Source organism: Phalangium opilio, unplaced genomic scaffold, assembly GCF_054372755.1.
Source record: "Phalangium opilio isolate 3A_F unplaced genomic scaffold, DU_Popi_V2 ptg000054l_1, whole genome shotgun sequence".
Taxonomy (NCBI): domain Eukaryota; kingdom Metazoa; phylum Arthropoda; class Arachnida; order Opiliones; family Phalangiidae; genus Phalangium; species Phalangium opilio.
The window spans coordinates 539,521-611,609 of NW_028324173.1; the positions used below are offsets into that span (position 1 = coordinate 539,521).

Here is a 72,089-nt window from a genome sequence, read left to right on the forward strand (position 1 = left end):
CATCTAGTAACGTTTGTTTAATCGAAACCACACCATTTATTTGCTTTAAAATTCTATAACATTTGATTGAGTTATGAAGATTGAAGAAATTGATTAACGCGAGTTGATAAAGAAATTGTTTCATTTATTAATATTTGCTTACAGCAATTAATGATACATTCATATTGGTATAAATTGTTTATTTCTGTTAATAGGAGTTAAAGGGATAAGAAAATGTTTTTATGAAATATATTTGTAGCTTCAAACGGGTCAACCATTTTTTAGATAACTGGAAAACTAAATGGTTTTGAATCAAAAAGAATGGAATAAGGAAGGAAAGTTAGTTTATTTTTTCAAAAGATAAAAAAATGGTTGGGAAATCATTTCCTATGTTCAAGGGGTAATGAAATGACTGGTAAACCTTTTCTTCAGTTAAAGGGATAATATTTATTAAAATAGATTAATTAGAACGAACATTAATTTATTATAATGGATCAAAAAGAATGGAATAATGATTGGAAAGTTAATTGAATTTTTTAAAAAATAACAACATGGCTGGGAAAATGAGTCTTCAATTCAAGGGATAAAGAAATAACTGGGAAACGTTTTCTTAAGTTCAAGGGATAAAGAAATCACTGGGAAACATTTTCTTAAGTTCAAGCATGGATTAACTAACGCTAGGGATTGTTCACTAACCGAGTTTCGCATGTAATGCCATCGCCAACTACATGTTCCGAATTATTCCTTGATTTCCCTCTTCACTCCCCCAATTTATTGGACCAAAACGGATGTACATATGGCGCCATCTCTAGGCAAAATAAACAGTTTTTCCGAATTTTAAAGATGGCGGCGCCCAATTTAGGCGGGATTTTAATTTTGACGTCATAGGACACGTGATATTTGGTCCAATTTTCTTATAACTTCCTGTTAGGGATTGAAGCTGCTGCTAGGGGGCGTTTGGAACATGTATACTTTATATTTTAGGGGGAATGAACAATCCCTAGCGTTAGTTAATCCATGGTTCAAGGGATAAAATTTATTAAAATGGATTAATTAGAACGGTCCTTTAATTTATTAAATAGATGAATATTGATGAAAAAAATTATTTGGTTCAAGAGATAACCATTTTTAAGTCAAGGAATAACGTAATTGCGGGTCAGAAGTGTCTTAAGTTTAAGGTATTACAAAATGGCTGGGAAACCATTTCTCCCGTTCAAAGCATAAACAAATGATTGGGGTAACCATTTATTATTTTAAAGGAAATAAAACTTTTCTAAAATGGATTAATAAGAATGGAATATTAGTCCATTAAAATGAATTAAAAAGAATGCAATAATTTTGGATGAAATTAATTTATTTGGTTAAATGCTTTTTGACAAAAAAATTGAATGAAAATTAATATGGTGATGATGCTACAAAAAATATAAGAAAAAATATATTAATTATCTTCAATGAAAATTTTTAATTGAAACTCAAGAAAAGAATTGAGAATGCAAAAATATTTAAAACTTAGGCTTTCAAGATATTAATGAAATAAAAAAAACCCCAATAGTAACTTCTTTTCCTGTGCCCCAATATAATAAAAGTGTTAACTTTTTTAAATGTGGTTTAATACTTACAAAATATTTACAGTGATGTTTCTATATTGTTGGTTGGGATGGTGGTGTTTGGGGTGGTGGTGGTTGTGGTGGTGGTTGGGGTGGTGGTGGTTGTGGTGGTGGTTGGGGTGGTGGTGGTTGTGGTGGTGGTTGGGGTGGTGGTGTTTGTGGTGGTGGTTGGGGTGGTGGTGGTTGTGCTTGGGGTGGTGGTGGTGGTAGTGGTGGTTGTGGTTGTGGTTGTGGTGGTGGTGGTGGTATTGACCGGCAACGGTTCGTCTATCATGTAACCGTATATAAGACAACTATATATATATGCTTGAGCCTTTAACACCTTTGGCTGATTTGTGTGCGATATACTTTTTTATATATTTCATTTTGGTCTTACATGCAGAGATTCTCTGTCCTACAATTTCAGTCTAATATCCCCTTTTCTCTAGATACTTTTATACCATAGAATATCTTTCTACCCCATTGCCAATATTAGAACAAAATTACGCTATGAAAGCCATGGCAATAACAGGCTCTAACTAATTTTGCTTGCTAGGGCTACCTAGGGATAGCAGGGTACTTCACTGTCTTTTTTATTTTCAGTAGGGAGCTTTCAGATGGGATAGTAGTACGTCACACCCTCCCAATTCTTACCGCTGTTCTGGTAGCCATATTGGGTGGTCTCGGCTTCATTCCTGCTTTAAACCCTCCAATATGGCAGCGTAAATTATGTCACGAGACTCAGCTCCAACTGAAAGCTCTCTATAACATTTTATTAAATTTAAAACTAGTTTCCCTAAATGAGACCTTTAACGAAGTGCATAGAAGTTTTTAGGTAGCCCTGGGAAAAGCAATCGAAAATATTTAGTACCTCGGTTTTGCGGACACTCCCGCATTATGTGGCCGGCCCTCTCGCACTTGTAGCAAGTCCGGACCCATTGCCACCGTCCGCGACCGCCGCCTCGTCCTCCGCCCCGTCCTCCGCCCCGTCCGCGACCGCCGCCGTAAAAATAGGCGTTAACAACATTTATGTTTTTGCCTTCCATTACTAAACCCAAACCGACAAACAAGAAATTTCATTGAATAGTTTGCAATCAATTACTTTCTATCTAGTTTAATGTTTAACAATAAATTTAAACATTATAACTTCAAATTTTATGACTTAGCTTCAAAACCCGTTAATTAATAATTTTAACTATTAGAAATTGTGTTTAAAACATACTTACGAGGTTGATATACGCTAGCTTGCTTTAAATAAAGTAATAGCTTTGGCAGGGGCTTTGGTACTTTCCCGCCAAAAAAATTCCCTGGGCTAGGAGAAGCGGCATAGAGCAATAAAATGGGATTGGAGACTATGATTTTACAGCAACGCATCCAGTTATAATTGCTCCATGCTACTACTCCAGAGGGCACTAAATTCAAGTAGCTTATGCCTTATTCCCTCCCACTTGGCAGCCTTGGCTTCTATTTTGGCGGGAATTGTTACAATTTCCACCTCGTTCCGTTCTCTTACAATTCCGAAGACTTGTAAAAGAATATTAATTGCCACGAATCTTAATTTTTAAGGTTTTATATGATTTATAAACTTAAGTATTTTTGGGTTTTTTATGTTCCTATTGTACAATAACTTTTGTTCTCATTTCAGATTGTGAAATTGTCTTATTTACTCTTAGTCTTAATAGGTTTCACTTTCCCTTGTAATTATATTATCTTCATTAATTTATATTGTATTTTTTTTCTTTTTACAATTTGCAATTTTGTCAGAAGTTTTTTTTGACACTGGGTTCTTTCTGTGCGCCTAAAAGGTTCCCTGTGTACCTATTATTCGGCCAATTCTTTGTGTTTGGCAAGTGGGTTCTCTGTGCTCTCATTAATTGGGTTCTCTGTGCTCTCATTAATTGGGTTCTCTGTGCTCTTATTAATTGGGTTCTCTGTGCTCCCATTAATTGGGTTCTCTGTGCTCCCATTAATTGGATCTCTTTGTGTATCTAAATTGCAAGTTCCAGTGTGGGATTAAGGTTTCCTTGTGACCTATTGCAATCTGCGTCAAATACGGTACTGCTTGTACTGACTAGAACTCTGCAGAGGTTGAATAAGATTTGCTTTCTTGTGCGATTCGAAAATTTTCATACTGTTTTGTCGGGAGAAAATAAAGAGAAAAAATAAATGCTTAGCAATGCAAAAAGAAAGAGCCCAAAATAAATTGTAACTGTTAGTTAACAGTAAAGCTTTGCAAAAACAGCGAAGTAGACAACTTGAAAATAAGAAATACTATCTGAAAAACCAGGACAATATTCAGAGAAAAAAAGCAAATAACTATGTTCAGCATAAAGTTGCGCGTGGTACAGCAAAAGGTGGTAAAAGGGCTATGGCACCAGGTGGCACCACTAATGTTGGTTTCTGTTCAAAAAAATTCAAACCCAAACCTAAACCAACTAAAGTAGATAAATTTGGTTTTGCGAAAAAGCTCCTCAATTCGGGGATTTTCAAAACGAAAAACAAAAAAATTATAGCCGAAAGCTATAAAAGGTTTTTAGTCAAACGTCTCACTGAAAGATTGGCGGCGTCAGAGTCTTTTAACGGTGAGACTAAAAAACAACGCACGAAGTCTATCTCTCACAAGCTAAAATGCCAAGTGCTAGCTGGTAGAATATTTCATTTGAAAAGGCAATTATATTCGGCTTACCACGCCCAACTAACGAGCATTGTTAGTGAATTTAAGGATTTTGTTCAGAAAATCAAAGAAATTGGGTCCATTGACCCTGGCAATTTGGTGAAAGTTGTGGGTGGGAAAAGGCTTCACAGTAGCATGAAAGAGGCCTATTTTCATGAAACTACCTATTATGTGATTGGAAATAATGGTAAAATATTGAAAAATGGCGATGAGTCACATTACGGCAAAATTTTTCAATTGGATTCTGATGGTAGTATAAGAAAAGTTCTGAGAGACCGTGCTACCAGTTCGACTAAAGAATTGTTTGTTGACGAAATGGGAAATATCGTTGACATGAAAAACAATAACGCAACTAGTAATGTTGAACTAGTTTTACAAGTCAATGAGTCGGGTGTTGTTACGAATCTCTTCAACATTGTTGAAACTGAAGAGAAGAATCCAAAAGCAAATTTTGTGATCAATGAAGGTGGGTTTATTGAAACCTTAAACAAAACTGTATATTGGGAATGCAGTGATATTTGTAATGTTCGAACTCGAGCCATTGCAAAAGTACTAGCTTTCGTAAACACAGTTGCCAATGCGAATGAAAAATCTTTGACTAAAATCTTTGACTCTGATTTGGACCTTTGCGAATTAAGAAAACAATTTTGCAAAAAATCAAACGTGTCTATACCACCAGATGGGGACGAAATAGTGGTGAGAATAGTTCCGTTCCTAGGACACACTGCTTACTGCGCTGATAGCGAAGAGTGCCAAAGTCATTTGCGTGCTTTAGCTGAACTGGCTCCTCACTATTCGGGAATTAGAAATATTCTGAATAATATTTATCACGTCAAAGCGTTACTCAACGCGTTAACTAAAATCTCAACTGAAATTGAAAGTGGTGATTACGAGTCTGTGACGAATGTCATGGCGGAATTAAGGAAAACCCTTGCTACACGTGGGAAAAATTTAAATAAGGAACAAAACGATGCTCCCGAAGGAAGCGTTAACGCTCCTCAGCCGAGTCTCGATGAAAGTCAAATCTTGAGTCTTTACGAGAATCAATTCGCTCGGGCAATGCTAAACACCAACGAGTTTCACGATACGCCCTGCGACTGCTGTTTAAGATTACTGAAAAAATCTGATTTAAGAGCAGTAGAAAAACTGGTAAACAGAGCTGTTTTTGAGAACGAGGCCTATCTGATTTTAAGAGCTGGCTCGATAATGAATAATTCCGACACGAGAGAAGCAGACATGCTACTATGTCGTTACTGCGCTACGGATTTGGGAAAGGGTAAAGTTCCCATCAGATGTTTTCTGAACATCTTGGCGGTTGACAATCCTCCACCAGATGTCACCAGTTTAAACATGTTTGAGAAAGTTTTAATTCAGCTTGTGAAGGCCTTCCACACTGTGGTGCGGTTAGGCACCAAAACCAACTCCAACATGCAGTTTGGCACGTTTAAAGCATTGAAGGGAAGAGTAATTTATCTTCCAATACCCGTGGAGAAAAATTTGAAGATGATTCCCAAGACATTGCCCAAAAATCACGAACTGCATATCTTGGTCAATGGCGTTCCCACAGCGGACAAAAAAGTTTGGCAACAGGTTGTTTGCCTCGAAAAAGTGTTGAAAGCATTCAGTGTGCTGAAAAAGATAAACCCTTTTTACAAAGACATTGATATTTCGACAATGAATGAGGAATATATTTGTGGCACGCAAGAAACTGATGGAAATGAAAATTCATCGACTCCCGAAGAATTACTGAGCGTAACAGATCCACTTGCGTTAATTAATGATGGATCTGATGCGTTGACACGTGCTTCCGCTGCGCTTCCAACAGAAGGACCAGCGGATAGTAGTCACGACGTCCAAGGTGACCAAAACGCTTCGAACATGCATGAGCAGGATGAAAATCAGTCTAGCCTTGCACCAGGCGACGCCTACAAAATTCTAACACAGCCCGAGGCTTTGTTGCGAAAACTATCTGAGGGTGAAGCCAATGATCTGTACGATCATTACTCTATTCATCCAGTGAACGTTCAACCACCGAAAGATTTACTTGGCGCTTACCAAATGAAGCGCGTCGAAGCCGAGCCGGTTAGCACTTGGGACAAAAATCTTGAATACATGAGCTTCGTTCATTTGTTCCCTCGGGGTCGTTTTGGCAAGCACGATGATAGACCATTTGGGAAAATAACGGAAACCGAGTATCGTTTATCCCGTCTTTTGAACAAAAGTCAAATTTTTAGACGAGATTACGCCTATTTGTTCCATTCTTATCAAGAATGCGAAATGAAAGCGATTTCTAGCAGCTTGAACTACGTTCTTCGTGTTAAAAAACCCATGCCAATTGGGGTTGAAAATTTGCTCAATCGAGTTGAATCTGGCGATAAAGAACTTGAGAGTAATTTAGCTACTTTCTTGGGTCATATTCGAGGAACGAAGAACTACTGGTATAAAGTTCTTAGAAACGTTTTAGCGATGATTCGGGAATTTGGTCCTCCCACCTGCCTTCTAACTTTTAATCCAGCCGAGTACGATGATATGGAACTGCACGATCACTTGAGAAAAGTGAATTCAGACGTTCCAGGAGTAGAGTCGATGACGGTGGCTGAAGTGTTGAATTTCGACCCACTTAGCGTCAATTTGCACTTTCACAACAAAGTGCGGTCGCTGTTAAACAACTTTGTCTTGTGTAAGCAAAATCCAGTTCTTGGCATGATAGAACATCATTTTTGGAGGGTTGAATACCAATCTCGAGGTTTACCTCACTACCATATGCTTTTGTGGGCCAAGGACGCTCCAAAGATTGGAACTTCTTCGACCGAGACTATTTTGGATTACGTGCAAAAACACGTCACGTGTTCGATGCCAAGAGCATCGGTAAGTCCGGAACTGCACCGGCTGGTAAAAAAATTCCAAACTCACAAATGCACCTCCAGTTGTTATAAGAAGGTGAAAAATTCTAAAATAGGATTGAAAGTGTGTCGTTACGGTTTCCCTCGAAACGTAACAAACATTGCTACTATGAATTCTGTTAGATCAGTTACTCGTCACCGTAAAATGAAAAAGGTGCAGAAACGACTGTACGACTTGCCGAGAAAACAGCACGAAGTTTTAATCAATGATTAAAATCCCACGCCACTTTTGGCTTCCAAAGCCAACATGGATTTGCAATTTGTCGCTGACAAATCGGAAATAGTGGCAAACTATGTCACGGCTTACGTGACAAAGGGAGACCGAGCTGACATGGACCAAACTTTTGCCGATTTAGGCAACGAAAGTTTGCCCAAAAAATTATTTGCCTATAGATTGAAATCTTTGACGTGCAAGCAAATAGGAATTTATGAAGCTCTCGATATGATGCTGGGCCAAGACCTTTACAACAAGTCTGACAGCACTAAATTTACAAACACTAACTTGAAAGAAAACCGATCGAGAATTTTGAAAGGTTACAAGGAACTCGCTCGTTTGAGGGAAACTGACCCCGTAAGCAAGGACACTTGCCAAAAAGGGTTCGTCGACGACAAGTATCCGAATCGTCCCGACAGCTTGGAAAATATTAGTTTGCGGGAATTTGGTCAGTTTTACGATTACGCGAAGCACTCTGATGGTGTCGAGAAAAATGCGAATGTAATGATGAAAAACAATCTGGGTTTCATGAGAAAGAGAATTAAGCCCTACATAATAGAGCACTTTATTCACGACCCGATAGAGGAGAAAGAACAGTATTGTCACGCTCTACTGATCCTCTTCAAACCGTGGCGTGACGAAACTGAGCTATTGGGCGATTTTGAAACATACGCCGATGCTTTCGAAAACTCTCTTTCGGTGTTAAAAGACATGAGAGAATACCACGAGAAACTCTCGGTTTCCAAAGAAGTTGAAAAGAAACGGAAGGCTTCTAAAAAGGGAAAGAGCCAGAAACCATAGTCTCGGAGATTGAAAGTGACGACAATGAAAATGCGCTGCAAGGGAAGGAAACTGTTATCGAAACCGAACACGCGATGGCTGATGTGGAAGCTGCTATGGAAATGAATTTCGAGACTGATGTTGACAATGTGGCGTTGCTAAACTCGGATCAAAGGCGAATTTATGATAACATCATGGATCACTTCTCCCAAGAGGAAGAAAAATGTAGAAACAAGTGCCTTTTTGTGTCGGGACCTGGTGGCACTGGCAAATCGTTTCTTATCGACACTCTCGCCAACGCCGTAAGGCGACGCTTTCAAAATCCTGCTAGCGTGGCCATTGCCGCGCCAACGGGTTTGGCAGCGTTTAATGTTAATGGCGTAACATTACACAGATTACTAATGTTGCCAGTAGATCATGGGCGTATTGCCGAATACCATTCCCTAAGTTCTGACAATATGAGCATTATGAAAGAAACTTTGGGTAATTTAAAACTGTTTATTATTGATGAAATTTCTATGGTCTCATCGGTTTTACTGACACACGTTCACTTGAGGCTGAACGAATTTTGGGAAATGAACCAACCATTTGGTGGAGTTGTATTTATTCTTGTTTTGGGAGACTTTATCCAATTGCCACCGGTTCAAGGAAATCCCGCGTTTATCAAAATCACTTCCGAAGAAGCCAGACTTAGATTCAATTGCATCGGAGGAAGTGATCTTTGGATGTTTTTTAAATACGATGAACTAACGCAAAATGTTAGACAAGCCAACGACCAAAGTTACGGCGACATTCTAAGCAGAGTTAGAATTGGAAATATTTCCGAAGCTGATGTTGCACCCAATTTGTTTGATGCCTAAATTAGCCATGTGCGTAAAATTCAACTTTGATATGCTGCGAAAAAACGGCGAGAAAGTTGAAGTCATTCGTTGTCAGGATTGACTCGCTGACTATGGGAAAAAATGAATAAAAACATTCTCAGGAGACTGCAAGGGCTACAAAACGAACCGTCCAAAACAGGCGGTTTGAAGAGCGAGTTAGTTCTTTGCGTTGGCTGCCGAATAATGGTCAGAAGGAATATCAGTTTTAAAAAAGGCGTTGTAAATGGTACGATGGGTTTCGTAACTGGATTCAAGAAGGACGAACAAGGAAACGTTACTGGTATTTTTCTCAGAGTAGATCGCGAACCGAATAACGATGACGCTAACACTGACTTTTTAGTTGAGAAAATTTCCGTCAAATTTTTGCTCATGGCAAACATTTACGGTAAACGCTCCCAGTTTCCCGTCATCCTGGCGTACGCTATTACGATACACAAAAGCCAAGGCATGAGTTTAAAATGCGCCATTATGGATTTGGGTCCGAATTTATTCGGAACTGGCATGGCGTATGTGGCTTTATCGAGAGTGACGTCCTTAGCCGGACTCCATCTATTACAGTTCGATCCGACTAAAATTAAGGTGGATGGACGAGCCATTATGGAGTATAACAGGCTTCGCAAAAAATATAGGCCAGATCTGCCTCTTTTGGAAATAACGGAGTTGAAGGAAAGTCGAGGTAGGAAAGGAAGTGCGCCTACACTATCTAAAAGCCTTTTAGAAGGCGAGGAAGAGAGATGTGCAGAAACACCGAAGAAGAAAAGGAAAACCCAACAGAGTTTGGATAGTTTGCCCTTGAAGGGTTTAGCTAACGATGACCAAGTAACATGCTATTCTAATAGCGTTTTGCAACTACTCTTATTAGTGCCGGAATTAAGAGAATTGGTTAAATCTTACAATGGATCATTCGTTGAAAAACCAGTTTTACGTTGCCTCCATAACACGATAAACGACATCGAGAGTTCTCAAGGAAGCTTCAGTCGTAAAGGGTTGGAACTGAGAATGGCTGTCGGAAATCATTTTACGCTAAACGATCAACAAGACGCCAGTGAATTTTGGATGGTCCTTTTGACGACACTAAGTCAAGAAAAGGAAGCCGATTACTCTAAAGCTCTGAAAGATCTTTTTTGGTCAAAGTCGCGAAACGTTACCAAATGCCCCAATTGTCAAGTTGAACAAAATTCGGAGAATATTGTTGAAAGCAACATTTTCAATCTTCCACTAGAAAACCGAGAAAAAATTTATTGGAAATCTCTAGAAAAAAGGATGAGATTAACAGAGGTGCCATGCGTATTTTGTAACAACCCAAAAATACAAGAGCGTGATGTATTGATATCCAGCGGGAAGTACGTATTTTTGTGTCTTCTCCGTGGCGATTACAAAGATGGTCGACCAATTAAGATTTCGACCAAAATATCAAGTTTTAAAACTAAAGGGGTGATTATTCATAAAGGTGAATCGTTGGCCGAGGGACATTATGTGAACTTTGTGAGAAAAGACAACGGCTGGTACGAGGTCAGTGATACAATGATCAGAAAAAGGGAGAGATTCGTCAGTAACTTGACTGACGTCACTGTTCTGCTCTTGGAAAGAGTTCAGACGCATTAAAGAGAATCTAACGTGCTTGAAGAATCCATATCAAAATTACCCCGAGTAAAGTCCAAAATTTCAATATTCATACCAGAAAGGAGCATCATATCTGTCAAAGATATACTAATAGTTTCATATTCCCTTTAAAGTAATTTATGACTGGGTAAGATTGTTAATCCTAGAGCAAGTTTAAGGTTAACGATGGTTCTGGAGTAATTTTGATGTTGCCTACTATAATAACCGTGAAAGGGAGAGGAGGGAGGATTGTAGGGCCATGCTATTGTTACGAAAAAAAGGCGATGATTCTTGCATTAATTTTAGAATTTTCTAGTGAAGGGTTTTTAGTACTCTGTATTAGTCTTGCCCCAATTGTGTTTTATGTAAAAAACACGCTAAAAACGTAACCCCTGTTGGTAATGCTATGTGATTAAATATAATTCTTTAATAAGCTGGTGAAACTATTGAGACAAACTCATCCTATTAGTTAACATTGAACAGATTTTTGAACTGAGATTTAGACACTCGTATCCAAATTTTAAATAAATACTGATTAAATTTAATATATTCAAAGAGTTTTCTAAATATCAGTTTCGCATCTTCCATTTTTTTTTTCTCTTTTAAGCGCGCTATTTTTTTTAATTAAGACGCCCATAACTTTTTTACATTAACAAAACCATTAAAAAACATTAAATTAAATTAATCTAATCTTATATTATCCTGTTAAAATATCAAAGATTAGCAAAGCTTTTATGTTTAAGTATTATCTATTAATATAACCTTTTCTTTCTATAACTTATCAATAATGTGTACCCGACCCAATCCAATACCACTTACAAAAATTGATTTTTAAACTATTTAATGGTTAGGCTTAAAAAAAGCCATATGAACTTATTAATTTGTCCTATAACTAATATCTTACTATTGTTGTATAATTTGTTTTTATAAAGTGTGAAAATTATTTCCCAAATTGTGGTTACCAATATTTATAGACATTACCCTTGTAATTAAAACAACTAAACTATTTTTCCAATTAATATTCCAGGAAGTTTTGCATAATATCTTTGTGTTTCTCACCAGCTGGGGTAGTCTGCGTGGCAGGTTGCATTGCGTAAATCCAACAGGGGTACAATTTACAAAGCCTTCTGGAATATTTTTTTTCCCAAAAACTAAAAAAAATTTCATTGTCCCTTTGGTAACCCACGCGCAAAACAATAATTGCCATGTTCTAGCAGCACCGTTTCCAAACTTAAAGTTAAGAGTTGCGTGACAAAATTTTAAAAATAGACCCTCAAAATCTTATATTTAAATGAACATATAATTGCCAGTTAATTGTAAAGTTTTCTTTCAACCCCCGCCCCTTTACATAACTAATATAACGAAGATTAAAATTATTGCGACATAAATACTACAAGCAGTGCATATTTTCAAGTTTGAAACATACAATTTAAAGACTAATTTCGTACAACTACATGCGTATCGTATCAACACGTGCCAACTGCTAAGCTTCAAGAGAAAGATAATTCATCATAGCTACTATTACCAGTATTATAAAAATAAAAGATTAAAACTACACATCACAAAAATATGATGATGGTCATCATCATTATAAAAAAAACCACAACAAGACTTCGATAGACAAATCAAAAAATATATTCAACTTCTCCAGCGAAATAACAGACACTTTAGACTGGCGTGTTCAAAGAGTAAGAGCGTCTTTGGATTGAGACCAGCAAAGATATTCAAAGAAATAACCTTTCTATTGGCTTGAGTCAGTGTCTAAAGAACATCAAGCCGTATCAAGGCCAAATAATACATGTCACCTCTTTGGTTTCCCTATATAATTACGTTACGGCTTGGCAAGCCTTGCCTTCAAGTTCATCAACACAATAGAAGTTCATAACAGCTATGGATTCGCAAAAAAAACTTTTTCGGGCAAAAGTTGCCTCAACGTTGTTAAAATTTAGAACAGCGATGGTTTGTTACTAAAATTATGTACTTGACTATGTTGGGAGTTGGGCGCACTCCTGTAAGCCAAGCTTCTGGGCGACAAAGTTTTGAGGGAATAAGGGACTTGTCAGCATGCCTACCCTACAGGAACTGACTACCCCGCGTCCGCGGGTGGTGAAATACCCCAAATCCCCCCTCCTTCACTACTCGATTAAACCTCAAGTACTTCACTCGTTACTCTAAAATACCAACTGATTAACCTTGGACTTCAATTTTCATCAAAACGCCTTAAAGGTAATATACCATGATGGTATATTACATTGTTTAACGGACGTTTGCCAAACAAAACAAGGTCGAGGGAACCAGTAAAAATGCTGCCAATTAATGACGTTAAGCAGTAATGCCATCTGAGTTCAATAGTAATAAATATAGAAAAAAAACTAAAATCAACTGGATTGGAGATGTCGCTACCAAACAGAAGGCACCTCATTGACTCTCTGAACTGAACTGCAGATTCTACATCAACAAAACAAAATAGCGCGATGGAACCAGTAAAAAAACTACAATTAATGACATTAACTACCAACGCCATCTGAGTTCAATAGTAATAAATATAGAAAAAACCTAAAATCAACTGGATTGGAGATGTCACTAACGAAATACAAGGCACCTCATTAACTCTCTGAACTAAACTGCAGATTCTACACCAACAAATCACTACCAATTTTAAAAAGCATCTTTAAGTATATTAGGAGTAATTTAACAAACTCCCCTTCCCTTTTCTTATACCTTAAAAAAATAATATTGAAACACATGCTTACTATTTTTCTGGCAATTATATAGTCTCAATTTGACAGTCCTAGGATTAAATATGTGTAAATATTTTTTCATCATTGAATTGTTCACTTGAGAGATTAACAAAATTATTATTGGTGCTCTAACGTTATTAATGTTGAACTTTTCACACTTTTTAAATCCAACCTTCACGTATGACTGTCTTTGAACATTTTTTAATCCCTCTCATGTATTCATAGTGAAACTTACATTTTAGATTCATTTAAAATTAATTATAGTTACTCTTAGCTTTTCCCTGTTAAGGTCTATTTTTTGGTAGCAGGAACCAATCGCTAATTATCCTCAAAAGCTTTTCTGGTGTCAAAAAACAATTTTCTTTGGAAAAACCCTTAAAAATATGCAAATTTTACCTTTAAACGTAAAAAACAAATATTTATTGACTGGAATAAATTTATAAAGAATACCATAATTATATAACAACTACGGAAATGAAGCCCAAATTACATGCTGTAAATAAACGTGGCAAGTATCAATCCAAATGTTTATTTAAATAAATCTTTTGCGCCTTCCAATATCATAATCATGCGTGTTTAAAAACTTGAAAATAGTCAAACAAAAACATTTTTAATGCAATTTTGTATTTAATGATTTGAAAGTAATTATTAAACAGCCATTACATTCCTATTTGTATTTTAACTATTATATGAAATAATATTATTAACCCTAAACTTTGTCATCAATAAATTACCGTAACTGTCATTTGACTTTATTTATCAAAGGTAAAATAGTGACCATTAGTTTCATAAATACTAGTAAATAATTTGTTGATCCTGGTATTTCCTATATTCAATGATAAATCTAAGCACAGTTCCATTGTCAGACTCCCGTAGTACGCTGGCTAATCATTTATCATCTATCCCATGGCTAAATCCAATTAAGATTGTACTTAAGGACAGAGCTAAAAATAAAATATGCCAAACTACAACACTATACGGAAGAGAAAATCTTTTTAAGACACGTTATATTTATATTATATTATAATTATTATGATATTGCCAGCTTTTCCAAAATACTACAAAATTGTGTTTCTTTTCCCCCAAAATATTGCCAAATTATTGCTAGTTGTCTTATTTAATGTCATTTTTTAACAAAAAAATTACTATTTTAGTTTCTTAAATTAGGTTAAAGTTAGAGCACCACAAAAGATGGTAATCTATATGTTGAATCTCGTGTGAAGGTCAAGAGAAATATCCGTTCTGAATAAGATCTTGTTGACACAATGACATTGGAAATGGGGTTCAAAATTAGCCTGAAAGCAACTGGTATATTCTGGTCTGGGTTCATTAGAAATAGTCAAACTAAAATCTTTGTCATGACATCACACCCTCGTATATCTTACTTCATCAGCTCAAATTAAGATTAAAAATATTGATGTGACGTCCCCTTAGCTACTAGCTCTCAGTCTATTGAATGACAAACTATTTCCTTTCCTGCAGCATGCGGGAATGAGCACTGAAATAAATTTACCACCACATGTACGCAAAATTAATAAAAATTAAGACCGAAGTAACAGATATTAATCAAAACGCGTCTTGGATTTAACCAAGACCTAAAAAGTATCGATAAGAACAAGGTTAATCACTTGACTGAATGAGCAGATATTGAAACTTTTTTTAATTAAAACTTACATGCTTAAGAAAATATGTTCCATCACCCTATTCCATTGAATAAACTTATTTTACTGGTAGTAAATTTTTTCCCTCTCAATAATTTGAAAAATTTACTTATCTCGGGTTTTCGAGCACAATTCCATTCCCCGAAAACATTTTATAACTACATTTATTATCACTTTTAAGAGTTTTCGTGTGGAAAAATACCATATAACTACAACATAACAATGACAAAATGATTAAGAGTAGTCTGCTTTAGCCTCTGTTGCGCCCGATACGAATAAGGAGGATGTATAGTTGTATACCCCCCTTGATAGAAGTACGCCTTGTGCCATTCTCGTGCCTTGTCTTTCGCTGACCTTGTCACCAAGGCAATAGCCCACTCAATTACGCATTAAACTGCTCGAGAATTCTGTGTGAATTACTTTTTAAGGTATTCGTCAGCAAATAGTACTTGTTTTTGAGAGCATTCCTCGCCTTGAAATAGGACAACTACGAAATAATTTGGCCAAATTGAAGTTTAAATATTCGAACAAATCTTATTTTATAAATATCTTCTACCATTTCAATTTCTATAAAACTGTTCTACCAAATGCATACAGAGGGCTACCAGAAGTCTCTGGGGCTACTAGAAATACTACATTTACTATAGGAAGATTCGCAGCGACAAGTTTAAAAATCCCATTTTGCATTAAAAATCCTTAATACATTATCCTTATCCTGAAGATATATAGACTAAGTAGCAGAGTCGAGCCAAAGCGTCCTAGATCACGCGACTCGGTGAACGCAGGCTATTTTGCAAAATAACCAAGCCATAATTTTCAGGCTACGACCACGCTTAAGTTAACAATTACAACAAAGAACATCAAAAATTACGAATATCATGCACGCCCCTACTGCTTGCGAACCATAGAAACGCCATGGCAGAACCGTTTGACCATTGTCTGTCGTACCGCTGCTATAGACCCTTTCTACGTAAAAAAAGAGATGTCAATCCTCAGTATCGGGACATACGGGGGGTTGACCTCTCGCCGTCTCTTCTCTATTTATGAACTTTTCATCGACTCGAGCGAGATGGAAGGCAAAGTTTTACCCCCTTGTCTTTCCATGTCGAAGTGGTCTATTACATAATTCAGTTTAACCAAGAGTAAAAATCATAACGTCCCTATTGAATGTGCTGCCATTGTTGAAATTTGCACTAAAATTAACAAAATGTTTCACTATGGAGCGTTCAGGGCATGAACGGGGATATGCTAGCAACCTATTAACGACACAATGTCATACACGTACTCTCTTAAAAGTGATAATAAATGTAGTTATAAAATGTTTTCGGGGAATGGAATTGTGCTCGAAAACCCGAGAAAAGTAAATTTTTCAAATTATTGAGAGGGAAAATATTTACTACCAGTAAAATAAGTCTATTCAATGGAATAGGGTGATGGAACATACTTTTTTAAGCATGTAAGTTTTAATTAAAAAAAGTTTTAATATCTGCGCATTCAGTCAAGTGATTAACCTTGTTCTTATCGATACTTTTTAGGTCTTGGTTAAATCCAAGACGCGTTTTGATTAATGTATTAAGAGTTTCAATTCATCAAAAATATCCTGATAAACGCTATAGCAGTAGACTATTTTATCAGGTGGTTTTTCCCTGATAATGTCTTTTTATTTGAGTAAATTTATAACCCACGTTATTTTCCCTGAGCCGCTTGGGCCTACCAGTAAAATTGTCATTGGTATTTCTAAGCGAAGGCGATACCCGTTCTCCATTTTTAAAACGTTGTCTAATATGGTCTAGACTCTAGAAAACTCTAGACCGAATGTATAGGGAAATGTCCTTAAGCGGATACTAATAAATCGGTAGCTGTCAATGAACATCATCTTTAGATTATTCAAGAAGAGTGCCATGATTTTTGAACCGTTGAAGGTAGGCTCAGGAACTATATTCCTCCTAAGTATTTCTTTCAATATAAAGTAAAAATCGAACCCTGCACCGTTATGAGCGCAGCAGATTACATCGGAAAACAACATTGTGCAATCTTTACTTTCTTATTTCCCTTTTTAATAGTTCTTGTCTCACTTAGGAAAAGATAGTCTATAAAATCCTTTATACAATCAAAACCCCTAAAGACACGATAGGTAAATTCTTTTGAATCAACGGATTCTTGCGCAGCGGAAACCAAGAGTACTGGAGTGGGTTCATTATTTAAAGGGATAGTTTCACAATCGAAGTATAGAACATGAACAGGACGATAATCAATATCTATGGGCATCACCCAACAATCATTTTTTTCATTTGTAATTCTACAATTTTTGCAAGTTGGATCAGACTTTGGTTTTACTTCGCGAGTGCAATTTCCGCATTGTTTCATAGAACCGCATGTTTCGTTTCTCATATGCTTATTTAAACATTCGGTTTCCTTTAAATATCTATTACACCCCTCGCATCTGATGAGTTTATACTGGTCTTTTTCATCATAAGCCTCCGTTGTTTGACAGAGGTAACACTTGGCCGTTTCCGAACAAGAATGAGTAGATTTTTCATCCGGACCGTAAAATAGTGTGTAACAGTATTGACCTTAACAGCGAACATTGAGATATAAGACCGTACAACGTGCATATGGTTCCCAACTTTGAGGAGGGAAGTTTTTTTTTTCCTTGTGAGGACCTACAAATATTTTCTCAAACTTCTCTTCTGCGAAAAAATTACAATTTGGTAATCTGACAGGGCATTTTGAAACTTTTGAACACCCAATAAATCTACAGGACCCTCCGGGACTTCGGCTAATGCGTGTAACTCTAAAGCCACGGTTTATGAGAAGGATTGTCCACATTTCTTAATAATCGGAAGGTCCATTGATTAAACTCGTTTAGCTTTCCTATTGATATTAAATAAGTTCGATCAGCTAGGCTTTTACCCACGGATAAGGCTCTAGAAACACAGACTATCATTATTTCTAATAGGTATGTAAGCATAACCTTGGCCAATATATTTATCCAGTTCAGCTATATTTCTATTATGCATCGCTTTTCTACCTGTCATTGGAACATTACATTTTAAAAGAAAAACATCAATTTTAAGAGAACAACATTACGTTTGGACTGAACTAACTTTTCAATACTAAATAGTAATAGATCAGGAGTTTCTGGAGTTAACTAATTTATCGTAAGGAATATAAATTTACAAGGTTCTGTAGCGCGTCGGGGCTTATGGCGAATCTAATTGAATTATACTGTTAATTAATTAGCGTGGCTTGATTTATAAGAGAAGTCAAAATTTGGGAAAGTTGGTCGTGAATTTTTGCTAATTTTAGTTCTTCTAAGTTACGGAATTTAACACTATATTCTGTGGTAATACACTTATATTTCCTAGATTCACGGTTACATATTTTGTCTATCTAGAAATATAGTTCTGGCCGGAATTTTGTGGATAAATCGATGGGATAAAATTTCATCATCTGAGGATGACGAAGTGTCTGACATTTTTTCTTAACGGGAAAGTTCTTTAAATCTACTGATTGTTTTCTCGAAGGACACTATTATGTTAAGGAGATCGTCTGAATCTCTAATTACGAACTGCTTCTCATAGGGTTGTCCTTTGTATTTAATGATGGCCATTTTTCGGTCAGGTGTGGTGGCTATTTGAATGGGCTCCTCTGACATATATGCCGCAGTGGCATCGCTACAGGGGAGCAGAGCCCGCAACTGCGGGCAGGCCCATGGCTTTTGGGGGCCCTTTTGAAATTTTGCTTATAGACTGATTGTCCCGTATTTCATAAATTTTACTATAATTTCACAAATCGTCCTATGAAGTCCTATATTTTTGAGGTTTCTAAGTAATTATTTAAAATTCCAACTGTATGACGTTTTAAACGCTGAATTAGTTATATCTCATTTGGTCATATCAAAAATTCGCCGAGCTCGCTTCGCTCGCTCAGGATTTTTTTACCTTAACTTCTCACATAATTGATTTTATACGAATTTTGAAGGTCTATTATTTGAAATGATAACAATTACTTTGCATTCAGAGCTGCACTCCAAATGACACAAGTGAATTTTTCCTCAGACCTTTCATTTAAATATCTAAGCCCAAAGATTGAAATTAATTATAGCACAGACTTTTAAAATATTTTTAATTATAAAAAAGAGTTTTGAAAATATATCATCTCTGAAAACATTTCTTCCTACCTGACCCTTTTAAATAGCTTGATTTGGTAATTTTCACTCACTTAGGTCTCTTTTGGCTTACCGTTTCATTTAATTAATAGTCACTTTTTCAAGTAAATCTAAATGTACCTCTTTGTGAGCCTTTCAGCATTTGTTTAGTTCTAGGTGCGATATAACGCTCATTTAAAGAATCTTACGTTTTCAAAAAAGTAAAATTATCCACACTCTAAATCTAATCATTTATGAGTCCTGTATAATCCTGTAATTTGATTAATCTGGTCCTGTATAATGCTATAATTTGGCGAAGAGAATCCTACTTTTTTGTATTAAAAATTCTCCATAATAGTTGAGGCTTGGCATTACAGTTTAGGGGAGTGAGCCATGTATGTGCAAGAAATCTTAGTCAAAAGCGGCAACAAGACGCATTGCTATAAATTATGAAATTGAAAAGTAGTGGCGTTCGTGATGCTTTCATACTTTTTGAAAGCTCGACGCTCCAGAAGGGGCCCTAATTGTCGGGCTGCGGGCGGGCCCAACAAACGTCGTTACGCCACTGATATTCCGTAGCGCCCCAATCATCCTGAACGCTGTTCAGAATTGATTTCAGTTCAAACATGCTCTCGTATTTAATACATATACCGTCCTTAGTAGGGATGGGTAACAGTTTTCGAGGGTTCTTCGATTTTATATATCTTCAGATTTCAAGGTATAAGGTACTGTTGAACGACGATATTTTAACCGTTAATAATCTTTTCCAACCATATTCCATTACATGATTTTTCCGATCATCCTTTTTATATCCCGACAGAGATAACAAGGTCTCTCTTTCCTTGTCACAGGATTGTGTCTCGTCCTTTTATTCGGCCTATTGAAATACCTATTTCTAATAAACTAAACACTCTAATCTCATTGTTTGACTCTCGATAGGGGATATTCTATAAATAGGAAAATTTCCCCAATACAAAAATCTCTCTCAACCTGAACACAGAAAGTACATAATGTTAGGGTAGAGCCTAAAGAAAGCGTTACTTTCAACTCGACTTAGACAATAACTCATCTACCCCAGGCGCTCGTTATAACCTACCCGGTTTGACTCTCGAAAGGGGATATACGAGAGTGGGTCGTAGGAAGCAATTCATTGCAGGGTATTTAGCGATGCATATGTTCAGGCAAAAGGCCAAGAAAGGAAAAAAATTTATTCCTAGCATTTCTTGAAGCTATTGCTATAGTGTACAATCCAGAAAATCATGAAAAACCTTGGGGAAATATTGGAAGTTGAATAAAGTTCAACATTATTATAGTTCTTTTCTAGTTTTGTATTAAAATATTTCATTTTCTGTATGTTTCCAAGTTTTGGGACAAAAAAGTTTTTTTTTGGAGTAAAAGTAATAAAACTTGCAGTTTTCGAAATATACTCTATAACATACTTGGGGACTGAGCCTGGACTGAATACTCCAAAAAATGTTTAAACTTATGAGTGTTCTTTGACCAAAGAATAGCGCCCATTTTAGGCGCAGATTAACAGAGTCTAACATTGGAAAGTTCTAGTTTTGCGAGTGAGCTAGATTATTATTAACAATTATGGAAATCTCAGATTATTTTCACGGTTTAGAAAGTCACGTTAAAAATAGGTTCCGCACGAAAATAGCATATATAAACAATGTCGACCTGTGAGTTTTAAAAAACAAAGACTTCAATGTAATAAAAGCGGAATCCGTTCCAACCAGAGGCGTTCTTTGGGAGCGCATTCAACTTGCTGCGGCAATGTGGAAGCGTCTTTTAGATGCCGGCCGCCGGTTTCGAGGCTTACTATTCTCTAAGGCTTATTACTCGTAACCTACAGATTGGAATTGGATTTGGTGAAAATTGTTCAAATATGAATCGACCCCAAGGAATCCAACATTGTGAAAGTTGTTAATTTTGACACTTCTAGTTTCCTGTATAAGTTTGTGGTGGACTGTGAAATCGATAAAGTGTTAAAAAACTATAACACGTTTTCAGGGCATTGGCTTGCATAGTGTTCGAAATATTGTAAAATGTGTGCGAAAATTACAACGCGCAAAGACTTTTTTAACAGACTTCTTATTATTCTATGACATATTTTATTCTACAACCTGTCGAGGGCATGCCTTTACTTTCAATACTCTAGGAAGTCGGACCTGTTTGAAAATAAAATGGATACATAATCCTGTTATTTACGAAAAGGTTATGTTAAGAAAGGTATGTATGTATAAAAATAACCTGCTTACATATGAATGTACAGGATCAGGATAAGTTTTGCTTGGTTCGTTTCCAGCAACGAAATGTTCTGAACAAAGATATGTATTGTATTTTCGATGTTATTGGTTTGAGCTCGTGAATCCTCAGAATTCACAACTCATACTTATGAAGGACAGTCAGATGCTTCTGAAACCTCATCATGTACATTGGGGCACCGTCCGAAACTATAACGGACCCAGGGGCTATATACTTAGACATTTGCGTCCATAAAACGGCCCTGGACTTATTCTTGACCCTTAAGAGCCCATCTTTTGTATCTCTGCAGTAAATGACAAGATACAGATGGCCTCTCTGGCCATTTGAGCCCCACGATGGTATTTTCGATAGTGTAAACACGTTTCGTCCACCTCTACGAACAATCCTGGCCCTCCTATCTGAACCTTTTCGGCCCTGTTCGGGATTACAATCTCAGCTACCTCACGGCACATGGAAAAGTAGTCCACGACGATATGGGCGGAACATTCACTGTGGGTAATAGCGTCAGACACGCTCATGTTGCACACCCACAGGAATACAAAAAAGAGATTGTCAGTGACCGACAAGTGTTGATTGTAGAACCAGGTGTTTTTTGAGGGGACGAAAGCCTTTACACATTTGCTTACCAAGTACTGTGGTACTTTTCTTTTTTTCGCCTTTAAGGCTTTTCGCTTATTATCGCCAGATTTGGCGGCTGAACAGCGGATTAAATATCCAAATCACCTTTGACCATCCTGAATGCCCTCACGATACCCATTTATCTCCCCATCTTCAGACCTGCCTGTTACTGCATTCACAAACTATGTTTCGTTCATTGAACGAATCAAGTCGCGGGACAAGCTACTAAGAAAGTACCAGAGTAATGGCGTCCTTCTCTGACCTCGCCTAAAGTGCATCATCCATACACGGGAAAAGTCCTCCCCAATTCCTCAGTGCACCCTTTGGAAAAAATGCTCCCCATTCCCAAAATTAGGGTTTTCAAAAATATCTCTCTACAAATTAGCCTCGGCCATTGAAAAGTTTCTCCTTGACTCCCAAATATATCAAATATCACAGCAAAAATAAATGCCTTTAAAAAGCCTCCTGAAAAAAATACGTGTCTTATCGTGTTGGTTTTCAACGAGTCTCTGCTCCATGCAAAGGTCGTTGTCATAGCAACCAGCCTGGCGGGAAGAGCCTAAAGTCCGGGGGCGGAAATTTGGCGACAATTTTACGGGGGGGAACGTCAAAGTTCTTCCAACATCTATTTTCACAAAGTGTTTATTAGAAAGTATTCAGTGCTTTGGAATTATTTTAGTTACAAGAATTGTTGCAAGAATACGAGAAAGGTAAATTGAACAATTGTGTTGCGGCCATGAGACGCTTATTAAATGGAACGGATGTGACTAATTTTAGTAGCCTTCCGGACGGCATTTTTTGACGAATGCAGGTTGTAGCATTTTGCATAATGAATAGTATATCCGAGTATAATGCATGGCGATTAATATGCTAGAGAGAATGTTCTAGGGAAGACAAACGTAAGATAGCGGAGCTTTTCGTTTATATGAAAAAATCGGAAAATTGTGGGAGGTTTTATTCCTCCGAGATCCATTCTGGGCTTATAAAATATTTGGATGGTGCTACAAGGTATATTTGTTATCGAATTGACTAACCTTTTTTAAACTCTCTTCTTAATTTTTATCGAGACGATAAAAAATTTTAATATGAAGCATTCATTTAGGGCAGTGAATATGGGCAGTAGAATAAGTGGGCCTGCCATAAAAAACTCCCCTTGAGAAACGACGTGGGACCACCTCCAAGTGGTGTTTCTTGGGTATCGCTAAGAGCCAGACATTCATGCTTACCATTTTTAAATTTCAGTGCATTACTTTCAAATTGTATTGATCGAGTCCATCCCCAGTGAACCACTTTCCAAAATATCATTTATCAAATTCAGGAATAATTTGACACCTTTTCCAAAATATCGTGCTTCACATTTATCAAATTCCCGAATAATTTGACACCTTTTCCAAAATATCGTCCTTCACATTTATCAAATTCCCGAATAATTTGACACCATTTCCCAAATATCGTCCTTCAGATTTATCAAATTCCCGAATAATTTGACACCTTTTCCAAAATAACGTCCTTCACATTTATCAAATTCAAAAATGATTTGACGGAATTTACCAAAATTTGCCGTTATCAATTATCGCATTCCCTAAAAAATTCAACGACTTTCCCAAATCATGGCAGTTTTTCTCGCATTATATTTCCGTCCTTATATCAGAAATGAACAGTTTCCGTAAGCTTAAAAAATTCCATAGCTATAACTCCGTCGCGAGTACGTCAATTTTTCACAGTCCCCCCGGCTTATTTTGCAAGATTGAGTGCAGAATGCGTTGAGCGGATAGCGACTTCACTGGCGGTAAGTGCGTGGATTTTAAAATTTTCAAAATTTTTTTACCCAACTTGCGGCGGCCAAATAATTTTTTAACTATTTTTTTTCGGACTCCTCACGGTCTAATTAACTAGAAACCATTTTTAGTTGGGTGGGTCACGTAAAGTGCAATCCTACCTACTTGGCTATGGTTAAGAGACAATGCACGCGTACTAGCTTCCTAGTTCCATCTTAGCGTTGTTTCAAAGTGCTTTCTAAGGTGTAAATTGTGTTAGAAATAAACTCTCTAGTCACTCATTCTCAGACTATTATTTTAAATGATAGGTAGTCTGCCATTTTGTTACAATTGTCTTTAGTTTTGATGTTAAGTTTAAGTTAATCCTACTTTAAAGCATACGTGGTTTTTGAAAATACAGATTCATTTCTAATTTTTTTAACTTCTTTTATTTTAGCACTAACTTTTTTTGCTCCGTTTTGTATGACGAGCTAGGGCACTTTTACAAAGCCTTACAGCTCAAATTTTGGGGATAAACTAGACCTAAAAATTTTTGGTAGCCACTTTGAAGTGGGAATTCGAACGAATGGAAACGACTTCATCAGGAAGGGAGTTCCAAACGGGAATAGTTCTCCTGAAGAAAGAGTGTTTTAGTGGTTCTTCGCAGGATGGCGGGAGAAAGAGTTGGCGACCATGGCCGCAGGTATAGTGCGTGTGAGGGGGGAGACAAAGTAGGTCTGATCGGAGGAGTGAAGGACACGAAAGAGGCTGATTAGATCCATGTAGGTGTGCCGACTGGACAGGGGGGCCCAACCGAGGGAAGCAAGTCTGCTTTCGCGAGGTAAGTTCCGTAGAGACTTTCGGATTTTTGAAGCGCGACACTGCACGTCGTTAAGGAGTTTTATATCTCCACCAGAGGAGGGGTTCCAGAGTTGGCACCCAAATTCGAGGGTCGGACGAACATAGCAGTTGAAAAGACGCGTAAGAAATCGGTGGGAGAGATTTGGAAAATTGGCTTTGATGGTCACGAGTAGCCCATTGGCGCGACTACATGTCGTAGTAAAACGGGTGTGGAAATTAAGGTTTACATTCGTTTACCCGACGTATATTTTGACCAATAAGGTAGTATGGAAAGGGTAGGTCTTCATCATCTTTCGTACATTGAATGGTTAGCAATAAGGACATTTTGCTGTTAAAAGAGAGACCGTTACGCGAGGTCCATGCCTCAAGCCGATTAAGGTCGGACTGGAGGGTTTGTACATCGTCATAAGAGTGGAAAACACGAAAAAGTTTAAGGTCATCCGCGAAGAGGCACAACTTAGAGGAAAATTGAGAGGAGAGGTCATTTATGAAAATAAGGAACAGGAGAGGGCCAAGAATGCTACCTGGGACGCCACTAGTAACTGGCAGGAAAGTGCTAAGGGATTCGCCAACGCGGACTGACTGAGTGCCAGCAAGTAAGTAGGACTTAATCCACTGGTAGATATTGTTATTTACACTGAATACCCTAAGTTTGGCCAACAAACGTTGATGGGGAACCGAGTTAAAGGCCTTAGCTATGTCTAGGTAGATGACGTCAACCCTATGTCCCTCATCAAAAGCTGAAAGCCACGTAGAAAAAGCCGAAAGGATGTTTGACTCAATAGATCTGTTGATGAGAAAACCATGTTGGAACTTACTTAGATGGAGGTTATAAACTGTAAGAGGGGCGTACGGATGCACTTTTCAAAGACCTTGCAAACCGTCGACGTTAAGCTGATGGGTCTGTAATTGATGGCATCGCTTTTGCTACCTTTACCTTTGTATATGGGTGTGACGTGGGCAACACGCCAGTCCGAGGGGAGGATCCCTTCAGTTAATGTGAGAGTAAAAAGGATTAGAAGAGGTTTAGCAAGCGAGGAGGTTCAGGAGGAGGTTTGGAATCCCATCAGGACTTGAAGCACTTTTTGAGTCAAGGTTGCGGAGAATTTGCTTAAGATGTACTAAGTTTGGAAGAAATCAGTCATTTGAGCTATAAGATTTGGGGTAATACAGTTAGATCAGTGGGATTTGAATTAAAGTTTTGCGTTAGAGTGTCATTCAAAGTGTTCGCCATGGCTTCATACGAGTCGGTTTGCGCACTATTACTGAGCCGAATATTGAGACGAGTCGGGAGGGAACGGATTTCACGGTGTACGAAACTGTAGAATGCAAGTGAGTTTTTCTTGATTGTGGATAGTTTACGAGCATGGGACTGCAAAGTAGCTTTGCGTAACAGAGATTTGACTAGCCACACTTGAGACTTGTAGAGAGGTCGGAGACGGAGTTGTGCGTGACTGTTGTTAGTGGAAATGGCGTGGCTCCGTTTCTTCCATAGCCGTTCTTTTTTGCGTATGGCCGGGAAGGGCGCGACACTGAGTGATCGAAAAGCGGAATTGCCTGAGAGATACAGACAAAGAGTTTTTCCTTAAAAAACAACCAAGCCTCTTCAGTAGGGAGCTGAGAGAGTGGACCAGTCCAAAGCTGCCAACAGGGTGTTGAGTTTGATAAAGTCTCCCCGACTATAGTCGAACTCACAGTAAATTTGATAGGAGATAGTCGTGGGCTAGCCAATGGGTTTACTCCGCAGAGCGTTGCGTGATCACTACCACCAATTGGTGGTAGTGAAGATATATTCGGGGTGACGTTAGCATTGGTTAAGAAAGATTAAGTCCAGGGTGTTGTGAGAAAGAGAGTTGCTTTGGCTGAATCTGGTCGGGAAATTTACATATTGGTTCAGGGCCGAAGAGTGAAGGAGTGCGAGCAAGTCATTATGAATGGATGAGACACTGAGAGTTGGGGTGACGGTTGTCCAACAGATTGAAGGCAGGTTAAAGTCCCCGGTGATAATGATTTCGGAGCGTTGCGCGGAAATTAGTTTAAGATCCTGGAAGAGTTTGGAAGTTTCAGTCGGGGACGTGCTTCGGGGACGGTAGATGCAGCCGAGCGTTATCCAAGTCCGAGAAGATTTTGGTTTGAGGTCAATCCATAAGGATTCTGGGTAGGTTGTTTGAACGGGTAATAAGTGGTGAACAAGGGTTTGACGAATATAGATGTTAATACCGCCACCCGCGTGATTGCACGATCTTGACGTAAAAGTGTGTAACCGGGAAGATTAAAAATGGAGTCATTTTGTGAGGGAGAAGCCCAGGTCTAAGTAATGCAAATACAGTCAGCATTCCAGGTCGGGGAGAGGGAAATAAGTTCATCGCGTTTGCCAAAAAGATGCTGAGCAATAAAGAAAATGACGGTGAGACCCCGCGCTGAAGTTAGTTTTTTTGGGCGTAACAAGCATAAGGTTGTTGCACGTTGGTAGAGTAAACAAAATGTGAGACTGGGATGTTGTTGGGATTAGAGAGGACTTGAGGTCCACCCTGGACAGAATAGCTAGTGTTTCTCACATTGGAGTTGTGGGTAGAGGAGGCAGTTTGATAGCGAGGATGAGATGATAGAGTAATTTTACCCTGGCGGATTACAAGTCCAACCTCTCTGTTGGCTCGTCGTGTCCGAAGTTCCGCCACAAGGCGGTGATGGGTGTCACGTTGTTGAGGAGATTGGTCGGGCGATGCACAATAGTCAAACGTATTTTGTTGGCGCCAGTAATTTATACCTTGTTTGAAGTATTGGCGATGGCTCACTGATTCGAAGCGAAATCTTAAGGGGCGATTTTTCCCAGGACAGTATTCACCCAGACGCTTGATAGATATCAGGTGACATTGCGCTGGGGTAAATTCAAAATCGTGGAGGACGGAGTATGAGAACGTATGATCTTCTTCAGAGTCATCGGTATATGGGACATTAAACAAGATAGCATAGCGTTTGCGGCTGTAGAGATCTGAAGTCGATGGGTCTTGTTTGAAGATGGGAGAGTGGCTATAGTTGAAGGACCGAGATTGATTTTGAGTGTGGTGATGATTTGGAGAGGTGCGGTTGTGAGATTGAAAGTTAGTTCGAGTCGGGACAGGAATTTGCGGAGGGCATTGACTCGAGTTTGAATGTGTACTTTGGATATGACTAGCTTGTTGATCACAAGGGGGTGGTGGTGTTTGAGTGGAGATTGAGTGATGTCGCCAAATGGACGCGCAACCCAAGATTGGGTTGTTTTTGTGTCGTGTAGTTTAGCTGTCGTAGACGATGTAGTAAGGGCCGACATGAGGTCGCGAAGTTCATCGTTTTGGTCTTCTAGTTGTGACGCTATTATAGCGTGAAAAGCTTTATGGGCCTCAATTTCGTCAGAGAGAGGTGTGATATTTTCGGCGGCAGTCTGTAGGAAGTGTAAATTGCTACTGAAATTGGTAACAGATTTTTGAAGGGCAAGTAATTCCTTGGAAAAGGTTGATTGAAGATTTTTGAGATCAGTTTTAAGCGTCTCCATATCGGTGAGAGGAGGCATCCCAGCAGACAGGGATTCTAAGGTAGTAATTCTGGCTGAGAGGCTTTTGCAAGACATTTTGAGAGCGTTAAAGTCCGACCGGTTGGTCACAAAACTGCGTAAACGATGTAACTCATCAGAACGTGCATTGGTAATGGATGTGAGATGTTGTTTGGTAGCAAACAAGTCTTGTGAGAGAGTGGTAATTGTCTTCAGCATGGTGGGGCCGCATAGATAGCAGCTTGGGCAAAAAAATAACAAGTTGTCACTCGGGTTACTTTTATGAAAGTCATATTGAGCGGTTGAAATGTTCACACAACCAATGTGACTCCAGGCCAGACATATTTCACATTGGAAGGACGCATGAGACTCCTCCACTGATTGCGAGCATACGGGGAAGGCTGAATTGCTATTTTTTTGCTTGGCTGGGAGACTGTTATGGATTTGGAGGCTCGGTTGCGAGTAGAGATCTTGGACGCGGGTAAAATAGCTTTTGGACGTCCACGTTTTTTCTTTACGGGTGTAGTTGAGAGAGATTGTGTGCAATTTGGACCACATTGGTCACAGGAAGAGAGATCTTCACACGGTAGGGTGATAGATTGAGAGTTTGAGCTATCACAACCCTTAGGGCTATCACATGCAAGTTCAGTAGGAACGGGGTTTTTATCTCATGGTGGATTCTGCGTGAGATCACTGGAATTTGTAATCTTTAAAGAAATGCCAGTTTCGATAGGGGGCGTTGTTGAATGCAGGAGATATCCGGTAGCTTGATCACTGCTAGTAACGGTAGCAGGACAAGGCTTAGGAGATCACGTGTCCGGGGCAGAAACAGTACATAGTGAAGACGTAGTGAAGCAAGTATCGTCGATGAAGTTGGATTCTTGGGGAATTAATGATATATTTTCACCAATTAAAAGAGTTCCAGCGTGAATTGACGGTAAAGTGAGTGGCAGCGGCTAGAAATTATCTTGCGAAGGAATAACTGGTTGGCGCGAGGACGAAATTCCAAGCATCCTCGAGTTTTGAAAACAGAATCAAATCGTAGCTGTGCAACTGCTTTGGAGGTATTTTGTGAAATGTTTGGTTTTGAAGCCTGTTCTTTTGCCCATTTGTTTTGTTATAAAAGTTTTACCTTACTCTTCTTCTGGGTTGATGGTTTTATAGAGGATTCACAGACGCAAGGAAGCACTGATTGCAATGATATAATGATGTGTTTAAGCCCAAGCCCACGCTCAAGTTCAAGCTGTAGTACTAGTAGTTCTAGGGTTGATCGGCAATTAACTATAGCTGAAACTTTAACAGGGAATTCCAGTTTTGACAGTACGTTTGTGCTTGCATTGCATTTACAAACACGTTGTTAAAACACAGTATTAATTATGCTTTTAGGAGGTGGTTCACGGTTTAGCGCTATTACAAATGCACTAATTTAAGTGATTAGCAAGGACAATGTTTCCCATGCTATCGTAGAAAATGACGGATTCAAAGTTTTTATTAAGACAATGGTTTCGTTTTACACGCTACCATCCCGAAAGACGGTAAATTTATTTTATTTACATTTTACTTTCACTTCTATCAAAATTCAGTTTTACTAATAATAAAATTTTTGGTACAAATTCTAGGTGACTAGCATGGTGTCTGCATGGTACAGTACAGTTTCAACTGCATTGAAAAATGTGTTGTCAAAGGCAGAATATATATCACTATCAGCTGATAACTGCACAGTAACAAATACGAGCAGGGGTTTTTAGTAATGACCGCTCACTTTATTAGTAAGTTCACAGAAGAAGCTAAAATAACAATTGTAGTTAGAACAGAGGACTTACTGGTATTATGTATCTAGATGATGCGTGTGCCGAATCCGCTATTTTAGGAGCACGACAAATGACTCCTAATCACACTGCAGATAATATTGGGAAATGCAAGATATAACCGAAAAATTCCGTATTCCCAGGAAGCAAATAGTGTGCATTTGTACTGACGGAGCTGGAAACATCATGGCTGGTGTTCGAAAATTCTTGGGTGAAGGAAAAAACATTTATTGTTTTACACATTTATTAAATTTTGTAGCGAATGACGGATTACAAGACGAAGCTAACGCAACTTTAAAGGGACATATTACCAAAGTGAAAAACTTAGTTTCGTTTGCGCGTCATAGCGTAGTGTTTATGGATCTCTTAAGAGCTGAACAGCGCAAAGAAGGAATTCTTGAAGGGAAAGTTTTAGCATCTATCCAGTCTGTTGTAACAAGGTGGAACTCAACATATTACATGTTGGAAAGATTAATAGTACTTGCTCCTTACGTAGCTAGAATAATGGCTAGTCCATCTTTTAGGTCTTCGGCATTAACAATGCTCTCAGGTTTTGAAATCGAAATACTGGTAGAGTTTAAAAAGGTTTTAGCTCCCCGCATTTTTATTATTCTAGAACAAGCCACAAGAGAAATTTCAGGTAGTAACTATGTTACAGGAGGTTTATTTCTACCTATGGTGGTATGTTTGTTAAAAGTAATAGAAAAAATTTGTGGTCAAAGTGAACCAGCTCAACGTTTACAGGAAAGGTTGTTAGAATCTTTCAAACGAAGGTCTCAACAACTTGAAATAAATAAGTTGCTAAAAAGAGCGACTTTATTTGACCTTAGATTTAAGAAAATGTTCATTCCACCACTAATAGCAAGTCAAGCTGTGGCTGACTTTAGAAAAGAATTAAAAAAAATTGAAAGAAACTGTGTATGTATGCGAAAGAATTGATCCTGAAGAACCTAACCAACAATTAAACACAAAATCTCTATTATGGGAGAGTCACAAGGAAAAACTAAACGACTGTTGTTCTTCTCTAAGTAGCTTACCAAACGAGTTAAAGTTACATTTTCAACAACCAACTTTGCCTTGAACTAGCAAACCAGAAGAATTTTGGTTTAAATCGAAACTCTGCATTCCACTTCTATCAAATTTAGGACTAAAATATTGCACAGTATTAGGTAGCTCAGTTGTATCGGAAAGACTTGTTTCAATAGTTAATGAAGTTGTAAGTGATAATCGTTCTCGCCTCGCTAGTGACCACATTTCAGAGCGAGTGTTTCTGCATGGTATAAATCAAAAGTATTGGCAGGATTGAATAATTATACACTGTATAAATGTAAAAAACAATTATTTACATACTTTATATTGCAATAAAAACTTTTAAAAACGACTAGGTCTAGCACTTGCCGTTGATTGTACATTGGAGCAGAGCATTTTTAAAAATTTAATAAAACATATAATAACGGCCGGATAAAAACCGGTTTTATTGTCCAGTTTTTTTTGCATCGGTTAAACCGGCCATTTAAAATTATGGGTTAACCAAAAACCGTTTTTTTGGGGGGGAAGTTGACATCCCTAATTGAGGCAGGGAGGAGGGAACTTTGTTCGAGGCGGCTAGTCTCGCGTTTCCATGATAGCGCGCGTATACATGCCGAGAATTGAGAGGTAAATCTTTTTGCGGGAAATTCGGAAATGGTAGTGTAACCCTCAATAGACTTAAACTAAATTGGGAGATTCTCCCAAGGGCCATAAAAATGAAATTAGACAACTTACTTTAATTATCCAGAAATAGAAGGATTTATCTTCTAAACTTTTATTAATTCTTCCAATAAACAAAGGGATAAACCCGCACTAGTCAATACTTCGACTATTTAACTAAATAACGACTAGCTCTCTCTACAAGCTGAGTCTCGACTGACTAACTGAACGTAAATCACAGAGATTTTGGTAGGAGGAGGAGCATGTAACATGGAGGCATAACACCCTGCCAGATCCAAGGAGTAGAAACTTCAGGAATCTGGCAGCTATGTTACATCCCCCCTCCCTCTTTAGGAACTCTTTATATCATGAATAATAGTAACTATGTGAAAAAGAAGGTTACCCCGAGGAATCTTAAATGTTTTTAGCAGGGGTGAGGTAATTGTTTAATTATCACCAAAAAATTTTTTTTTCTATGTCGTGCCTTCTTCTTTCTTGTGTTTTTCTTCCAACCGGGCTAGCCTCCTAGCTTCCCTTCGTTGTGCCGCGGCTTTACTCCTTCGTCCGGGATAATCCGACACCACATGATCCCCCTGTTTATGGTATCTCCAACAGATAACTGTATTTCGGATTAACGGGTGCTTAGTATCAGGAACAGCAGATGGGATTAGCTGTTTAGGGAAGTTTCTTTTTGGTACCCAACCCATTGCTCCAAAACGTTCCCAATTGTCTTCATCTTCGCTAAGGGTTGGCGTTAAAGGTTGCCATTTTTGAGAAGAAGAAAGTGGGAGAGGATTTGGAGATTCGTTTATTCGGATTGGACCCGGGTTAGCGAGGGCAAACGCCCTATGTTTTTTGTAGACCGTTTCTGGTTCAGGAACTTTAGGTAGTAGAGTAGCCTGAGGTAGGTATGGTGTTAGTAAAAAGGTATCCACGGCTGTGCCTGTGTTAAGGATCACTGGTATAGGGTTAAACCCGGACGTTTCTTCTGGACAGGAAGAAGAAGCTACACTTAATGGGATAATCCCACTAGGCTCGAATAATTCTTGCATTTCGTCCAGGGGAACATCCACAACCAATGATTCTTCTTCATTAAAAGGACAATTGTCAGCCGAATGCCCTCGGGTGTAATACCTTGAGCACGAATCCTTGGAGTTTGTGAATCGATTGGGCATATAACAGTCGTTAGCTTTATGTCCGATGTCATTACAATTTCGACATTGTTCTAGCTGTTCTCTGTCCGTTGGACAGTACTTCTCTAATATAGCGAGCGACTTTCCCGTCAAGCTGGTCGGCTTTGATGCCGTACTCTCGTTCCTTTTAATTTCCTTAGGCAAGTCAAAATGCCACGGAGCGGCCCCATATTTCTTCGCCATCTATAAAGATATGTTATTAATAGCGTCTCTTAGAGGCTTGGGAGATAAACTCCCATGGGAAAAAAGAGATTGGCTCTCGGGAAAAACAAAAATGTTCCATTGTTAGGTTCGGGACGTTATTAGTCTGGAGGTAAACCTGGACCTCATACGGTGACCTTAATCGTTTATTGTCGGGAGGTCGGTAATAGATGTCAACTTCATTACCCCCTGGCTGAACCGTCGCCCTCTTACACACCTCTCGTCGCCATCCCAATCGAAAGGGTTCTAAATATATATCGGGTAAGGTAGCCCTGTTTAATCTAGGAATTCTCATAGACTCTGATAACGTGGTCGATGAACTATCAGACACACGCAGCGATTGGGATTGCGATTGAGGAATCTGTTCCGGAGGTACTATTTCTTCCGAAAAGCCAGAAGAAGCTGAATGGTGTCACGCCGGTTCCGATATTAATTGTTCGGAAGACGTTGATTTATGTTCCGGCGTTAGAAGTTGACTTGTGTAGCTCTGGTTCCGCGACTGATTTTTCATGACAGACGGGGAAGCCTCCCCTGCCGCAGAAGGCGCACTGTCGTTAGATGGATGATTGAGCTGGAACGCTCGCATATCGTGGTTAGTATGGAGTAGGAGAGGAGGGTCTTCAAAAAGGGCCATGCCCGGTTCACTATCAGAGTCTGTAGGTTGAAGTGAATCATCTCGAATTGCAGGATGGATCGGCTCATCCGCTGCTTGATCTTCTAGAGTACTTGATGTCGAGGTTTGAGGGATATCTGGGATAGCAGGAATGATCGGTTGATCGACTTCCTGACCGTCCTGAGGTGACGTAAAAGATGATGATTCTGATGAAGTAGTTGAGGAAGTCTCCTCAGGTTGGTGGTGCGCGCTACCACCATCCGTAGAGGGACTAGGTTCAATTTCATCTGCGACTTCGGATTGAGAAGCGGGGGCATTTCCGGCGTTATCGAAGACAGCTACGTTAGTCCAGTAGAGTTTAAGATGTTCTAGGTTAACTTTTCCTACATTTTGCCCTGAGTTAGCGTCTTCTAACTCGTAGACTACGGGAGAATGTTTAGATACTATTTTAAAGGGACCCCTGCCCAAATAGGACTAAGCTTCTTCATAAGCTGATCTGTCGTACTTGATAAAGGATGCGTTTCCATCTATACTAATTTTCCTACCTCAAACTCTCAAGGGTCAGGGCGGAGGTCATAGTATTTCTTTTGTTGAGCTTTTGCTTATTTAGATAATTCATTACTGAATTCTAATTGTTCCTTAAGAACTTTTGAAGCCTTAGTACGACCTGGGTCATCACGGTCTTGAATGGGTTAATCAATTTCTACATCCCAAGGGAGACGTGGCTCCCCCCCTAAATTCAAAAAGAAAGAGGATCTTCCCGTGGTTTCGTGGGGTACAGAATTAATAGCAAATTGAAGAAGGTTAAGGGATTCATCCCATCTATCATGGTGATTCCCTACATAGAATGATATAAGCTCGCCTATTTTTCTATTAACTCGTTCGGTGGGATTTCCCTTAGGTGTATGGGGGTGGTAAACTTTGGATTAATTCTAAAAGCTCTGCACGTTTGCAGCCAAAGTTTCGAGGTTAATTGTACCCCTCTATCACTAAGGATAGCTTTAGGGGCTCCCCACCCTGAAATAATAGATTTGAAAGCTTAGAAACAAGTCTTTGCTGTAATAGTTTTAAGTGGTATCATTTCCACGAATTTTGTCAAGTAGTCGACAAAGACTAGTAAATACTTATAGTGGTGTCTACTTTGGGGAAAAAGTCCCATAATATCGACACTAATTTCGTCCCAAGGACTTGTTATCTCAGAGGGTTGCATAAGCCCTGGCTTTTTTCTATTCCTAGCCTTAAATTGTTGGCATAAGGTACGTCCTCTAACATAGTCCTGGACATCACTAACTATGGTTTGTTCTGACCCGCGAGAGTCCGAGACCCCCGCTGCGTTTGCTAGAAGTAAAGACTTTCGTTTTGCTCACCCCCCGGGATTGTGACGTCAATAACGACGTTTTAAAAAAATATTTACAACGGTCCGCCGACTTCTTTAGAGACCCTTTAAGCGGGGTGGTAAATGAATTTTTTCAGGAAAGATTATTTTTTAGTTTGAATAATTTATGCCTAACTGGGTTAGGTCCTTGCAAGGAATTGATTATAGGGGAAGAAAAAAGGTCTTCCCTTTGTGATTTTCTTACATCTTCCAATGTAAATACAGAATATAAGGCTCTAGGACCTGGAGGACGTATCTGACCTTCAATAGAGTCACTAGAGGAAGTTGGTGAACTACTACCGGTAGAATTTGAACTTGTACTACTACTAGTTGGATCCTGGATACTAGTAGAACTTCAAGTAGATGTGATAAAGTATATGCTTAAGACGTTTATCGGAGCTCTCGATAAAGCGTCAGCTACTACATTCTCTACTCCTTTCTTTTCTTTAATTGTAAAATCAAAAGTTTGAAGGTACATTGACCATTTAAATAGTCGAGAATTTGGTTCCCTGATATTAAATAGCCATTGTAAAGCCTGATGGTCAGTAAGGACAGAGAATTTTCAACCTTCTAGAAAGGGCCTAATCTTCTTATTTGTCCAACAAATGGCTAAACATTCCTTCTCGCTAGTGGAGTACCTCGTTTCTGCGACTTTTAGTCCTGCACTAGCGTAAGCTATTGGAACTTCTGTATTATCTCGAATTTGGGAAAGAAGGGCACCTAACCCTGCATCACTAGCATCTGTAGTTAAAATGCACGGGGAATCCCTTCTAAAGGAAGCTAAAGGATGAGCCTTATAAATTTCTTCCTTAATCTTTTCGAACGCCTGTTGCTGTTCGATACCCCAAATGAATTTCTGATCTTTTCTTTTTAATTTGTTAATAGGGGCTACTATTTGGGAGTAATGATTAATAAATCTGTTTTGCCAACCTGGCATCCCTAAAAATCTATGTTGACTATGTGACCAAAAATAGTAGCTTCCTTTTGAGCAAAACGACACTTCTTCAACTGAAGGGTGAGACCCGCTTCCTTTAATCTATTTAGGACGTATTCTAAACACGTCAAGTGCTGATCCAAATCCTCACTAAGAGAGATTAAATCGTCTAAATAGTCAATTAATTGAAACTAATCGGCGTTTCTAAAAATCTCGTCGATTAAACGTTGGAAAGAGCAAGGGGCGTTACAAAGCCCAAATGGGAGGACGTTAAACTCGAATTTTCCCATATGAGTCACGAAAGCAGTTTTTTCTCTACTCTTAGGGTGCATTTCCACTTGCCAATACCCTGATTTAAGGTCAAGTGTTGTAATAAACTTGGGTCTTCCAACATGTCCTCTATATTAGGCAAGGGATAAGGGTCCTTAATGGTAACTTGATTTAGTTTTCTGTAATCAATACAAAACCTATAGGGTTTACCCCGTTTTGTTTGATCAACTAAAACTACGGGCGAAGCCCAAGGAGATACAGAGGGTCTAATTATCCCGTCATCTAGCATTTCCTTGACATGTTGCTCAATTATTTTCCTTTTCTGGTCATTAACACGATAAGGTTGAGATTTGATGGGCGGACTATTTCCCGTATGAATCTCATAGAAGACTAGTCCTGTTCTTCCTACTTTATCTGAAAACAACTCAGGAAATTTCAATAAAAGGGATTCTAATTGATGACGTTGTTCATCAGAGATAGGGGCTGCAGAAACTGCGTCCCTAATATTATCTACAATCTCCTTGTCTATTGGATCTTTTTTAGATGGAATTGAAAAAGGGATCTTTAAGTACCCAATAAACATTGAGATGATTCAAAATCTAACTTTACCCTATTTTCTTCAAGAAAATCTTGACCTAATATAAAATCACAATTTAGGGAAGGAACTATGTAGAATTTAAATTTGAAATGTTTCTCACTTTCATTTGACATGAGAGTAAACTCTAGTTCGTGAGAACCTTTTGTAAACGTATAACGGCCATCACCCCAAACTACACAATCAAGTTGTTCATCTTCAGGTAATTCTGAAGAATTTCTACACTGAGAGAAATTTCTGTAGTTTAAACAGAAGAGTTTTACAATATTGAAATGTAAAATATATTAACGGAGTTTCTCTGCAGAAAAAAATCGTTTTTACTATTTTACGGAAAACATCTGTATATTTCACTTATTGAACTGCTATTTCTAATTCTAACTGTAAAAATTACACATTTGTTTCTGTAATTTCCGATCCTCAGTTTTGAACGGTGAATTCCACAGAAATGTTTTACAGGGAGACTGCTCGATAGGCATTGCAGGCATTTACTGTAAATTTTACAGAAAATATTTTATAGAAGTATCTGTTAATTTTAGTACGAAACTGTGAAAAATACAGCTTTACTTATTTGATTGGTAAAACAGATGCTTTCTGTAAATTTTGCAAAAATATTACACAGTGACTGTTTTTTAGGTATTGCAGATATTTTCTGTACCTTTTAAAATAAGTATTCCATGGTATTATCTGTTAGTTTTAGTCCGAAATTGTGAAAATGACAGATTTACGTATTTGAATGGTAAAACAGATGCCGTTTGTAAATTTTACAGATATTGTGCTACCATGACTCTGTTAAAGTTACTAACAAACTGTGAAAACTACAGTATATTGGTGATTAAACAAGCAAAATATGTTCCTTGTATAATTTTCAGATATGTGTGTTACCGGCAACCTGATAATAATGCTTCAAAACTGCAAAAACTAAAAGATATGATTCTTAAATGTTTCATTCACTTTTTCCCGCAAATTTTACGGTATCTATTTTGGGAAAATTACAGTTAAACCCATATAATTGCTACACTAATTTTGACAGACTAATTTTTACAATGGCAAGTCTCTGTAATTTTTAATTGCGCCCGAGCCACTTCTTTAACCATTGAGGAAATCAAAAATAATCGACCTCTGTTTGACAGTAAAAATACTAGACCTAATTTAGAAAGAGCTCCTATCATTTATGGTTTAACTAATATATAATTTCGAGCTGGAAATCTTCAAATTCCACCTTGTCGGTTTACGTGTAATAAAAGGTTTATGAACGGGTATAGCTTTTAAATATATCGTCTAAACCCAAAGTTTCGATGGGATGCAAATCAATGCAAATAATTGAAGTAACAGGTGAAAAATTCATCATTTTTTAGTCAATTTAATTTTTTAACTCATCGTGTAGGGGACTAGACTATACATTTTTGGTTCATCAGATGTTTATATTGGAGTGCATTTTCTATAAGATTTAGTTAATATTCTATAAATTAGTAAATATTTATATTAGCTCATTTGGTGCTGCCAGATAAAATGTAAGAACTTAATAATGCTAAAAAATAAGTGCACGTGGATTCGAGAGAGAGTTCACCGGACCCCACCTTTAGAATGGAAAATAACCGCAACCCCAGGAGGGGGAAATTCTTTGGAAAAAAACTATGAGGCTCCGCTGGGTCAAGAGAGAGAGTCTATAATTTTAAACCCTTTTTTGTCACTTCACTCTGGGCTAGAAAGTTTCCATTGTGCGCGGTCGGGGTCGGTTTCGGGTTTTTTTGGACAGGTTCGCAATCTAGCGATAATCTACGGTCTCCACGCGGGTAATGCAGGTGTGGTTCTTAGAGCTAGAAATGAAACGCGACTTACTGAGTATTATATTACCTGGTTTACCAGCGCCCATTAAGTGAGATTCCACAATTTGAACAAGTAAGTTAAATACATTTCAGCATCCTGCTTGATAAAGGATCTAGGTATTAAAGGTGAATTTTGCTGTTTATTTTTAATTGAAGACAATTGAAAATCCTTAAATCGGTTACTTATCTTTTGTTATTAAAGCGGAGTTAATTAAACAGTTTTTCTTTAAAAATTAGGACATAAAGCCTAGATCATTTATATATTGAATTTATTATGGAACCAAAACGCAAATTTATGTTTTTGTTTGATTACAGACTATGACTAATATAGAAATACCACGTTGATTATTGCGTCATGACGAGTGCCAACTAAACAAGTAAGTTATACATATTTGCATTGTTTACATTAAAATAGGCCCTAATACTGCAGCCCCTTGGCCAGATAGGTTTTTCTTTAATTGTTACGGAAATTCCCATGTCGCTTAAAAATATCAGCCATTATTGATTTACATTGGCCCTTAAAGGGAGAATAAAACAGACAGAACACGTCAAGTGAAAGTCTAGGAAGCTCAAACCTATATTTTTTGTCCGTCGACAAATGTCGTCAATGATCATACCAAACAACGAGAATTTTACCGTTCTTAGGGTTGGATTTCGTTTTAAATATCGAGTATCCAGAAAAAGCGAGCACGGCTAAGGAATTCATCCAAAGGTATAACATCGTCTTTCTCATATTTTCCCCTTATTGTGTATTAAAATCCATGTTAACATAGTTTTTAAAAATCTAGAAAACCAAAAATTCACATTGAAAACCTGTTTTTCTGCAAGAGTTTTCTTTTTGGGCACTCAAAGTTTCAATTTAAAAGCTATTGTTAATTTAATATTAATCATTTAATTAATTTTCCTTTAGATGCACCGCGAAGATTAACCCAGAAAATCTCAAAGGGTGTAAGTCAAAAAAACTATGTTTTTGATTAAAAATATGTTCGAGTTTGGCTGGCTTTAAAGGATTTTTAAGGGTTTGGAATTTACTTTTATTAAAATTTTGCATATTTTAATTTTTTTTAAGGGTTTGGCCTTAACTTTTATTAAAATTTTGCATATTTTAATTTTTTTTAAGGGTTTGGCCTTAACTTTTATTAAAATTTTGCATATTTTAATTTTTTTTAAGGGTTTGGCCTTTACTTTTATTAAAATTTTGCATATTTTAATTTTTTTTTTAATTTATAAAATAATGAATCGTTATCAGAGCGAACTCCTTTTCAAAAATGGCTTTTACAGAAATTCACGGAATCAATGAATAAGTTTCCACATTATAGGATATAATCAGGCTACAATCGGTATGTCTTTAATTCTTTCAATTTCTTTGGGTGTAATGGTCTTACATAAAATTTATGGATTTTATAGCCCTACAACAATGTTTCTGTAAATATTGGAGACATTAATCTTGCATCGATTGAGTTCCCGTGCGAAACAGTGATTTTGATAAGACATTTGTGTGAAATTTACAGGTTCAACACTGAATAATTCTGTTAAATATACCATATCATCTGTTTAAAGTACTGATATTGAGCGCACCCCAAAAAAGTAATATATACAAATGTTTGTGTAAAATCAACATATTTTTAACACCAATAAAAACGATGGACTTTACACGGGTTTCTGTAATTATTACACATTTTAAAAGCTGACATATACAGTTATTTCTGAAAAAACCACAGACATTAGTTTAAGATCAGAACAGTTATTTCTGAGAATTTTACAGATTTTTAAAGCCTATCTACGCAGTTATTTCTGTAAAAACCACAGACCATTATTTCAGATCAAAACAGTTTTTCTGTAAAAATTACAGATTTTCAATACAAATCAAAACTGTTGCAATCACAGTTGTTTCTGTAAAAACCACAGAATATGGTTACAGTTTTAACTTGTAAAATTGACATAAAAACTTCTGTTTTGGAGAAAAACGAATAACCTATAATTATTAAAGAACCGTTCTGAAAATCGAAAACCATAGTTGCTGTAATTTTTACTGATATTTTTTGGCATCACGTGCTGCCAGAAGTTTTCATTTTTTTTCACTGAACATATTTTTCTCGGTGCATTACTGTTGCGCAACAAATTTCGACTGGGGTTGCTAACCTTTTATCACAAGCCCTTGAAATAAAAACTACAAACGCCAGTGATCCAAGTGTTGTTGTTGAAAGCTTTACCAAAAGCATAAGAAATCCTGAAGCATTACGGAAATATTGCTTAACTAATCTACATATGCTAGAATCAGTGGAGTATAAGCTTGGATTTTCGAAGTATGTTGGGCGAAGTGGCTTACAAAAAATGGAGACTTTTCAATATGTACCACTTCTGGAACTTTTAAAATTATTGCTAAGCAAAGATGACATAAGAAATTATGTAACGCGGGAAAGGACTTATGAGGACAAGGAATATTTTTCAGATGTAACAGATTGTTCTAATTTTAAAAATCACTCGCTTTTTTCGAAGATGCCAAATGCACTACATATGCAGATGAAATCGAGGTGGCAAACCCGTTGGGTGCCAAGAAAGGTGTTCATAAGCTTAGCATTAAATTCATGATAAAATGTTTTCGGAAAATGTAATTGTTCTTGAAAAAGCGTAGATATGTAATTTTTTCAATTAATTTAGAGGGACTAGATCGATTAACAGTAAAATCAGTTGATTGAATTAAATATTGATTAAGGATTGAGTGGATAAAAATAACTAGAAAAAAATTTCAATATCTGAAACTTCAGTCAATTGATAAACCTCACACATATCGTTTGTTTTTTCGACCTTGGTCCAAACCAAGACGTTTTTATATAATATCTGTTACTTCAGTCTTAATGTAATTAAATTTTTAATAATTATGTTTGCTTTACCGTCATACATTTGCACTCTAAAATATAATGGTGCATTCAAACACCATATATGCTGTTTTTTCCAGTGCCAAAAAAGACATCATTTAGGGTGTACTTTAACCCCATTTCTATGATCAATTCACGCCATTTACTAATATTATTTGCAAGTATTAAGGAAATATTAGGCATTTAAGCACCATTTACAGTGGATTTTAACATCTTTTTTAGACAATCTGTTGAACTTCTAATATTACTTAGTTTAATGGTTTTAAAAATAGGGAAAATGTAAGTTACCTATGTCACATTATTGAACCAAGTGAAGTGAAATAATTGTTAAATATTTATTATAACCACTACACCACAGCCACGTGGTAAGTCTAAGTTTTCCAAGAGATCTAGCTAATTATTATGTCCAATCACCATGGTTAAAACATGTATCTACCTGGGCTCGAACCTGGGACTTCCCCCGTGTGAAGCGGGCGTGATAACCACTACACCATAGATACGTGGTACCACTGATCTAGCTAATTCTTATGTCCAATCACGATGGTCAATACATGTATCTACCAGGGCACGAAACGTGGGACCTTCCGTGTGTGAAGCGGACGTGATAACCACCACACTACAGATACGTAGTAACACTGAGTTTTCCAAGAGATACAGCTAATTCTTATGTCCAATCACGATGGTCAATACATGTATCTACCAGGGCTCGAACCTGGGACCTTCCGTGTGTGAAGCGGACGTGATAACCACCACACTACAGATACGTAGTAACACTGAGTTTTCCAAGAGATCTAGCTAATTATTATGTCCAATCACGATGGTCAAAGCCGTACTTCTGTAATTAAGTAAAATTAACATACTTAGACTTAATTGTTTTGATCAAGCTGGCCGATAGCACACCCTGAATACTTAATTGTTAATTTAAGATAATTCCGATAAGTATCTTCGCTGTAGTTTTTAAGTTATCGGCGGGGAAAAATCACGAAAAACCCATGTTAATCTCCATAGGATATTAGCAAAAGCGGATGAATATTACTTTAACGTTACAAAACGGTATCAAGTCATATCTTCAAGAGCCTACCGGCCCTGTAGAATTATAGGCATTATGCATTTCTTTTTCAAATAGTCATTGTTAAAAAAACCATAGTGCACTCACTGCACTGTGCTTTTTCAAAATGAATATTTTGCATGTTATGCCTTTTTTCACTTTAATTTTCTATTAAAAAATATATATTCAAATTCAGATGCCAGAATACCATATAACCTATGGACTGTTTAAAAAAAACCTCATTATCAAAGATAACGGAACTTTTAATGATTTATTGACGGGGGTGAAGGAACTCTTCAAGATTACATGTGATACTAAAAACTTGTTATTGCAATTTTTTGAAAAAAAATATGATGACTGGATTGACATTAAGGACGAAGAACTGCTACAACATGAATCTAAGTTAAAGGTTACACTTAGAGTTGTTGATACATTAGTTAATGTAAGTGAAATATTAACCGAGACTACAGAGGGCAGCCATGATGATACTATTTTGGATTCAACTATTTTAACAAGGTTAATAATTTTTTGATGGATACAAAATTAATATGCTTCCCGCCGTAATACGTTTTTTTTAATTAATTGCAGCTCTGCCGCGCTAGGTAAACCAGTTTTTCCTCTAGTATATACTGTACCAAAGTTTGCAGCTGATATTGAGGAATTAATTGAAGAGAAAAATGAAATGGTACTTATGCGAAAGTACAGAAATCGAATTATCAACACCTTGTACGAGGATTTATCACGATACACCAAGTAAACGTTTAAATCTATGTTTCTTAAAGGGATAGTGAAGTAGAACAAGTTATTTTAACCGATTAAAGCTGTTAATATATGCATAAAAACATTAGGATGATTCACCAAAACTTTAACATGAATGTATAATTAATTAATTAACAAAGTTGTGATTCAATATTGTGAAATGCCGTTTTAACTATTTCCAAGGATATCCCCACTCTAAGTATAAGTTTCTCTTAGTTTGGGGTCTCCTTAGAAATTATCGAGTTTTTCCCGTCACCAATCAGTGGCCGCTTTTGACGGTTAATTTAAAATTTATCGGTTATGTTATTTTTTGCAGAAAAAACTGCATACATTATAGAATTTTTGTTGAAAAAATGGGTTGGGCTGAGCAAGCTTAAATTATAACTTAAAATTATTAATTATAAATTTACGTTAATGTTTTAGTGATTCATCCTAATATTTTAACAGCCTTAATCGATAAGAAATAATTTGTTGTTCTACTTCACTATCCCTTTAATAGCTTTCTTATTGAGAAACTTTTTAAGGTATCCAACACATGATCAGTATCAAGAGACTGTTAAAAGGCTTGTATTAAAGCATAAATTTCTAAGTGATAGGCAAGAAAATGGAGATTTTCACACAATTCCAAAATCCTATGTAAGTACAAATGTAAGATGTACTATGGTTTGTATGTTAAAGTCAATTATTTTTAGACTACTTGGTGGCAATCTTTAAAAAACAAGTTTAAGCACCAAAGGATGCCTTTGACATCAGACCCTGAAGTAGCGAAAGCCAAATCTGCGCATGGTACGCTGGCTAAGGTGGCGTTAGCAAAGAGAAAAGCCACCGACTCTACTGACCAAATTGGCAACGCAGTCAGTATAAGCAGTACTTCTAATGCTTCCGTTCCGAAAAGGATTAAACGTGGGGTAAGTTAAACATTGGAATTAATATAAATTACCTTCGTCACTTAAACACTAAGTGACCTATTTCCAAAACAACAAAAAATTAAACGTCTTTTGACTTTTGTTTACGGAGAATCGCTTAGTTAGTAAAGACAAAGAACTTGTGAAATTGCTAATTGCGGCGTTTAATGCTTATTTTCTTTTGTTCGTTTCAAGAATTCAAAGAGTGGTGATTTTGGAGGTGAAGACGAAGAAAGTATTAAAGGACACATCAATATTCTTCAAAAAGAGTGGACAAAAGCGAAACCAGACCACGTCTTAATAGACGAAAAAATGAGCGTGACGCTCATCTACCGAGAAAATTTAGTTCACGATGAAAACGTTCCAATATCCCAAATATTTGTAGAATTTCCTACATTTCATTGTGAAAAACAGGTACTACTTGTTCATAATAGTTAACGACTAAATATATTACAATTTAATTTTAGATCTTCAAAGAAATACAGAGAAGAACAACTTTATGCAGTGATGTTGAAAAACTGGTTTACCATTTCGCAGAACTTCACCATGAAAAAATTTTGTCATTCATTAACAAAAAGCCAAAGAGAAAATCATTTATTCATAAAGTGGAGATGGCTTCCGTGGCCATGAATGATGAAAGAATCAAACGTATATATTGAAGTTATATAATTTCCTAAAATGGAACTGGAACTAGCCTACTTGATAATAATTTTATGCACTTATTTATTTGCGATTTTAGAAAAAAGAACCACAGCAGCTTTGGTGGGGCTGCCATTTTTATTTAATGAAGAGTTAGAGGATTGGATATCGGATAAGGTATTTTTCCGATAATGAAATCTTTACTTTATTTAGAGCAGAGCTAAAATTTTATACTTTACCATTTAAATTAGGATGATCCAAAACCAGAACCTTTAGTTAGAGTAATGGGCGACTCTTTTTTTTCAAAGCCTACCGAGGTTACTTTTGGTCAGGATAAAATAAGTTGCTCTACTATTGAAAACGCCATCACCACTAGTTTTTGCTGCTATTATATTTTCAATTTACAGTACGAACAATCTTTGAAAAAAACTTTGGCATTTTTCCAAATGGTAATTCTAAAAATTGACCAAGAAAAAAAGCTAAGATCATCTTTCCAATCAATTTTAAATTACTTAAGCGCCAAAGTTTAACTCGTCTTTGTGAATGTTATTTTAAAAGTTCTGAACTTAAGTAATCAATAAAAAATTCTCTTACATTGACCAGTCATTAATGTGAAATTTAAGATTTTTATATAGGGTTAATAGTTAAGGATCATGTTTGACTTTATTCTAATTTGAACCTAAAAAAATTAAATGTGAACTATCCCATGATGGTGGTATTTGAACCTTGTAAAGTTGACTTTTAAATCTTAAAATGAGAGATATCTTGAGAGAGTGGTGGATATTTGAGCCTAAGAAAGTTCAAAATTGAACCCTACAGTGATAAGGCCTTGAAATTGGGAGGTCGGTATTTGAACCCACTAAAGTCAAAATTGAACCATTCAATGATACAAAATGAGTAGCCGGTATTTGAACCAAATGAAGTTCAAAATTGAACCATTTAATGATACGAAAGTGAGGGGAAGGAATTTGAACCCAGTAAAGTTCCAAATTGAACCATCCTATTATACGGCCTTGAAAGTGGAAGGTCTTTTTTTGAACCCATTAAAGTTCAAAATTGAACCATTCAATTGTATGAAAGTGAGAGGTCGGTATTTGAACCCTTTAAAGGTTAAAATTGAACCATTCAATTGTATGAAAGTGAGAGGTCGGTTTTTGAACCCACTAAAGTTCAAAATTGAACCATTCAATTGTATGAAAGTGAGAGGTCGATATTTGAACCCATAAAGGTTCAAAATTGCACCCTTTAATTGTATGAAAGTGAGAGGGCGGTATTTGAACCCTTTAAAGTTCAAAATTGACGAAAGTGAGAGGTCGGTATTTGAACCCACTAAAGTTCAAAATTGAACCATTCAATGAGACGACTGTTACTGTTATGTATTTGAACCTTTAAAGGCTCATGTGTGAACTTCTCACATAAATGTAAATCGAAGGTGAATATTTGAACCCATTATAGTTAGAGTTTGAACCCTTTTCTAGGGTTCAAAATTGAACTAACCTAAGATGGTTCAATTTTAAACCAAAAAGGGTGCTGCCTGGGTTTTTTGACTTTGAACCCTATAAGGTTCAAAGGTGAACTGATTTTTTTAACAGTGTACTTCTGTTTCGTATTCTTTTAAACTGTGAAGATTTTCCTCCAGTTTCATTTGAAACTTCTGAATTCCCATTTCCAACTTTTCCCTTTTACCCTTAAGATCATTTTCTTCTATTAAAAAGGCTTTCTTTTGCTTTTCTACTTCTAATTCGAAGGCCATCTTTTTCTTTTCATGCACTAATTCTTTTTCTTGGAGCCTCTTTATTTTGTCCTTCAGCCTCTTACTTTCTTTTTCGATGTCGGCCAAGACGTTCCTAATGAAACAATGAAATTTTCGCTATTTGTAAAAGGCGCAATTAAAATCAATCGCGATCTAGGAGATACCGCCAATTATTAAAGAGCTATAATAAAAATTAATTCCGTTTGGTCTTATATTAAACCCAGCGAATGCCACACACGCATTTGGTGTTAGGGGAGCTCCAAGCAAGTTGGGAAATGGGGTCCGAGGGGCTGCTATCTCTCGCTAGAAAGTGTACACCTGATTTCAGATTTATGAATTCCTCCATTTTCAACCTTATGAATTCATGATTCTCTACTGAATACAGAATTCTTAGAAAGAATTCAAAGAATTCAAGGAATTCATCAGTTTGTTAGATGACTTCACGCAAGAAAAAATGAATTCACATGTGAATTTATAGATTTATAGAATTCGAGTATGAATTCTCGAATGTTTAAGTGAATTCAGAGAATTTACTGAATTCATCAATGCTTTAAATGAATTCACTAAATCAAACCGAATTCATCAGTAAATGCGTAAATTTTGAAGTGAATTTACGGAATTCATCAGTGAATTTGTAATGTTGAAGAGAATTCACGGAAGTTATCAGTGAATTTGTTAATTTTGAAGTGCGTTCCAGGAATTCATCTTTGACATTCCACTATTCAAATGTTTTAAGTGAATTTTCGGTAAATAATTTAGCGATGGACTAGTCACGTTACGAGTCTCTGTACACCGATTACGGGTAAAATCATTAGAAAAGAAATGTGTTTACACGGCTGTACCTTTGACTGTACTTAAAGGATTACACGTAAAAGTGAAATCCCTGCCCTTGGCAGTAGTTAATTAAATGATAAGACTTTACTAGTCATCGTTGTACAGGGACTTTTCAAGCGACTAGTCCTTCGATAAGTTATTTGTAAATACTTTTACTGTAAGGGATGGTTAATAACACAAACATATTTGTATAAGAGAAGGGGCTCTCGATAGAACTTACTAGATTGCACCCGTTTGAAAAATTTAAATCTAGAGTGGTAACCATGGTGACAGGAAGGATTTTTTTGTGTTTTTGCTACCTGTTCTCTATAGGCTTAACAATAAATGCTATATTTTTTAACACCCTTGAACAATAATTAAGGTCCTTTTCTAATATATTGATTGTATTACAGGTCAGGTTAGGATAGCTTAGCTTCGGTAGGGTTCGGTTACAATAGAGGCTTGCTACTAAACTTGTGATTTGACCATCGCAGTGCCATTATTTATCTTGGAAAGTGTACGGCATTAAAAACGTATCGTTAAATAGCTGCACTGAAAATTTTAAGATTATAAAACCGCACATTTTGGCGTTCATATGGGATTCGGCCCAATGGGCCAGGAGCTGCGTTTCCACCGTAAAAAATAAATGCCGTGCCCAACAAGTAAGGACAACAATTAAAAATGGCGAATGGCTGGGCATCACCCCAAGGGCTTTCGCGACATCTGCCCCTCTGCATGTTCACAAATCTAAGAAAATTGGTTCAAGAGGTCTTAGTTTTATAATCTGTTACTCTGTGACATAGGAAATTAATCTTTATTTAAAAATCTACCGAATCTAAAAGCTTCAATCCTTTTGATGTAATATAATATATTGTAACACACCTGTCGTTCAAATATCAGGACATTTGGACCATTTGATTCAAAGAGACTGAATTTACAATTATGACACTATAAATCGGTTTTTATTAGCACACCTCAGAATTCAGGACATTGGGACAATTAGATCCGAAGATATATTCAGTCTTGGGCCTGAACCCATCATTTTGACTTTGGAAAATAATTTTTATATAAAAAAAACTATCCATACTAGATGCTTGAATCCTTTTTAGTATGATAAAACACGCCGAAACACGGTTCTCCTTAAAATATCAGGTCATTTTGATCAATAGGGCCAAGGATCTGACCGAAACATCTACCTCCTCCCTTAGAACTTAGTGTTAATTGTCGGTTCCTTCGATTTTTTTTCAAAAGTCGCGCTTGTACTTGTAAATCGATGTCTTTGAACGGGCTTCTATAGCGCGAGCAGCCTGCGTCGTTGAGTTCGTGATCGAGTGGGCTATTGTCAAATCAAATACACTGAACAATACTTATAATGAATTAAACCATAGAGGAGGGAAATAGGCAGAGAGAATCAGCATAGGCAGTAGTGATCCATACGTAGTGAGAGAAGGGGAAAATGTACGGTACGCCGCGGCTCTTAACGCGCAACTTATTCGCGCACAGTTGACGTTACAGGTTCTCCTCTTTCGGGCTACCAATACTAGAGAGAAATTTCAGTTACGTAATGGATGACAGAGACAGAGGCGGTTAGGTCCCCCCTTGCGCGAAAGAAGTGCGTCAAAAATCTTATCGTACCAGAAATGTTTGTTACTACCCGCCGTATTTTTTTCATTTTTCGGCGGATTTTATAGAGCGCGTTTCTATCTCCCTATTTCCCTCCTCTTTCATTAAACTGGGCCCAGTGGTGTTTATATTCTAGCGTTTACAAAAATATCTCATCCAATTACCTAAATTTCATTATAATAATCAATATTTAAACTATAAAATTAAAATATACATGAAATTAGAAAATGTGTGTTTAAAAGACCCCACTTGTCTGTTGAAATGACTGTGAAGGTCCCCACTTGTAAATTTATCGAGTGTGAAAAATGAAATTGAAATACTTGATTGAACCATATAGGCTTTGACACTAAAACAAAATCTAATAATTTATACACAAATGTCCCCAGATATAAGGTTGGAAGACTTTTTAGGTCCCCACTTGTAAACCTGAAATCAGCTCAAAACTTAAGTGTTAAGCCTTTAAGAGGTCCGATTACCTAAATTTCATTATAATAATCAATATTTAAACTATAAAATTAAAATATACATGAAATTAGAAAATGTGTGTTTAAAAGACCCCACTTGTCTGTTGAAATGACGGTGAAGGTCCGCACTTGTAAATTTATCGAGTGTGAAAAATGAAATTGAAATACCTGATGGAACAATATAGGCTTCGACACTAGTAATAAATCTAATAATTTATACACAAATGTCCCCAGATATAAGGTTGGAAGACTGTTTAGGTCCCCACTTGTAAACCTGAAATCAGCTCAAAACTTACGTGTTAAGCCTTTAAAAGGTCCGATTACCTAAATTTCATTATAATAATCAATATTTAAACTATACAATTAAAATATACATGAAATTAGAAAATGTGTGTTTAAAAGACCCCACTTGTTTGTTGAAATGACTGTTAAGGTCCCCACTTATAAATTTGTCGAGTGTGAAAAATGAAATTGAAATACCTGATGGAACCATATAGGCTTCGACACTAGTACAAAATCTAATAATTTATACACAAATGTCCCCAGATATAAGGTTGGAAGACTGTTTAGGTCCCCACTTGTAAACCTGAAATCAGCTCAAAACTTAAGTGTTAAGCCTTTAAAAGGTCCGATTACCTAAATTTCATTATAATAATCAATATTTAAACTATAAAATTAAAATATACATGAAATTAGAAAATGTGTGTTTAAAAGACCCCACTTGTCTGTTGAAATGACTGTTAAGGTCCCCACTTGTAAATTTATCGAGTGTGAAAAATGAAATTGAAATACTCTATGGAACAATATAGGCTTCGACACTAGTACAAAATCTAATAATTTATACACAAATGTCCCCAGATATAAGGTTGGAAGACTGTTTAGGTCCCCACTTGTAAACCTGAAATCAGCTCAAAACTTAAGTGTTAAGCCTTTAAAAGGTCCGATTACCTAAATTTCATTATAATAATCAATATTTAAACTATAAAATTAAAATATACATGAAATTAGAAAATGTGTGTTTAAAAGACCCCACTTGTCTGTTGAAATGACTGTGAAGGTCCCCACTTGTAAATTTATCGAGTGTGAAAAATGAAATTGAAATACTTGATTGAACCATATAGGCTTTGACACTAAAACAAAATCTAATAATTTATACACAAATGTCCCCAGATATAAGGTTGGAAGACTTTTTAGGTCCCCACTTGTAAACCTGAAATCAGCTCAAAACTTAAGTGTTAAGCCTTTAAGAGGTCCGATTACCTAAATTTCATTATAATAATCAATATTTAAACTATAAAATTAAAATATACATGAAATTAGAAAATGTGTGTTTAAAAGACCCCACTTGTCTGTTGAAATGACGGTGAAGGTCCGCACTTGTAAATTTATCGAGTGTGAAAAATGAAATTTAAATACCTGATGGAACAATATAGGCTTCGACACTAGTAATAAATCTAATAATTTATACACAAATGTCCCCAGATATAAGGTTGGAAGACTGTTTAGGTCCCCACTTGTAAACCTGAAATCAGCTCAAAACTTACGTGTTAAGCCTTTAAAAGGTCCGATTACCTAAATTTCATTATAATAATCAATATTTAAACTATACAATTAAAATATACATGAAATTAGAAAATGTGTGTTTAAAAGACCCCACTTGTCTGTTGAAATGACTGTTAAGGTCCCCACTTATAAATTTGTCGAGTGTGAAAAATGAAATTGAAATACCTGATGGAACCATATAGGCTTCGACACTAGTACAAAATCTAATAATTTATACACAAATGTCCCCAGATATAAGGTTGGAAGACTGTTTAGGTCCCCACTTGTAAACCTGAAATCAGCTCAAAACTTAAGTGTTAAGCCTTTTAAAGGTCCGATTACCTAAATTTCATTATAATAATCAATATTTAAACTATACAATTAAAATATACATGAAATTAGAAAATGTGTGTTTAAAAGACCCCACTTGTCTGTTGAAATGACTGCTAAGGTCCCCACTTGTAAATTTATCGAGTGTGAAAAATGAAATTGAAATACTTGATGGAACAATATAGGCTTCGACACTAGTACAAAATCTAATAATTTATACACAAATGTCCCCAGATATAAGGTTGGAAGACTGTTTAGGTCCCCACTTGTAAACCTGAAATCAGCTCAAAACTTAAGTGTTAAGCCTTTAAAAGGTCCGATTACCTAAATTTCATTATAATAATCAATATTTAAACTATAAAATTAAAATATACATGAAATTTGAAAATGTGTGTTTAAAAGACCCCACTTGTCTGTTGAAATGACTGTGAAGGTCCCCACTTGTAAATTTATCGAGTGTGAAAAATGAAATTGAAATACCTGATGGAACCATATAGGCTTCGACACTAGTACAAAATCTAATAATTTATACACAAATGTCCCCAGATATAAGGTTGGAAGACTGTTTAGGTCCCCACTTGTAAACCTGAAATCAGCTCAAAACTTAAGTGTTAAGCCTTTAAAAGGTCCGATTACCTAAATTTCATTATAATAATCAATATTTAAACTATACAATTAAAATATACATGAAATTAGAAAATGTGTGTTTAAAAGACCCCACTTGTCTGTTGAAATGACTGTTAAGGTCCCCACTTATAAATTTGTCGAGTGTGAAAAATGAAATTGAAATACCTGATGGAACCATATAGGCTTCGACACTAGTACAAAATCTAATAATTTATACACAAATGTCCCCAGATATAAGGTTGGAAGACTGTTTAGGTCCCCACTTGTAAACCTGAAATCAGCTCAAAACTTAAGTGTTAAGCCTTTAAAAGGTCCGATTACCTAAATTTCATTATAATAATCAATATTTAAACTATACAATTAAAATATACATGAAATTAGAAAATGTGTGTTTAAAAGACCCCACTTGTCTGTTGAAATGACTGTTAAGGTCCCCACTTGTAAATTTATCGAGTGTGAAAAATGAAATTGAAATACTTGATGGAACAATATAGGCTTCGACACTAGTACAAAATCTAATAATTTATACACAAATGTCCCCAGATATAAGGTTGGAAGACTGTTTAGGTCCCCACTTGTAAACCTGAAATCAGCTCAAAACTTAAGTGTTAAGCCTTTAAAAGGTCCGATTACCTAAATTTCATTATAATAATCAATATTTAAACTATAAAATTAAAATATACATGAAATTTGAAAATGTGTGTTTAAAAGACCCCACTTGTCTGTTGAAATGACTGTGAAGGTCCCCACTTGTAAATTTATCGAGTGTGAAAAATGAAATTGAAATACCTGATGGAACCATATAGGCTTCGACACTAGTACAAAATCTAATAATTTATACACAAATGTCCCCAGATATAAGGTTGGAAGACTGTTTAGGTCCCCACTTGTAAACCTGAAATCAGCTCAAAACTTAAGTGTTAAGCCTTTAAAAGGTCCGATTACCTAAATTTCATTATAATAATCAATATTTAAACTATACAATTAAAATATACATGAAATTAGAAAATGTGTGTTTAAAAGACCCCACTTGTCTGTTGAAATGACTGTTAAGGTCCCCACTTATAAATTTGTCGAGTGTGAAAAATGAAATTGAAATACCTGATGGAACCATATAGGCTTCGACACTAGTACAAAATCTAATAATTTATACACAAATGTCCCCAGATATAAGGTTGGAAGACTGTTTAGGTCCCCACTTGTAAACCTGAAATCAGCTCAAAACTTACGTGTTAAGCCTTTAAAAGGTCCGATTACCTAAATTTCATTATAATAATCAATATTTAAACTATACAATTAAAATATACATGAAATTAGAAAATGTGTGTTTAAAAGACCCCACTTGTCTGTTGAAATGACTGTGAAGGTCCCCACTTGTAAATTTATCGAGTGTGAAAAATGAAATTGAAATACCTGATGGAACCATAAAGGCTTTGACACTAATTCAAAATCTAATAATTTATACACAAATGTCCCCAGATATAAGGTTGGAAGACTGTTTAGGTCCCCACTTGTAAACCTGAAATCAGCTCAAAACTTAAGTGTTAAGCCTTTAAAAGGTCCGATTACCTAAATTTCATTATAATAATCAATATTTAAACTATACAATTAAAATATACATGAAATTAGAAAATGTGTGTTTAAAAGACCCCACTTGTCTGTTGAAATGACTGTTAAGGTCCCCACTTGTAAATTTATCGAGTGTGAAAAATGAAATTGAAATACTTGATGGAACAATATAGGCTTCGACACTAGTACAAAATCTAATAATTTATACACAAATGTCCCCAGATATAAGGTTGGAAGACTGTTTAGGTCCCCACTTGTAAACCTGAAATCAGCTCAAAACTTAAGTGTTAAGCCTTTAAAAGGTCCGATTACCTAAATTTCATTATAATAATCAATATTTAAACTATAAAATTAAAATATACATGAAATTTGAAAATGTGTGTTTAAAAGACCCCACTTGTCTGTTGAAATGACTGTGAAGGTCCCCACTTGGAAATTTATCGAGTGTGAAAAATGAAATTGAAATACTTGATTGAACCATATTGGCTTTGACACTAATTCAAAATCTAATAATTTATACACAAATGTCCCCAGATATAAGGTTGGAAGACTGTTTAGGTCCCGACTTGTAAACCTGAAATCAGCTCAAAACTTAAGTGTTAAGCCTTTAAAAGGTCCGATTACCTAAATTTCATTATAATAATCAATATTTAAACTATACAATTAAAATATACATGAAATTAGAAAATGTGTGTTTAAAAGACCCCACTTGTCTGTTGAAATGACTGTTAAGGTCCCCACTTGTAAATTTATCGAGTGTGAAAAATGAAATTGAAATACTTGATGGAACAATATAGGCTTCGACACTAGCACAAAATCTAATAATTTATACACAAATGTCCCCAGATATAAGGTTGGAAGACTGTTTAGGTCCCCACTTGTAAACCTGAAATCAGCTCAAAACTTAAGTGTTAAGCCTTTAAAAGGTCCGATTACCTAAATTTCATTATAATAATCAATATTTAAACTATAAAATTAAAATATACATGAAATTTGAAAATGTGTGTTTAAAAGACCCCACTTGTCTGTTGAAATGACTGTGAAGGTCCCCACTTGGAAATTTATCGAGTGTGAAAAATGAAATTGAAATACTTGATTGAACCATATTGGCTTTGACACTAATTCAAAATCTAATAATTTATACACAAATGTCCCCAGATATAAGGTTGGAAGACTGTTTAGGTCCCGACTTGTAAACCTGAAATCAGCTCAAAACTTAAGTGTTAAGCCTTTAAAAGGTCCGATTACCTAAATTTCATTATAATAATCAATATTTAAACTATACAATTAAAATATACATGAAATTAGAAAATGTGTGTTTAAAAGACCCCACTTGTCTGTTGAAATGACTGTTAAGGTCCCCACTTGTAAATTTATCGAGTGTGAAAAATGAAATTGAAATACTTGATGGAACAATATAGGCTTCGACACTAGCACAAAATCTAATAATTTATACACAAATGTCCCCAGATATAAGGTTGGAAGACTGTTTAGGTCCCCACTTGTAAACCTGAAATCAGCTCAAAACTTAAGTGTTAAGCCTTTAAAAGGTCCGATTACCTAAATTTCATTATAATAATCAATATTTAAACTATAAAATTAAAATATACATGAAATTTGAAAATGTGTGTTTAAAAGACCCCACTTGTCTGTTGAAATGACTGTGAAGGTCCCCACTTGGAAATTTATCGAGTGTGAAAAATGAAATTGAAATACCTGATGGAACCATATAGGCTTCGACACTAGTACAAAATCTAATAATTTATACACAAATGTCCCCAGATATAAGGTTGGAAGACTGTTTAGGTCCCCACTTGTAAACCTGAAATCAGCTCAAAACTTAAGTGTTAAGCCTTTAAAAGGTCCGATTACCTAAATTTCATTATAATAATCAATATTTAAACTATACAATTAAAATATACATGAAATTAGAAAATGTGTGTTTAAAAGACCCCACTTGTCTGTTGAAATGACTGTTAAGGTCCCCACTTATAAATTTGTCGAGTGTGAAAAATGAAATTGAAATACCTGATGGAACCATATAGGCTTCGACACTAGTACAAAATCTAATAATTTATACACAAATGTCCCCAGATATAAGGTTGGAAGACTGTTTAGGTCCCCACTTGTAAACCTGAAATCAGCTCAAAACTTACGTGTTAAGCCTTTAAAAGGTCCGATTACCTAAATTTCATTATAATAATCAATATTTAAACTATACAATTAAAATATACATGAAATTAGAAAATGTGTGTTTAAAAGACCCCACTTGTCTGTTGAAATGACTGTGAAGGTCCCCACTTGTAAATTTATCGAGTGTGAAAAATGAAATTGAAATACCTGATGGAACCATAAAGGCTTTGACACTAATTCAAAATCTAATAATTTATACACAAATGTCCCCAGATATAAGGTTGGAAGACTGTTTAGGTCCCCACTTGTAAACCTGAAATCAGCTCAAAACTTAAGTGTTAAGCCTTTAAAAGGTCCGATTACCTAAATTTCATTATAATAATCAATATTTAAACTATACAATTAAAATATACATGAAATTAGAAAATGTGTGTTTAAAAGACCCCACTTGTCTGTTGAAATGACTGTTAAGGTCCCCACTTGTAAATTTATCGAGTGTGAAAAATGAAATTGAAATACTTGATGGAACAATATAGGCTTCGACACTAGTACAAAATCTAATAATTTATACACAAATGTCCCCAGATATAAGGTTGGAAGACTGTTTAGGTCCCCACTTGTAAACCTGAAATCAGCTCAAAACTTAAGTGTTAAGCCTTTAAAAGGTCCGATTACCTAAATTTCATTATAATAATCAATATTTAAACTATAAAATTAAAATATACATGAAATTTGAAAATGTGTGTTTAAAAGACCCCACTTGTCTGTTGAAATGACTGTGAAGGTCCCCACTTGGAAATTTATCGAGTGTGAAAAATGTAATTGAAATACTTGATTGAACCATATTGGCTTTGACACTAATTCAAAATCTAATAATTTATACACAAATGTCCCCAGATATAAGGTTGGAAGACTGTTTAGGTCCCGACTTGTAAACCTGAAATCAGCTCAAAACTTAAGTGTTAAGCCTTTAAAAGGTCCGATTACCTAAATTTCATTATAATAATCAATATTTAAACTATACAATTAAAATATACATGAAATTAGAAAATGTGTGTTTAAAAGACCCCACTTGTCTGTTGAAATGACTGTTAAGGTCCCCACTTGTAAATTTATCGAGTGTGAAAAATGAAATTGAAATACTTGATGGAACAATATAGGCTTCGACACTAGCACAAAATCTAATAATTTATACACAAATGTCCCCAGATATAAGGTTGGAAGACTGTTTAGGTCCCCACTTGTAAACCTGAAATCAGCTCAAAACTTAAGTGTTAAGCCTTTAAAAGGTCCGATTACCTAAATTTCATTATAATAATCAATATTTAAACTATAAAATTAAAATATACATGAAATTTGAAAATGTGTGTTTAAAAGACCCCACTTGTCTGTTGAAATGACTGTGAAGGTCCCCACTTGGAAATTTATCGAGTGTGAAAAATGAAATTGAAATACTTGATTGAACCATATTGGCTTTGACACTAATTCAAAATCTAATAATTTACACACAAATGTCCCCAGATATAAGGTTGGAAGACTGTTTAGGTCCCGACTTGTAAACCTGAAATCAGCTCAAAACTTAAGTGTTAAGCCTTTAAAAGGTCCGATTACCTAAATTTCATTATAATAATCAATATTTAAACTATACAATTAAAATATACATGAAATTAGAAAATGTGTGTTTAAAAGACCCCACTTGTCTGTTGAAATGACTGTGAAGGTCCCCACTTGTAAATTTATCGAGTGTGAAAAATGAAATTGAAATACTTGATGGAACAATATAGGCTTCGACACTAGTACAAAATCTAATAATTTATACACAAATGTCCCCAGATATAAGGTTGGAAGACTGTTTAGGTCCCGACTTGTAAACCTGAAATCAGCTCAAAACTTAAGTGTTAAGCCTTTAAAAGGTCCGATTACCTAAATTTCATTATAATAATCAATATTTAAACTATACAATTAAAATATACATGAAATTAGAAAATGTGTGTTTAAAAGACCCCACTTGTCTGTTGAAATGACTGTGAAGGTCCCCACTTGTAAATTTATCGAGTGTGAAAAATGAAATTGAAATACTTGATGGAACAATATAGGCTTCGACACTAGTACAAAATCTAATAATTTATACACAAATGTCCCCAGATATAAGGTTGGAAGACTGTTTAGGTCCCCACTTGTAAACCTGAAATCACCTCAAAACTTACGTGTTAAGCCTTTAAAAGGTCCGATTACCTAAATTTCATTATAATTATCAATATTTAAACTATACAATTAAAATATACATGAAATTAGAAAATGTGTGTTTAAAAGACCCCACTTGTCTGTTGAAATGACTGTTAAGGTCCCCACTTGTAAATTTGTCGAGTGTGAAAAATGAAATTGAAATACCTGATGGAACCATATAGGCTTCGACACTAGTACAAAATCTAATAATTTATACACAAATGTCCCCAGATATAAGGTTGGAAGACTGTTTAGGTCCCCACTTGTAAACCTGAAATCAGCTCAAAACTTACGTGTTAAGCCTTTAAAAGGTCCGATTACCTAAATTTCATTATAATAATCAATATTTAAACTATAAAATTAAAATATACATGAAATTAGAAAATGTGTGTTTAAAAGACCCCACTTGTCTGTTGAAATGACTGTGAAGGTCCCCACTTGTAAATTTATTGAGTGTGAAAAATGAAATTGATATACCTGATGGAACCATATAGGCTTCGACACTAGTAAAAAATCTAATAATTTATACACAAATGTCCCCAGATATAAGGTTGGAAGACTGTTTAGGTCCCCACTTGCAAACCTGAAATCAGCTCAAAACTTACGTGTTAAGCCTTTAAAAGGTCCGATTACCGAAATTTCATTATAATAATCAATATTTAAAGTATAAAATTAAAATATACATGAAATTAGAAAATGTGTGTTTAAAAGACCCCACTTGTCTGTTGAAATGACTGTGAAGGTCCCCACTTGTAAATTTATCGAGTGTGAAAAATGAAATTGAAATACTTGATGGAACAATATAGGCTTCGACACTAGCACAAAATCTAATAATTTATACACAAATGTCCCCAGATATAAGGTTGGAAGACTGTTTAGGTCCCCACTTGTAAACCTGAAATCAGCTCAAAACTTAAGTGTTAAGCCTTTAAAAGGTCCGATTACCTAAATTTCATTATAATAATCAATATTTAAACTATAAAATTAAAATATACATGAAATTTGAAAATGTGTGTTTAAAAGACCCCACTTGTCTGTTGAAATGACTGTGAAGGTCCCCACTTGGAAATTTATCGAGTGTGAAAAATGAAATTGAAATACTTGATTGAACCATATTGGCTTTGACACTAATTCAAAATCTAATAATTTACACACAAATGTCCCCAGATATAAGGTTGGAAGACTGTTTAGGTCCCGACTTGTAAACCTGAAATCAGCTCAAAACTTAAGTGTTAAGCCTTTAAAAGGTCCGATTACCTAAATTTCATTATAATTATCAATATTTAAACTATACAATTAAAATATACATGAAATTAGAAAATGTGTGTTTAAAAGACCCCACTTGTCTGTTGAAATGACTGTTAAGGTCCCCACTTGTAAATTTGTCGAGTGTGAAAAATGAAATTGAAATACCTGATGGAACCATATAGGCTTCGACACTAGTACAAAATCTAATAATTTATACACAAATGTCCCCAGATATAAGGTTGGAAGACTGTTTAGGTCCCCACTTGTAAACCTGAAATCAGCTCAAAACTTACGTGTTAAGCCTTTAAAAGGTCCGATTACCTAAATTTCATTATAATAATCAATATTTAAACTATAAAATTAAAATATACATGAAATTAGAAAATGTGTGTTTAAAAGACCCCACTTGTCTGTTGAAATGACTGTGAAGGTCCCCACTTGTAAATTTATTGAGTGTGAAAAATGAAATTGATATACCTGATGGAACCATATAGGCTTCGACACTAGTAAAAAATCTAATAATTTATACACAAATGTCCCCAGATATAAGGTTGGAAGACTGTTTAGGTCCCCACTTGCAAACCTGAAATCAGCTCAAAACTTACGTGTTAAGCCTTTAAAAGGTCCGATTACCGAAATTTCATTATAATAATCAATATTTAAAGTATAAAATTAAAATATACATGAAATTAGAAAATGTGTGTTTAAAAGACCCCACTTGTCTGTTGAAATGACGGTGAAGGTCCACACTTGTAAATTTATTGAGTGTGAAAAATGAAATTGATATACCTGATGGAACCATATAGGCTTCGACACTAGTAAAAAATCTAATAATTTATACACAAATGTCCCCAGATATAAGGTTGGAAGACTGTTTAGGTCCCCACTTGTAAACCTGAAATCAGCTCAAAACTTACGTGTTAAGCCTTTAAAAGGTCCGATTACCGAAATTTCATTATAATAATCAATATTTAAACTATAAAATTAAAATATGCATGAAATTAGAAAATGTGTGTTTAAAAGACCCCACTTGTCTGTTGAAATGACTGTGAAGGTCCCCACTTGTAAATTTATCGAGTGTGAAAAATGAAATTGAAATACTTGATTGAACCATGAAGGCTTTGACACTAATTCAAAATCTAATAATTTATACACAAATGTCCCCAGATATAAGGTTGGAAGACTGTTTAGGTCCCCACTTGTAAACCTGAAATCAGCTCAAAACTTAAGTGTTAAGCCTTTAAAAGGACCAATTACCTAAATTTCATTATAATAATCAATATTTAAACTATGAAATTAAAATATACATGAAATTTGAAAATGTGTGTTTAAAAGACCCCACTTGTCTGTTGAAATTACTGTGAAGGTCCCCACTTGTAAATTTATCGAGTGTGAAAAATGAAATTGAAATACTTGATTGAACCATATTGGCTTTGACACTAATTCAAAATCTAATAATTTATACACAAATGTCCCCAGATATAAGGTTGGAAGACTGTTTAGGTCCCGACTTGTAAACCTGAAATCAGCTCAAAACTTAAGTGTTAAGCCTTTAAAAGGTCCGATTACCTAAATTTCATTATAATAATCAATATTTAAACTATACAATTAAAATATACATGAAATTAGAAAATTTGTGTTTAAAAGACCCCACTTGTCTGTTGAAATGACTGTGAAGGTCCCCACTTGTAAATTTATCGAGTGTGAAAAATGAAATTGAAATACTTGATGGAACAATATAGGCTTCGACACTAGTACAAAATCTAATAATTTATACACAAATGTCCCCAGATATAAGGTTGGAAGACTGTTTAGGTCCCCACTTGTAAACCTGAAATCAGCTCAAAACATACGTGTTAAGCCTTTAAAAGGTCCGATTACCTAAATTTCATTATAATAATCAATATTTAAACTATAAAATTAAAATATACATGAAATTAGAAAATGTGTGTTTAAAAGACCCCACTTGTCTGTTGAAATGACTGTGAAGGTCCCCACTTGTAAATTTATCGAGTGTGAAAAATGAAATTGAAATACTTGATGGAACAATATAGGCTTCGACACTAGTACAAAATCTAATAATTTATACACAAATGTCCCCAGATATAAGGTTGGAAGACTGTTTAGGTCCCCACTTGTAAACCTGAAATCACCTCAAAACTTACGTGTTAAGCCTTTAAAAGGTCCGATTACCTAAATTTCATTATAATTATCAATATTTAAACTATACAATTAAAATATACATGAAATTAGAAAATGTGTGTTTAAAAGACCCCACTTGTCTGTTGAAATGACTGTTAAGGTCCCCACTTGTAAATTTGTCGAGTGTGAAAAATGAAATTGAAATACCTGATGGAACCATATAGGCTTCGACACTAGTACAAAATCTAATAATTTATACACAAATGTCCCCAGATATAAGGTTGGAAGACTGTTTAGGTCCCCACTTGTAAACCTGAAATCAGCTCAAAACTTACGTGTTAAGCCTTTAAAAGGTCCGATTACCTAAATTTCATTATAATAATCAATATTTAAACTATAAAATTAAAATATACATGAAATTAGAAAATGTGTGTTTAAAAGACCCCACTTGTCTGTTGAAATGACTGTGAAGGTCCCCACTTGTAAATTTATTGAGTGTGAAAAATGAAATTGATATACCTGATGGAACCATATAGGCTTCGACACTAGTAAAAAATCTAATAATTTATACACAAATGTCCCCAGATATAAGGTTGGAAGACTGTTTAGGTCCCCACTTGCAAACCTGAAATCAGCTCAAAACTTACGTGTTAAGCCTTTAAAAGGTCCGATTACCGAAATTTCATTATAATAATCAATATTTAAAGTATAAAATTAAAATATACATGAAATTAGAAAATGTGTGTTTAAAAGACCCCACTTGTCTGTTGAAATGACGGTGAAGGTCCACACTTGTAAATTTATTGAGTGTGAAAAATGAAATTGATATACCTGATGGAACCATATAGGCTTCGACACTAGTAAAAAATCTAATAATTTATACACAAATGTCCCCAGATATAAGGTTGGAAGACTGTTTAGGTCCCCACTTGTAAACCTGAAATCAGCTCAAAACTTACGTGTTAAGCCTTTAAAAGGTCCGATTACCGAAATTTCATTATAATAATCAATATTTAAACTATAAAATTAAAATATGCATGAAATTAGAAAATGTGTGTTTAAAAGACCCCACTTGTCTGTTGAAATGACTGTGAAGGTCCCCACTTGTAAATTTATCGAGTGTGAAAAATGAAATTGAAATACTTGATTGAACCATGAAGGCTTTGACACTAATTCAAAATCTAATAATTTATACACAAATGTCCCCAGATATAAGGTTGGAAGACTGTTTAGGTCCCCACTTGTAAACCTGAAATCAGCTCAAAACTTAAGTGTTAAGCCTTTAAAAGGACCAATTACCTAAATTTCATTATAATAATCAATATTTAAACTATGAAATTAAAATATACATGAAATTTGAAAATGTGTGTTTAAAAGACCCCACTTGTCTGTTGAAATTACTGTGAAGGTCCCCACTTGTAAATTTATCGAGTGTGAAAAATGAAATTGAAATACTTGATTGAACCATATTGGCTTTGACACTAATTCAAAATCTAATAATTTATACACAAATGTCCCCAGATATAAGGTTGGAAGACTGTTTAGGTCCCGACTTGTAAACCTGAAATCAGCTCAAAACTTAAGTGTTAAGCCTTTAAAAGGTCCGATTACCTAAATTTCATTATAATAATCAATATTTAAACTATACAATTAAAATATACATGAAATTAGAAAATTTGTGTTTAAAAGACCCCACTTGTCTGTTGAAATGACTGTGAAGGTCCCCACTTGTAAATTTATCGAGTGTGAAAAATGAAATTGAAATACTTGATGGAACAATATAGGCTTCGACACTAGTACAAAATCTAATAATTTATACACAAATGTCCCCAGATATAAGGTTGGAAGACTGTTTAGGTCCCCACTTGTAAACCTGAAATCAGCTCAAAACATACGTGTTAAGCCTTTAAAAGGTCCGATTACCTAAATTTCATTATAATAATCAATATTTAAACTATAAAATTAAAATATACATGAAATTAGAAAATGTGTGTTTAAAAGACCCCACTTGTCTGTTGAAATGACTGTGAAGGTCCCCACTTGTAAATTTATTGAGTGTGAAAAATGAAATTGATATACCTGATGGAACCATATAGGCTTCGACACTAGTAAAAAATCTAATAATTTATACACAAATGTCCCCAGATATAAGGTTGGAAGACTGTTTAGGTCCCCACTTGCAAACCTGAAATCAGCTCAAAACTTACGTGTTAAGCCTTTAAAAGGTCCGATTACCGAAATTTCATTATAATAATCAATATTTAAAGTATAAAATTAAAATATACATGAAATTAGAAAATGTGTGTTTAAAAGACCCCACTTGTCTGTTGAAATGACGGTGAAGGTCCACACTTGTAAATTTATTGAGTGTGAAAAATGAAATTGATATACCTGATGGAACCATATAGGCTTCGACACTAGTAAAAAATCTAATAATTTATACACAAATGTCCCCAGATATAAGGTTGGAAGACTGTTTAGGTCCCCACTTGTAAACCTGAAATCAGCTCAAAACTTACGTGTTAAGCCTTTAAAAGGTCCGATTACCGAAATTTCATTATAATAATCAATATTTAAACTATAAAATTAAAATATGCATGAAATTAGAAAATGTGTGTTTAAAAGACCCCACTTGTCTGTTGAAATGACTGTGAAGGTCCCCACTTGTAAATTTATCGAGTGTGAAAAATGAAATTGAAATACTTGATTGAACCATGAAGGCTTTGACACTAATTCAAAATCTAATAATTTATACAAAAATGTCCCCAGATATAAGGTTGGAAGACTGTTTAGGTCCCCACTTGTAAACCTGAAATCAGCTCAAAACTTAAGTGTTAAGCCTTTAAAAGGACCAATTACCTAAATTTCATTATAATAATCAATATTTAAACTATGAAATTAAAATATACATGAAATTTGAAAATGTGTGTTTAAAAGACCCCACTTGTCTGTTGAAATTACTGTGAAGGTCCCCACTTGTAAATTTATCGAGTGTGAAAAATGAAATTGAAATACTTGATTGAACCATATTGGCTTTGACACTAATTCAAAATCTAATAATTTATACACAAATGTCCCCAGATATAAGGTTGGAAGACTGTTTAGGTCCCCACTTGTAAACCTGAAATCAGCTCAAAACTTACGTGTTAAGCCTTTAAAAGGTCCGATTACCTAAATTTCATTATAATAATCAATATTTAAACTATACAATTAAAATATACATGAAATTAGAAAATGTGTGTTTAAAAGACCCCACTTGTCTGTTGAAATGACTGTGAAGGTCCCCACTTGTAAATTTATCGAGTGTGAAAAATTAAATTGAAATACTTGATGGAACAATATAGGCTTCGACACTAGTACAAAATCTAATAATTTATACACAAATGTCCCCAGATATAAGGTTGGAAGACTGTTTAGGTCCCCACTTGTAAACCTGAAATCACCTCAAAACTTACGTGTTAAGCCTTTAAAAGGTTCGATTACCTAAATTTCATTATAATTATCAATATTTAAACTATACAATTAAAATATACATGAAATTAGAAAATGTGTGTTTAAAAGACCCCACTTGTCTGTTGAAATGACTGTGAAGGTCCCCACTTGTAAATTTATCGAGTGTGAAAAATTAAATTGAAATACTTGATGGAACAATATAGGCTTCGACACTAGTACAAAATCTAATAATTTATACACAAATGTCCCCAGATATAAGGTTGGAAGACTGTTTAGGTCCCCACTTGTAAACCTGAAATCACCTCAAAACTTACGTGTTAAGCCTTTAAAAGGTCCGATTACCTAAATTTCATTATAATTATCAATATTTAAACTATACAATTAAAATATACATGAAATTAGAAAATGTGTGTTTAAAAGACCCCACTTGTCTGTTGAAATGACTGTTAAGGTCCCCACTTGTAAATTTGTCGAGTGTGAAAAATGAAATTGAAATACCTGATGGAACCATATAGGCTTCGACACTAGTACAAAATCTAATAATTTATACACAAATGTCCCCAGATATAAGGTTGGAAGACTGTTTAGGTCCCCACTTGTAAACCTGAAATCAGCTCAAAACTTACGTGTTAAGCCTTTAAAAGGTCCGATTACCTAAATTTCATTATAATAATCAATATTTAAACTATAAAATTAAAATATACATGAAATTAGAAAATGTGTGTTTAAAAGACCCCACTTGTCTGTTGAAATGACGGTGAAGGTCCACACTTGTAAATTTATTGAGTGTGAAAAATGAAATTGATATACCTGATGGAACCATATAGGCTTCGACACTAGTAAAAAATCTAATAATTTATACACAAATGTCCCCAGATATAAGGTTGGAAGACTGTTTAGGTCCCCACTTGTAAACCTGAAATCAGCTCAAAACTTACGTGTTAAGCCTTTAAAAGGTGCGATTATCGAAATTTCATTATAATAATCAATATTTAAACTATAAAATTAAAATATGCATGAAATTAGAAAATGTGTGTTTAAAAGACCCCACTTGTCTGTTGAAATGACTGTGAAGGTCCCCACTTGTAAATTTATCGAGTGTGAAAAATGAAATTGAAATACTTGATTGAACCATGAAGGCTTTGACACTAATTCAAAATCTAATAATTTATACACAAATGTCCCCAGATATAAGGTTGGAAGACTGTTTAGGTCCCCACTTGTAAACCTGAAATCAGCTCAAAACTTAAGTGTTAAGCCTTTAAAAGGACCAATTACCTAAATTTCATTATAATAATCAATATTTAAACTATGAAATTAAAATATACATGAAATTTGAAAATGTGTGTTTAAAAGACCCCACTTGTCTGTTGAAATTACTGTGAAGGTCCCCACTTGTAAATTTATCGAGTGTGAAAAATGAAATTGAAATACTTGATTGAACCATATTGGCTTTGACACTAATTCAAAATCTAATAATTTATACACAAATGTCCCCAGATATAAGGTTGGAAGACTGTTTAGGTCCCGACTTGTAAACCTGAAATCAGCTCAAAACTTAAGTGTTAAGCCTTTAAAAGGTCCGATTACCTAAATTTCATTATAATAATCAATATTTAAACTATACAATTAAAATATACATGAAATTAGAAAATTTGTGTTTAAAAGACCCCACTTGTCTGTTGAAATGACTGTGAAGGTCCCCACTTGTAAATTTATCGAGTGTGAAAAATTAAATTGAAATACTTGATGGAACAATATAGGCTTCGACACTAGTACAAAATCTAATAATTTATACACAAATGTCCCCAGATATAAGGTTGGAAGACTGTTTAGGTCCCCACTTGTAAACCTGAAATCACCTCAAAACTTACGTGTTAAGCCTTTAAAAGGTTCGATTACCTAAATTTCATTATAATTATCAATATTTAAACTATACAATTAAAATATACATGAAATTAGAAAATGTGTGTTTAAAAGACCCCACTTGTCTGTTGAAATGACTGTGAAGGCCCCCACTTGTAAATTTATCGAGTGTGAAAAATTAAATTGAAATACTTGATGGAACAATATAGGCTTCGACACTAGTACAAAATCTAATAATTTATACACAAATGTCCCCAGATATAAGGTTGGAAGACTGTTTAGGTCCCCACTTGTAAACCTGAAATCACCTCAAAACTTACGTGTTAAGCCTTTAAAAGGTTCGATTACCTAAATTTCATTATAATTATCAATATTTAAACTATACAATTAAAATATACATGAAATTAGAAAATGTGTGTTTAAAAGACCCCACTTGTCTGTTGAAATGACTGTGAAGGTCCCCACTTGTAAATTTATCGAGTGTGAAAAATTAAATTGAAATACTTGATGGAACAATATAGGCTTCGACACTAGTACAAAATCTAATAATTTATACACAAATGTCCCCAGATATAAGGTTGGAAGACTGTTTAGGTCCCCACTTGTAAACCTGAAATCACCTCAAAACTTACGTGTTAAGCCTTTAAAAGGTCCGATTACCTAAATTTCATTATAATTATCAATATTTAAACTATACAATTAAAATATACATGAAATTAGAAAATGTGTGTTTAAAAGACCCCACTTGTCTGTTGAAATGACTGTTAAGGTCCCCACTTGTAAATTTGTCGAGTGTGAAAAATGAAATTGAAATACCTGATGGAACCATATAGGCTTCGACACTAGTACAAAATCTAATAATTTATACACAAATGTCCCCAGATATAAGGTTGGAAGACTGTTTAGGTCCCCACTTGTAAACCTGAAATCAGCTCAAAACTTACGTGTTAAGCCTTTAAAAGGTCCGATTACCTAAATTTCATTATAATAATCAATATTTAAACTATAAAATTAAAATATACATGAAATTAGAAAATGTGTGTTTAAAAGACCCCACTTGTCTGTTGAAATGACTGTGAAGGTCCCCACTTGTAAATTTATTGAGTGTGAAAAATGAAATTGATATACCTGATGGAACCATATAGGCTTCGACACTAGTAAAAAATCTAATAATTTATACACAAATGTCCCCAGATATAAGGTTGGAAGACTGTTTAGGTCCCCACTTGCAAACCTGAAATCAGCTCAAAACTTACGTGTTAAGCCTTTAAAAGGTCCGATTACCGAAATTTCATTATAATAATCAATATTTAAAGTATAAAATTAAAATATACATGAAATTAGAAAATGTGTGTTTAAAAGACCCCACTTGTCTGTTGAAATGACGGTGAAGGTCCACACTTGTAAATTTATTGAGTGTGAAAAATGAAATTGATATACCTGATGGAACCATATAGGCTTCGACACTAGTAAAAAATCTAATAATTTATACACAAATGTCCCCAGATATAAGGTTGGAAGACTGTTTAGGTCCCCACTTGTAAACCTGAAATCAGCTCAAAACTTACGTGTTAAGCCTTTAAAAGGTCCGATTACCGAAATTTCATTATAATAATCAATATTTAAACTATAAAATTAAAATATGCATGAAATTAGAAAATGTGTGTTTAAAAGACCCCACTTGTCTGTTGAAATGACTGTGAAGGTCCCCACTTGTAAATTTATCGAGTGTGAAAAATGAAATTGAAATACTTGATTGAACCATGAAGGCTTTGACACTAATTCAAAATCTAATAATTTATACACAAATGTCCCCAGATATAAGGTTGGAAGACTGTTTAGGTCCCCACTTGTAAACCTGAAATCAGCTCAAAACTTAAGTGTTAAGCCTTTAAAAGGACCAATTACCTAAATTTCATTATAATAATCAATATTTAAACTATGAAATTAAAATATACATGAAATTTGAAAATGTGTGTTTAAAAGACCCCACTTGTCTGTTGAAATTACTGTGAAGGTCCCCACTTGTAAATTTATCGAGTGTGAAAAATGAAATTGAAATACTTGATTGAACCATATTGGCTTTGACACTAATTCAAAATCTAATAATTTATACACAAATGTCCCCAGATATAAGGTTGGAAGACTGTTTAGGTCCCGACTTGTAAACCTGAAATCAGCTCAAAACTTAAGTGTTAAGCCTTTAAAAGGTCCGATTACCTAAATTTCATTATAATAATCAATATTTAAACTATACAATTAAAATATACATGAAATTAGAAAATTTGTGTTTAAAAGACCCCACTTGTCTGTTGAAATGACTGTGAAGGTCCCCACTTGTAAATTTATCGAGTGTGAAAAATGAAATTGAAATACTTGATGGAACAATATAGGCTTCGACACTAGTACAAAATCTAATAATTTATACACAAATGTCCCCAGATATAAGGTTGGAAGACTGTTTAGGTCCCCACTTGTAAACCTGAAATCAGCTCAAAACATACGTGTTAAGCCTTTAAAAGGTCCGATTACCTAAATTTCATTATAATAATCAATATTTAAACTATAAAATTAAAATATACATGAAATTAGAAAATGTGTGTTTAAAAGACCCCACTTGTCTGTTGAAATGACTGTGAAGGTCCCCACTTGTAAATTTATTGAGTGTGAAAAATGAAATTGATATACCTGATGGAACCATATAGGCTTCGACACTAGTAAAAAATCTAATAATTTATACACAAATGTCCCCAGATATAAGGTTGGAAGACTGTTTAGGTCCCCACTTGCAAACCTGAAATCAGCTCAAAACTTACGTGTTAAGCCTTTAAAAGGTCCGATTACCGAAATTTCATTATAATAATCAATATTTAAAGTATAAAATTAAAATATACATGAAATTAGAAAATGTGTGTTTAAAAGACCCCACTTGTCTGTTGAAATGACGGTGAAGGTCCACACTTGTAAATTTATTGAGTGTGAAAAATGAAATTGATATACCTGATGGAACCATATAGGCTTCGACACTAGTAAAAAATCTAATAATTTATACACAAATGTCCCCAGATATAAGGTTGGAAGACTGTTTAGGTCCCCACTTGTAAACCTGAAATCAGCTCAAAACTTACGTGTTAAGCCTTTAAAAGGTCCGATTACCGAAATTTCATTATAATAATCAATATTTAAACTATAAAATTAAAATATGCATGAAATTAGAAAATGTGTGTTTAAAAGACCCCACTTGTCTGTTGAAATGACTGTGAAGGTCCCCACTTGTAAATTTATCGAGTGTGAAAAATGAAATTGAAATACTTGATTGAACCATGAAGGCTTTGACACTAATTCAAAATCTAATAATTTATACAAAAATGTCCCCAGATATAAGGTTGGAAGACTGTTTAGGTCCCCACTTGTAAACCTGAAATCAGCTCAAAACTTAAGTGTTAAGCCTTTAAAAGGACCAATTACCTAAATTTCATTATAATAATCAATATTTAAACTATGAAATTAAAATATACATGAAATTTGAAAATGTGTGTTTAAAAGACCCCACTTGTCTGTTGAAATTACTGTGAAGGTCCCCACTTGTAAATTTATCGAGTGTGAAAAATGAAATTGAAATACTTGATTGAACCATATTGGCTTTGACACTAATTCAAAATCTAATAATTTATACACAAATGTCCCCAGATATAAGGTTGGAAGACTGTTTAGGTCCCCACTTGTAAACCTGAAATCAGCTCAAAACTTACGTGTTAAGCCTTTAAAAGGTCCGATTACCTAAATTTCATTATAATAATCAATATTTAAACTATACAATTAAAATATACATGAAATTAGAAAATGTGTGTTTAAAAGACCCCACTTGTCTGTTGAAATGACTGTGAAGGTCCCCACTTGTAAATTTATCGAGTGTGAAAAATTAAATTGAAATACTTGATGGAACAATATAGGCTTCGACACTAGTACAAAATCTAATAATTTATACACAAATGTCCCCAGATATAAGGTTGGAAGACTGTTTAGGTCCCCACTTGTAAACCTGAAATCACCTCAAAACTTACGTGTTAGGCCTTTAAAAGGTTCGATTACCTAAATTTCATTATAATTATCAATATTTAAACTATACAATTAAAATATACATGAAATTAGAAAATGTGTGTTTAAAAGACCCCACTTGTCTGTTGAAATGACTGTTAATGTCCCCACTTGTAAATTTGTCGAGTGTGAAAAATGAAATTGAAATACCTGATGGAACCATATAGGCTTCGACACTAGTACAAAATCTAATAATTTATACACAAATGTCCCCAGATATAAGGTTGGAAGACTGTTTAGGTCCCCACTTGTAAACCTGAAATCAGCTCAAAACTTACGTGTTAAGCCTTTAAAAGGGCCGATTACCTAAATTTCATTATAATAATCAATATTTAAACTATAAAATTAAAATATACATGAAATTAGAAAATGTGTGTTTAAAAGACCCCACTTGTCTGTTGAAATGACTGTGAAGGTCCCCACTTGTAAATTTATTGAGTGTGAAAAATGAAATTGATATACCTGATGGAACCATATAGGCTTCGACACTAGTAAAAAATCTAATAATTTATACACAAATGTCCCCAGATATAAGGTTGGAAGACTGTTTAGGTCCCCACTTGCAAACCTGAAATCAGCTAAAAACTTACGTGTTAAGCCTTTAAAAGGTCCGATTACCGAAATTTCATTATAATAATCAATATTTAAAGTATAAAATTAAAATATACATGAAATTAGAAAATGTGTGTTTAAAGACCCCACTTGTCTGTTGAAATGACTGTGAAGGTCCCCACTTGTAAATTTATCGAGTGTGAAAAATGAAATTGAAATACTTGATTGAACCATGAAGGCTTTGACACTAATTCAAAATCTAATAATTTATACACAAATGTCCCCAGATATAAGGTTGGAAGACTGTTTAGGTCCCCACTTGTAAACCTGAAATCAGCTCAAAACTTACGTGTTAAGCCTTTAAAAGGTCCGATTACCTAAATTTCATTATAATAATCAATATTTAAACTATACAATTAAAATATACATGAAATTAGAAAATGTGTGTTTAAAAGACCCCACTTGTCTGTTGAAATGACTGTGAAGGTCCCCACTTGTAAATTTATCGAGTGTGAAAAATGAAATTGAAATACCTGATGGAACCATATAGGCTTCGACACTAGTACAATATCTAATAATTTATACAAAAATGTCCCCAGATATAAGGTTGGAAGACTGTTTAGGTCCCCACTTGTAAACCTGAAATCAGCTCAAAACTTACGTGTTAAGCCTTTAAAAGGTCCGATTACCTAAATTTCATTATAATAATCAA

General features: G+C 35.3%; 1 protein-coding gene, 2 long non-coding RNA genes and 1 other non-coding gene across 5 annotated transcripts; 2 read left to right on the top strand and 2 right to left on the bottom strand.

Annotated features, from left to right (window-relative positions):
• Nucleotides 1-3,204: 3,204 nt before the first annotated feature.
• LOC149668681 (uncharacterized) lies at nucleotides 3,205-13,407 on the bottom strand. The gene is made up of 4 exons (XR_016367181.1): nucleotides 13,373-13,407; nucleotides 10,166-10,235; nucleotides 9,912-10,091; nucleotides 3,205-3,644 (listed from the first exon to the last, which is right to left on the bottom strand). It is a non-coding gene; the product is annotated as an uncharacterized LOC149668681 (long non-coding RNA).
• Nucleotides 13,408-38,394: 24,987 nt separating this feature from the next.
• LOC149668682 (uncharacterized) lies at nucleotides 38,395-40,060 on the top strand. Of its 2 annotated transcripts, none has more exons than XR_016367183.1 (6): nucleotides 38,395-38,781; nucleotides 39,024-39,085; nucleotides 39,151-39,420; nucleotides 39,497-39,559; nucleotides 39,619-39,727; nucleotides 39,958-40,060. It is a non-coding gene; the product is annotated as an uncharacterized LOC149668682 (long non-coding RNA). The 2 variants fall into 2 exon arrangements; XR_016367182.1 differs by having other exon boundaries at nucleotides 38,396-38,781; nucleotides 39,155-39,420.
• Nucleotides 40,061-42,278: 2,218 nt separating this feature from the next.
• On the bottom strand, nucleotides 42,279-42,351 carry TRNAV-CAC (transfer RNA valine (anticodon CAC)). The gene has a single exon. It is a non-coding gene; the product is annotated as a tRNA-Val (tRNA).
• Nucleotides 42,352-42,831: 480 nt separating this feature from the next.
• Nucleotides 42,832-45,544, top strand: LOC149668684 (sterile alpha motif domain-containing protein 3-like). The gene is made up of 7 exons (XM_089840428.1): nucleotides 42,832-43,151; nucleotides 43,224-43,388; nucleotides 43,919-44,030; nucleotides 44,087-44,302; nucleotides 44,495-44,713; nucleotides 44,767-45,115; nucleotides 45,190-45,544. The coding sequence occupies exons 1-6, from the start codon at nucleotides 42,832-42,834 to the stop codon at nucleotides 44,956-44,958; spliced, it is 1,224 nt and encodes a 407-aa protein (XP_089696554.1). The 3' UTR covers nucleotides 44,959-45,115; nucleotides 45,190-45,544.
• The last annotated feature ends 26,545 nt before the right edge of the window (nucleotides 45,545-72,089 follow it).

Excerpts from the sequence above, each read along its gene's own strand:
- LOC149668684 (XM_089840428.1), top strand. The coding sequence starts at position 42,832 with ATGCCAGAATACCATATAACCTATGGACTGTTTAAAAAAAACCTCATT. Across the intron at positions 43,389-43,918 it reads GATTTATCACGATACACCAA|GTATCCAACACATGATCAGT; the intron begins GTAAACGTTTAA and ends AAACTTTTTAAG. Across the intron at positions 44,031-44,086 it reads ACACAATTCCAAAATCCTAT|ACTACTTGGTGGCAATCTTT; the intron begins GTAAGTACAAAT and ends AATTATTTTTAG.